The sequence below is a fragment of the Castor canadensis genome, chromosome 16 (assembly GCF_047511655.1).
Source record: "Castor canadensis chromosome 16, mCasCan1.hap1v2, whole genome shotgun sequence".
Classification (NCBI taxonomy): domain Eukaryota; kingdom Metazoa; phylum Chordata; class Mammalia; order Rodentia; family Castoridae; genus Castor; species Castor canadensis.
In genome coordinates, this window is record NC_133401.1 from 32,259,793 (window position 1) to 32,331,881 (window position 72,089).

Sequence of the window (72,089 nt, forward strand, 5' to 3'; positions counted from 1 at the left end):
TGGTCGTGTGGCAGGAAGGCAGGGAGGGGGAAGAGAGATTAATGGAGACCAGAGAAGGTTCACCTCACCCCAGAGGTTGAAACAGCCAATAAAATAACGTGATTATGTATGGAACAAGCTGTACCCCCCATTTCTGTAACCTGCTCTAAATGGTATATAAGGAAAGGCCCCTTTGTTTTCCAGGCTCAGCCTTCAGACTTGAGTCCACTGAGTTGCTGCTGACTTACTTAACAAACTTGCTTTGGTGCTCTCTCAGACTCTGTCTGAGCCCTCTTGCAACAGTGGTTATTCTGATGGCTGATTTTTCAGTAATCCATTCCAAAGGACAAAATCTTAAGTAATAAATCTCAGTCACCAACTCTTTTTTCTTTCTTTCTTTCTTTTTTTTTTTTGGTGGTTCTGAGGTTTGAACTCAGAGCCTTGTATTTGGGAGGCAAGTACTCTATCACTTGAGCCACGTTTTCAGCTCTCAGTCACTAATTCTTAATGTTCAGACAAAAACTAAGGATCAATGGTTTCAATATAAGAAATTTAAATAGAGCTAAATGTACCTTTCACTATGACTGAGACCTATTTGTGAAAATGATCAACTATCATCCTTCTTCAGTATTGCCTAAGTAGAAGGGAAAACAACTGACATAGCCTACTTACAAAGAGGGATTCATTTAAAGTTATGAGTGAAGAATGAGACTATTACTACACACATTCAATCTTACCTTATTCATTTCTGATCCCTAGAGCTGATCAGACATGTGTAAATTTAAAAAAGCTAATACTTTAATAAAAGTTGGTTTCTTATTTTTTCCCTCATCAATTCTCCATCTCCTGCCTCCTCTCCCATAATTATTCATTTATAGTGAATAAATAAAGGAAATATTTGTTTCACATGTCCTTGATTTCCAATGACCCATTTTCTCATCTATTTTCTTCATATTAGCAGATAATATCACTAAAATATCAAATACATATTATTATGATGACACTACCTCTATCAATACTTCTTTATAAACAAATCTAACAAAGAATTTAATATTTTCACATGGAATTTGTTTTTATTTATTTTATAAATGATGGGCATAAAATAGTTGACACGCCCAAAGAAAAGCAGCCAGTAGTCAGAAATATCTGTTGGGTGTATCTGAATGAGTAACAATTCAGGTTCAGAAAGTATGAGCAGCCACAGCAGTAAACTAAAAGTGCTAATGCCACTGGGACCAAAGGTTTCAAGAAGCTTTAGGCTTCTTGAGTGTAAGATCAGACTTAGGGACTGGTATACTGTCCTACAAAATATATGCTCAAGTAATCACAGGATGTCTACTCATAATGAATTTATCATTTGCACTCTGAAGTATAACAGTGAAATTCTAGTTGATCAATTTTCAGTCCAGCAGGTAAAATTCAGCACATACTAATGAAGCCTAAGACTACTAGGGACTAAGAGCTAATGGAATCGTTATTTTCCACAACTCTGGTAGAGCACAACAGGAAGCAAGACTTCAAATGAATCAAAAACTACCCATAATTTCAGAATGCATCTTTCCAGTCAAATTGTCTTTCACAGGTGATACTATCAGGGAGATTCCACACAGGAAAACAGTGTCCTGTTCATCGGTCCACTGGCAACTGCATTTTGCCTTTCCAGACAGTATATTTATCTTCTTGAGAGCTGAATCCATTCAGAGCTAACTGTGCTGTGAGATTTTCCTGCACAGAAGATGATTTTAGATTGAAGAGGCAAGGATGGTCCAGTAAGGAGATGACTCAACATCAGCACAGGCTTTATTCTGGAAAGAGCCTGCAGAGGTGGTCTCCAACAGCAGCAAAAGCCCACTGCCACTTATAGACTGGGGTAAAAATAGGAGGTTGGTAGAAAAGTACCAGGAATATCTGGGTGAGAAAAACATTTTCCCTTTTAATGGGTTGCTAAGGAATGCCATTGCTGGGTAACTAAGGAAGATAAGCTGAAGTTAGGTTGCCTGTTTTTTCTATCATCCCTGGCATGGGGAGATAGAGGTTAGCAACTGACCCTGGACCATCAGAGACAAAAGAATAAAGGCAGAGCCTATGCTTTTTTTTTTTTTTTGGGATATGGGAGATGTTTTTATGAGACATCAGTAATGTAAGGGGAGCAACATGGCAGGTGATTCCATTTTTGATGAGGGAGACAAATTAGAAGTAGACATGTAAAGGGCTTGGGAATCATGAGGTTTCTCACAGACATAACAAGCCTCACAAAAATAAAAAATTGCAACTGGACAATGCTGGGGTTAGGGGTGAAGGTTAGGACTAGGGGTTAGGGATAGAGTTAGGGCTATGGCTACAGATAGGGCTAGGAGAAAAGCAAGGGCAACAATTAGGGCTATGGTGAGGGTGAGGGATTAGGGTTCATTTAGAGTCAGGGTCAGGGTTAGGGTCAGGGTAGGGTGAGGGTGAGGGTAAGGGTGAAGGTTTGGTGAGGTTTAAGGTTAGGGTTAGTAGTTAGGGTTAGGGGTTAGGGTTAGGGTTAGGGGTTAGGGTTAGGGTTAGGGGTTAGGGTTAGGGTTATTGTTAAAGTGAGGCCCATACATAGGTTTATTGCTAGGTTTAGTGTTCTGGGTAGTATTAGGGCTAGGTTTTGTTTTTTTTAGTACTTGGACTAGAGTTATGGTAGGCCCTGTCCTAGTGTGGAGTTTAGTGTTTGTATTAGGGTTAGAGTTATTGTTTGGGTTAAATAAGTATAGGATTTTGGTTAGAGTTAGGACTTGATTAGTCTTCGGGTTCAGATTTGGGTTATAGTAGTGTTATTGTTAAACCTAGGGCTAGGTTTAGGGTTAGTGTTAGGGTTAAGGTTAGTGTTAGGGTTAGGCATATGTTAGGATTAGGTTAGCGTTAGTCTTAGGCTTATATTTAAGGTTTAGGGTTAATGTTATGGTAGGGTTAAGCTTAGGGCAAGGGTTAGGATTCAGGCTACGATTAAGGCAGTGTTATTTTCCTTTTAGGACTAGGGAAAGGGTTAGGTTATGGTTTGATTTAGAGTTAGATATATTGTTAGTGTGAAGCTTAGATCTTTGGCTAGGGTAAGTTTTGGATATGGTAATGGTGGGGTTTTATTAGGTTTTGGGTTAGGGTTAGGGTATGGTTATTGTTAGTTTAGGCTTAGGGCTAAGGTTAGGTTTAGGGTATGGTTGGCATTATTGTTAGAGTGAGTCTTGGTTTAGGGTTAGGGTTAGAGTTAGAATCAGGATTATGGTTATGATTATGGCTAGGGCTAGGACTATAGTTAGGGTTATTGTTAGGCAAGGGGTAGAATTAGTGTTAGGGTTATGGTAACGTGCAAGTTCGAGTGTTATGGAAGTTGTTAAGGTTAGGGTTAGGGTAGGGGTATTGTTAGCATTTGGTTTAGGGTTGGGGGTTAGAGTTATTGTTCATGTTTGGCCTGAGGATAGAATTAGGTTTAGGGTTAGGGTTAGGATCATGGTTTAGTTTTGGTGTTAGGTTTAGTTTTAATGTTAGGTTTAGGTTTAAAGTTAAGGTTATTACAGAATTTACCTAGGGCTATGGTTAGGATTAGGGTTAAGTTCAGAGTTATGATTAGAGTTTGCTTAGGCCTAGGGCTTGGACATGGGTTAGTGTTAGGATTAGGTTTAGGGGTACTGTTGCTTGGAGGCCTAAGGCTAGGGTTAGCAATAAGGTTAGGGGTGTTGTCAGTGTGAGGATAGAGCTAGGGACAGGGTCAGATTTAGGGATAAGGTTAGGGATAGGGCTAGGGTGAGGAGTATTTTTAGGGTAGGGTTAGGGTAGGGTTATTGTTATGTTTTGACCTATGTCCAGGTTTAGTGTCAGGGTTAGCTTTTTTTTTTTTAGGTCTAGGGTTAGGGCTAGGATTAGACACATTTTTAGTGTTAGGGGCAGGGCTAAGTGTTAGGTCTAGGATTAGTATTAGTGTCAGAAATTGATTTTGGGTTCAAATAGGTTTAGGTTTGAGTAGGGTTATTGTAAGGCTTGGGGGTGGGTTAAGGGTTAGTGTTATTGTTATGGTTAGGCCTAGGCCTAGTCTTAAGGTTAGAATTAGGGTTCAGATTACTGTTAGGGTTATTGTTAGTTTTAGGTCTGGTCTAGGGTTATGGTAGGGTTAGAGTTAGGGTTATTGTTAGTGTTAGACATAGGAATTGGTTATGGTAGTGTTAAGTTTATGGTTAGGGATTTTACAAGTATAAGGCCTAATGCTAGGGTTAGAATTTTGGTTAGTATAGAGTTATTTTTAGAGTCTGAGTTAGAGTTAGGATTAGTGTTACTGTTAGGGTTAGGTCTATGCTTAGTGTTATGGTAAGTGTTAAGTTTAGGTCTGGTTAAGGATTAAGGTTAGGTTTAGGCTTAGGTTTAGGGTTAGGGTTTATGATAAGGTTATGGTTTTATTAGTGTTAGAAATAGTGATAGATTTAGGGATAGGATTAGTTTTAGTATTAGCATTATAGTTTATGTTTATGTTTAGGTTTAGGGTTAGTGTTAGGGTTAGGGCTGGTATTATTGTGTTTAGCCCTAGAACTAGACTAGTGTTGGGGTGTTTATTGGTGTTAAACCATGGGTTAGGGCTAGTGTTATTGTTAATGTTAGGCCTAGACTGCAGTTAAGGTTAGGATAGGGTGACAGTTTGGATTAGGGTTAAGGTGAGGGCTAGTATTAGTGTTATAGTTAGTGTTAGAATTAGGGTTAGGTTTAATGTTATTATTATTATTTTTTAAAATTTTATTTTATTCATATGTGCATAATATTTGGGTCATTTCTCCCCCCTTCCCCCAACTCCTCCCTTACCCCTTCCCCCCCCCCAGCTCCCTACCTCTCTCTCCCACCCCTTTGCTACCTGGCAGAAACTATTTTGCCCTTGTCTCTAATTTTGTTGAAGAGAGAGTATAAGCAATAATAGCAAGGAACAAGGGTTTTTGCTAGTTGAGATAAGAATAGCTATACAGGGAGTTGACTCGCATTGATTTCCTGTGCATGAGTGTTACCTTCTAGGTTAATTCTTCTTGATAGCCTTTTCTCTAGTTCCTGGTCCCCTTCACCTATTGGCCTCAGTTGCTTTAAAGTATTTGCTTTAGTTTCTCTGCGTTGAGGGCAAAAAATGCTATTTAGTTTTTTAGGTGTCTTACCTATCCTGATACCTTCCTAGTGTGCTCTCGCTTTATTATGTGATCAAGGTCCAATCCCCTTGTTGTGTTTGCCCTTGATCTAATGTCCACATGTGAGGGAGAACCTATGACTTTTGGTCTTTTGGGCCAGGCTAACCTCACTCAGAATGATGTTCTCCAATTCCATCCATTTACCTGCGAATGATAACATTTCATTCTTCTTCATGGCTGCATAAAATTCCATTGTGTATAGATACCACATTTTCTTAATCCACTCATCAGTGGTGGGGCATCTTGGCTGTTTCCATAACTTGGCTATTGTGAATAGTGCTGCAATAAACATGGGTGTGCAGGTGCCTCTGGAGTAACCTGTGTCACAGTCTTTTGGGTATATCCCCAAGAGTGGTATTGCTGGATCAAATGGTAGATCGATGTCTAGCTTTTTAAGTAGCCTCCAAATTTTTTTCCAGAGTGGTTGTACTAGTTTACATTCCCACCAACAGTGTAAGAGGGTTCCTTTTTCCCCACATCCTCGTCAACACTTGTTGTTAGTGGTGTTGCTAATGATGGCTACTCTAACAGGGGTGAGGTGGAATCTTAGTGTGGTTTTAATTTGCATTTCCATATTGCTAGAGATGGTGAGCATTTTTTCATGTGTTTTTTGGCCATTTGAATTTCTTCTTTTGAGAAATTTCTGTTTAGTTCACTTGCCCATTTCTTTATTGGTTCATTAATTTTGGGAGAGTTTAGTTTTTTATGTTCCCTACATATTCTGGTTATCAGTCCTTTGTCTGATGTGTAGCTGGCAAATATTTTCTCCCACTCTGTGGGTGTTCTCTTCAGTTTAGAGGTCATTTCTTTTTTTGAGCAGAAACATTTTAGTTTTATGAAGTACCATTTATCTATGCTATCTCTTAGTTGCTGTGCTTCTGGGGTTCCATTGAGAAAGTTCTTGCCTATACCTATTAATTCCAGAGTATTTTCTACTCTTTCTTGTACCAACTTTAGAGTTTGGGGTCTGATAGTAAGATCCTTGATCCATTTTGAGTTAATATTGGTATATATATTTCAATATATGTTGATATATAGCTATATTTCAATATATATATTGGTATATTGATATACATGGTCTAGTTTCAGTTTTTTGCAGACTGCTAAGCAGTTTTCCCAGAAGTTTTTGTTGAAGAGGCTGTCTTTTCAAAACTATTGTATATTTTTAGCACCTTTGTCAAAGACAAGTTGGTTACAGTTGTGTGGCTTCATATCTGGGTCCTCTATTCTGTTCCAATGGTCTTTATGTCAGTTTTTGTGCCAGTACCATGCTGTTTTTATGGTTATTGCTTTGTAATATAGTTTGAAGTCAGAAATTGTGATACCTCCAACATTTTCTTTTGACTGAGTATTGCCTTGGCTATTCATGGCCTCTTGTGTTTCCATAACTCTTTCTTCAGGAGTTTATTGTTTTCCTTGTACAGGTCATTCACATCCTTTTTTAAGTTTACTCCTAGATATTTGATTGTTTTGAGACTATTTAAATGGAATTATTTTCATATATTTTTTCACAGTTTGTTCATTATTAGTGTATAGAAATGTCAATGATTTTTCTATGTTGATTTTATATCCTGCTACCTTGCTATAGCTGTTGATGGTGTCTAGGAGCTTTTGAGTAGAGTTCTTTGGGTCTTTAAGGTATAGGATCATGTTGTCTGCAAATAGGGATATTTTGACAGTTTCTTTACCTATTTGTATTCCTTTTATTCCCTTTTCTTCCCTTATTGCTCTGGCTAGGAATTCCAGTACTATGTTGAATAGGAATGGAGATAGTGGGCATCCTTGTCTAGTTCCTGATTTTAAAGGGAATGGTTTCAGTTTTACTCCATTAAGTATAATGCTGGCTGTCGGTTTGTCATATATAGCTTTTATAATGTTGAGGTACTTCCCTTCTAGTCCTAGTTTTCTTATAGCTTTTATCATGAAATGGTGTTGGATCTTATCAAAGGCTTTTCCTGCATCTATTGAGATGATCAAGTGGTTTTTGTCTTTGCTTCTGTTAATGTGGTTTATTACATTTATTGATTTTCATATGTTGAACCACGCCAGCATTCATGGGATGAAGCCTACTTGGTCATGGTGAATGATCTTTTTGATGTGTTGTTGAATTCGGTTTGCCATTATTTTGTTGAGGATTTTTGCAGCAATGTTCATTAAGGAGATTGGTATATAGTTCTCCTTTTTGGAGGTGTCTTTGCCTGGTTTTGGGATAAGTGTAATACTGGCTTCATAAAATGTGTTAGGCAGTTTTCTTTCCCTTTGTATTTAGTGGAACAGTTTAAGAAGGATTGGTACCAGTTCTTTAAAGTTCTGATAGAATTAAACAGAGAATCTATCAGGTCCTGAACTTTTCTTTTTGGGGAGACTCTTGATTGCTGCTTCAATTTCATTTTGTGTTATATCTCTTCAGGTGATCAGTATCCTCTTGGTTCAGTTGGATGATCATATGTATCTAGAAATCTGTCCATTTCTTTATATTTTCATATTTATTTGAATATAGGTTCTCAAAGTAGCCTCTGATGATTTCCTGGATTTCCATGGTGTTTGTTGTTATCTCCACTTTTCTCTTCTTGATTCTACTAATTTTGGTGTTTTCTCTCCTCATTTTAGTCAGGTTAGCCAGGGGTCTGTTGATCTTGTTTATTTTTTCAAAGAACCAACTTTTTGTTTCATTAATACTTTGTATGGTTTTTTGGTTTCTATTTCATTGATTTCAGCTCTTATTTTTATTATTTCTCTCCTTGTATTTGTTTTGGGATTTGCTTGTTCTTATTTTTCTAGGAATTTAAGATGTATCATTAGGTCATTGATTTGGAATCTTTCAGTCTTTTTAATATATGCACTCATGGCTGTAAACTTTCCTCTCAGGACTGCCTTTGCTGTGTCCCATAGGTTCTGGTAGGTTGTGTTTTCATTTTCATTGACTTCTGGAAATTTTTAATTTCCTCTTTTATTTCATCAATGACCCATTGTTCATTAAGCAACGAGTTATTCAGTTTCCAGCTGTTTGCATGTTTTTTGTCTTTACTTTTTTTATTGAGTTCTAGTTTTATTGCACTGTGATCAGCTAGAATGCATGGTATAATTTCTATTTCCTTATATTTGCTGAGGCTTGCTTTGTGCCCTAGGATATGATCTATTTTGGAGAAGGATCCATGGGCTGCTGAGAAGAATGTATATTGTGTAGAAGTTGGATGAAATGTTCTGTAGACATCAATTAGGTCCATTTCATCTATTGTATATTTTAGATCTTGGATTTCTTTATTGATTTTTTGTTTGGATGACCTATCTATTGATGATAATGTGGTGTTAAAGTCTCCCACGACCACTGCGTTGGAGTTAATATATGCTTTTAGGTCCTTCAGGGTATGTTTGATGAAATTGGGTACATTGACTTTGGGTGCATATAGGTTGATAATTATTTCTTTTTGGTCTATTTCCCATTTTATTAGTATGGGATGTCCTTCTTTATCTCGTTTGATCAATGTAGGTTTGAAGTCTACTTTGTCAGAGATAAGTATTTCTACTCCTGCCTGTTTTTGGGGGTCATTGGCTTGGTAAATCTTCTTCCAGCCTTTCATCCTAAGCCTATGCTTATTTCTGTTGGTGAGATGGTTTTCCAGTAAGTAACAAATTGTTGGATCTTCCTTTTTAATCCATTTCATCAAACAGTGCCTTTTGATGGGGTAATTAAATCCATTAACATTAAGTGTTAGTACTGATAGGTATGTGGTGATTCCTGTCATTTAGTTTTCTTAGTTGTTTGAAGGTTTGATTTTGTGTACGTAGATCGAGGTCACTCTCTACTTTCTTGCTTTTTCTTTTCCTGTAGTTTGGTGCTGCCTGTCCTTTCATGGTTATGTTGGGTTTCATTTTCTGTGTGCAGAATCCCTTGAACAATCTTTTGTAGTGGTGGCTTTGTGGTCACATATTGTTTTAGTTTCTGCTTATCAAGGAAGACTTTTATTGCTCCATCTATTTTGAATGGGTAGAGTATTCTAGGGTTGAAGTTATTTCCATTCAGTGCCCAGAAGATCTCACCCCAAGCTCTTCTTGCTTTTAATGTTTCTGTTGAGAAGTCTGCTGTGATTTTGATGGGTTTACCTTTGTATGTTATTTGTTTTTTCTGTCTTACAGCCTTCAATATTCTTTCTCGGGTCTGTCTGTTTGTTGTTTTAATGATAATATGCCGTGGAATAGTTCTATTTTAGTCTGGTCTGTTTGGTGTTCTGGAGGCCTCTTGCATTTGTATGGGAATAGATTTCTCTAGACTTGAAAAATTTTCTGGTATTATTTTGTTGAATATATTACACATTCCCTCTGCTTGCACCTTTTCTCCTTCAATGCCCATGATTCTCAGGTTTGGTCTTTTGATGGAGTCAGTGAGTTCTTGCATTTTCTTTTTACAGGTGTTGAGTTGTTTAACTAATAGTTCTTTGTTTTTTCCTTTAATTACCATTTCATCTTTGGGTTCTGAGAATCTGTCTTGTGTTTTTTCTATTCTGCTGGATTGGCTTTCCATTTTGCTTTGCAATTCTGTTTCATTCTTTGTTCTGAGGTTTTCCATATCCTGAGTCTTTTCCTCTTTAATGTTGTCTATTTTCATCCTGAGTTCATTTATCTCTTTATTAATCATGTTCTGTGTTTCACTTTGGTTTATACAGTGCTTCTATGGTTTGTTTTATTTCTTCTTGTGCTTTCTCAAATTCTCTTTTTTTTGTTGTCTTGGAATATCTTGAGTGTCTCCTGTATATTTTGGTTGACCGTATCTAGTATCATCTGTATAAAATTGTCATTGATTACCTGTAGTATTTCTTCTTTTAGATTTTTCTTGTGGGCTTCATTGGCATAGTTTATCTTCATTTTGTTGGAGTCTGGATCTGAGTTCTGTTTTCTTCATTTCCCTCTGGTTCATGAGGTAATTTTTGCTGTGGGGAAACTGGTTTCCCTATTTTTTGTGTCTTCTCGTCATTGCCCTTTGTGTGGTTATTGTCCCTGTGTTGTATGCAATTAAGTATTTTCTAACTTGTAATAATAACAGTGGTGATATTTAGAATGGAAGGGTGAGGGGAGAGGGAATGCAAAGAAGTTAAAAAAAGGGAAAAACAAATAAACAAAGAAGTAAAAAAACAAAACAAAGAAACAAACAAAAGTTTCAAAGATATAAACAGGGAGAGGTAGTGTACTAATCAACAGTAAACTGAACAGGCATTAAAGAGACAGAGAGAGGATTGATAAAAAGAAAATCTCAAAGTTGAAATGCAATAAAATTTCAGTCCTAATAATTTTGGTAATTAGTCCTTCAGCCTCCAATCCTGGAGATGATGTCTCAGAAGTAGTTCTGTCATTGTCTTATCAAAGGGGAAAAAAACCAAACCAAACCAAACCAAACAAAGAAAAAAACAGCACAAAGTTTCCCAAGTTCAAATGCAATACAGTTTCAGTAAGTTTTTCAGTGTGCAGGTGTAATTTGGTTGTTGTCTCATCAAAGGAAGAGAGAAAAAATAAAGAGTCTGGAGACAGTTCTGTGAATGGCTATCTGAGGCTGCGGCTCACCTGCCAGCTGCTGTCAGCCTGCTGTTGCTGGAGGCTTTATTTATGCAGATCTCAGGAGTGAGGTTAACTCTCACCTAGCCCCTCAGGCTTTGTTTTCTTAGAGTTCTCCTGGATGTGACTGCCACTGCTATAAGCTTTCCCCTTTCCAAGCACACTGGGGGAGATGACAGCGCACCTGCTTTCTCAGGCTGGTGTGTTTATTTACAGTTCATGTGGGAAGTGGGCCTTCCCCCTCTCCTGTGGAGTTTTCCTCCCACCTCTACTTTTACAAGCTTTCCTGCTCCTGGTTGCTAGGTGTGTGCTGCTGCTCCTGCCTTCTCCGGCTGGCTTGTTTATTTACAGTTCTATGAGGGATTGCCCCTCCCCCCTTCTGTGCTCAGTGCGCTCCGCCCTCTTTGCTAGGTATCTTTTTTGTTGTTATTGCTTATTATTCAGTTTTCTTTCTTCTTTCCCTGCGTGGGGGTCAGTCTTCCCTGTGCTGATCTGGCCCAGGAATGTCTGTGGGAGTACCACGTGCCACTTCACTCTCCTTTTGGTCTGCATCTTCCCAAGTGGTCTGGGCACTGGTGTCTGGCAGTGCAGGAACCCTCCTGGTTTTTCCATTTAACATGGAGTGGAAATGGTACATGTGGGCTCGGGGTGTGGTGGTGGAGTAAATGTTTTGCCTCTTCTTGGTGGTTATTCCTGTAAGGTGTATTTCCAGCGTCTCTCCAAGATTTTACTTTAGGAAGCAGGCTTTCTGCTTCCTCCCTTTCGTCACAATCTTGGAATCTCTCATGTTTATTTTTAGAGTGAGGGATAGGGTTAGGGTTTGTGTTAGAGTTAAGGTAGGTTGAGGGCAATGGCTAGGGCTATGGTTAGGGTTAAGGTTAGGGTTATGCTTAGGCTTAGGTAAGGTTAGAGTAAGGGTTAGGTCTGGGGTATTGCTATTGTTAGGTTTAGATTTAGGATTAGGGTTATATTTAGTGTTAGGGTGAGGTTTAAAGTTAGGGTTTGGTTTAGGTTTAGTGGAGGGGTTTGTTAAGGGTATAGTTAAGGTTTGTGTTAAAATTAGGGTTAGTGTTATTGTTATGGTTAAGTGTAGGGCTATGGCTAAAGCTAGGGCTTGGTTTAGGATTAGGTTAAGGAAAGGGCTAAGTATAGGGCTAGGATTAGGTTTAGGTTTAGGGTTAGGATAGGGTGAAGGTAAGGTTAGAGTTATTGTTTGGATGTGGGTAAAGGTTAGTGTTAGGGTTAAGTTTAGGGCTAGGTCTAGGGCTAGGCTTAGGATAGGTTTAGGGATAGGGATAGGACTTTGTCTAGGAGTAATGCTGGGGTTAAGGAAAGGGTTCATTGTAAGAGTATGAGTAATGTTATCATTAAGTTTAGTTTAAAGTTAGGGTTGTGTTTAGGGTTAGGGTAGGGTGAGGGTTAGGTTTTGGGTTAGGGTAGGGCTAGGGGTACACCTAATGTTAGGGTTAGGTTAGGGTTAGGGTTAGGGTTAGGGTAAGGGTTATGGTTAGGTTTTTGGTTAGGGTTATGGTGTGGGCTAGGGTTAGGCTAGGGTTAGGGTTAGGGTTAGGGTTAGGGTTATTGGTAGGGGTAGGGCTGGGGTTTGGCCTAGGGCTAGTGTGAGGGATAGGGTTGGGTTAGGTTTGGGACAGGGCCCCAGCTATTGCTTTGGCTATGGATAGGTATAGGAGTAGGCTTAGTGTTAGGGTTAGGTTTTATGCTAAAGTGGTCCAGGACTATTTCTAGGGCTATGGTTAGTGCTAGGGATATGGCTATTGTTATTTTCATAGTTATGGTTAGGATTAGAGTTTTATTTAGGGTTAGTGTGTAGTTAGGCTAAAGGTTAAGGTTTGGCTTACTGTTAAGTTTAGGGATAGGGTTAGGGTTGTTTTTAGGGCTAATTCTAGACTAGGGTTATGGCTTAGATTAGTGTTATGTTTAGTATTAGTGTTAGGGCTAGGGCTAGGGCCATGACTAGAGCTAGACCCAGTTTGAGGGTTGGTGTTAGGGTTAGGGCTTCTGCTAGGGCTAGGATTAGCTCTAGGGATCAGGTTAGGACTAGGGTATGGTTATTGTTATGGTTATGTTTATGGTGAGGGTAAAGCTGGGGTTAATTTTTGTGTTAGGTTCAGGGTTAGTGTTAGGGTGAAGGTAAGAGTTTGGGTTATGGTTAGGACTAGGGCTAGACCAAGAGCTATGTCTAGGTTTAGGGTTAGGGCCAGGGCTAAGGATACGGTTAGGACCAGAGGAAGTGTTAGTACTAGTGCTGTGGTTATTGTTAGTGTTAGGGGTAGGATTAGGTTTCAGGTTATGTTTATTGTTAGAGTAAGGAATAGGGTTAGGATTTGTGTTAAGGTTAGGGCTATGTTTAGGGTTAGAGTAAGGTAAGTTAATGGTTAGAACTAGGGGTTTGGTTATTGTTATGATTATTTTTAGTGTTATGTTTAGTGTTAGGGTAGTGTTAGGATGAGGTTTAGGGTTAGGGTTTGAGTTTGGGATAGTGTTATAGTTAGGGTTTGTGTGAAGTTTATGGTTAATGTTGAGGTTAGGGTTAGGGTCAGGGCTTGGGCTAGGACAAGGCTTGGGTAGGGTTAGGGTTAAGTTTAGGAGTAGGACTAAAGATAGACCTAGGACTAGTTCAATAGCTAGGGTTAGGGTTAGAGATATGGTATTGTGAAATTTAGGGTTAGGGTTAAGGTTATTTTAGTATTAGGGTAGGGTTAGACTAAGTGTTATGGTTTGTGGTAGGTTTAGGGTTATGGTAAGGGTTATGTTTAGGGTTAGGGTAGTGTTAGGTTGAGGATTAGGGTTAGGATAAGGTTAGGGTTAGGGTTAGTGCTATGGTTAGGGCTAGGTTATTGCTAGGGATAGTGATAGTGTAAGGGATTCAGATAGGGTTTGTGTTATGGTTTTGGTAGGATTAGTGTAAGGGTTAGGGTTAGGAATGGGTTGATATTATGTTTAGGGTTAGGTTAGGATTAGGGCAAGACCTAGGGCTAGGGTGATGGCTAATGTTATTGTTATTATTTGTTTTATGGTTAGGGCTAGGACTCGGGCTACATCTAAGGGAGGGTTATGGTTTTGGTTATTGCTATAGATAGGGATAGGATTAGGTCTAGGTCTAGGGTAAGAACTAGGGGTATGGCTATTTTAGGGTTAGGTTTGTTTAGGGTTAAGGATATGTTTAGGGTTAGGGAAGGGTTAGAGAAAGGATTATAGTTAGAGTTTGTGTTAAGGTTAGGGGTAGGGTTAAGTCTAGGGGTAGGGCTAGGGCTAAGGTTAGGGTTAGGGTTTGGTTAGTAGGGGTTGGGTATGGTGATTGGGTTTGTGTTAAGGTTAGGGTTAGTGTTATTATTGGGGTTAGGGTAAGGGCTAAGCCTAGGGTTAGGGTTAATGCCTGGGTTAGGGCTAAAGATAGGGCTAGGACTACGTCCAGGGCTAGGGTTAGGGCTAGTGTTAAGTTTATGGGTTGTTTAGTGTTAGGGTAGGTTTAGGATAAGGGTTTGGGTTTGGGTTAGGGTTAAGGTTATTTTTAGTGCTAGGGCTAGGTCTCTTGCTAGGGCTAGGGTTAGGGTATAACAAGGACTAGGACTAGGGCTAGGGTTAGGTCTAGAGGTATGGCTATTGTTAGGGTTAGGTTTAGGGTTTTATTTAGGGTTAGGGTAGGGTTTGGATTAAGGATTAGGTTTTGGCTTAGGGTTGGCTTAGGGCTAGGGCTCAGGCAAGGGTTAGGTTTAAGGTCAGGGTTAAGGTAGGGTTTGAGCTAGGGCTTGCACTAGAGCTAGCTTTAGTTGTAGGATAGAGTTATGTTTATGGTTAGGGTACTGTTATGGCAAGGGTTAGAGTAGGGTTTGGGTTAATGTTAGGTATAGTGTTAGGGTTAGGATGAGGGCTAGGGTTCCACTAGGGTTAGGTTTATGTCTAGGCTCAGGGTTTATGTTAAGAGCTAGGTATACAGCTAGGATTAGATTAAGGTTTAGGGTTACGTTTATGGTTAGGATAGTATTTAGTGTTAGGTTTGGTTAGGGTAAGAGTTAGAGTTAGGGTTTTGGTTAAGCCTGGGGTTTGGTTAGGGTTAGGATTAGGTTTTTTGTTACAGTTAGTGCTAGAACTAGGTCTAGGGGTAGAGGTAGGGTAGAGTTATGTTTATTTTTAGGATGAGGGTAATGGTTAGTGTTACAGTTTGTGTTAAGTTTAAGGTTAGCTTTAGGGTTAAGGTTAGGCTGGGTCTTGGGCTAGAGATTGGATAGGTTGGGGCTAGGGCTAGGAGTATATCTAGGGCTTGGGCTAGGTTTAGGGTTAGGGTTTGCACTAGAGGTACAAGTAATGTTTTTACAAGTTTATGATTAGGGTTATGTTTAGGGTTAGGGTAGGGTTAGGTTATGGGAGAGAGTTAGCTTTTGGATTAGAACTAGGGCTAGGGTTAGGGCTATGACTATGGCTATGGCTAGCGTTAGTACTAATGGTACTGCTGTTGTTAGTGTTAAGGATAGGATTAGGTTTATTGTTAAAGTAAGGGATAGGGTTAGGATTTGGGTTAGGGCTAGGGTTAAGGCTAGGGCTATGGCTAAGTCTAGGGCTTTGTTAGGGTTAGATTTAGGTTTAAGTTTAGTGTTAAGGTTAGGTTTAAGGATAGGTTTAGGGTTAGGTTAATGGTTATAGTTAGGCTTTGGGTTAGGGTTAGTTTTAGGGTTAGGGCTAGGGCTAAGGCTGGGTTTCAGGTGAGGGTGATGGGTACCTCTATTGTTAGGATTAAGGTTTGGATTATATTTAGGGTTAGGGTAAGGGTTAGTGGTAGGGTTGTTTTATGCCTAGGGTTAGGACTAAAGCCAGGGCTAGGGTTAAGGTTAAGTTTAGGATTAGGGTTATAGCTAGGTCTAGGTCTATGGCTAGTGCTAGGTTTGGTGTTAGTGTTGAGGTTATGTTTAGGGCTACAGCTAGGATTAGAGCAAGTGCTAGTATTATGGCCAGGTGCTTGGGATAGAGTTAGATTTAGGGTTAAGTTTAGGGTAAGGTTTATGCTTAAGGTTAGGTTAGAATTAGTTTGAGGACTAGGGTTAGTGTTAGGGTTAGGTTTCATGTTAGGTTTATGGTTAGTGTTAGTGTAATGTGATAGTTAGGTATTGGGTATGGTTAGTACGAGGGTTAGGGTTAGGGCTAGGTCAAGGATTAGAGCTAGTGCAAGGGCTAAGTTTAGGGGTAGGGTATTAGGTTTAGGGCTAGGGCTAGGACTAGGGCTAAGGTTTTGGTTATATCTAGGGCTACAGCTAGTGCTAGGAATAACACTAGGGATAAGTTTAGGGATAGGGTCAGGGCTGGGGCTAGAGCTAATTATAAGTTTAGGAATAGGGATCTGGATAGTGTTTGGGTTATGTTTAAGATTATGGTAGGATTAGGGTTTGGTCAAAGTTAGTATTAGGGTTAGGTCTAGGTCTATGGCTAGGGCTAGGGTTTCAGCAAGGTTAGGGTTAAGATTAGGGTTAGGTTTAGGTTGGACTAGGGTAAGTATAGGCTAGGTTTAGGGTTAGAGTTAGTTTTAGGGCTACAGCTATGGATAAGACCAGGCATATTGCTACAGATAGGATAAGGTGTATGGCTATTGTTAGATTTAGGCTTAGGATTAGGGTTATGTTTAGGGTTGGGGTAGAGTTAGAATAAGGATTATAGTTCAGGTTTGGGTTAACATTAGAATTAGGGCAAGGGCTAGGGATAGGACTAGGGCTATGGATAGCAGTTGGTAAGGATTAGAGTTAGAGTAAGTATTAAGGCTAGGGCTAGTACTAGGACTAGGGTTAGGAGTAGGGCTAGGGCTAGGACTGGGTCAATGGTTAGGGTTTGTGTTAGGGTTAGATTTAGGTGTAGGGCTAGGGTTAGCACTAGGGGTAGGGCTATTTTTAGGTGTAAGTTAGGGTGAGGTTAAGGGTTAAGGTTAGGGCCAATATAAGTTTAGGGCTAGAGCTAGGGCTAGAGATAATGTGAAGGATATTTTTAGAGCTGGGGCTAGTACTATTTCTAGTGCTAGGCTAGGGTTAGGTTTAGGGTTAGAGCTAACACTAGGTCTAGATCTAGTGCTAGGCCTATTGTTTGGGTTAGTAATGTTAGGGGTATGGCTGGGGTAAGGTTCAGGTTAAGGGTTATGTTTAAGGTTATTATATGGTAGAGTAAAGGTTAGGGTTAGGTTTAGGGCTACAACTAGGGCTAGGACTAGTTCTAGGGCTAGGGTTAGGGATAGGGTTGCAGCTATTAAGTTTATGGTTAGGGTTATGGTTATGTTTAGGGTTAGGGTAAGGTTAGGGTAAGAGTTAGGGATTGGGTTTGGGTTAGGGTTAGGGTTAGGAGTAGGGTTAAGGCTAGGTCTAGTGTTAGGGTTATGGTTAGGGCCAGGTCTGAAACTAGAGCTATGGCTAGGGTGAGTGTTAGGGTTTGGGTTAGGTTTAGGGATACTGGTAGGACTAGGACTAGGGGTAGGGCTAGTGTTAAGGCTAGGGTTACAGGTATTAGGTTTAAGTTTACAGTTGTGTTTATGGTTAGAGTAGAGTTACTTAATGGTTTGGGTTATGTTTTGGGTTAAGTTTAGGGTTGGTGTTAGAGTAAGTGTTTGTGCTAGGTTTTAGTTTAGGGTTAGCATTAGGGCTAGGGCTAGGTCTAGATCAAGGGCTAGGTTTAGGGTTAGGTATTTGTTAGGTTAGGGCAAGGGTGAGGGCTAGGGTTAGGTTAAGTTTAGGGTTATGTGTAGAGTATGCTAGGATTAGGGTGAGGTTAGGGCTAGTTTTATGGTTAAAGTTAGGGTTAGCATTAGGGTCAGTTTAGGACTAGAGTTAGGGTAAGTGTTACAGGGAGGGTTAGGGCCATGGGGTAGGGTTATGGTTAAGGTTAGGGTTATCTTTGCTAGGGCTTTGTTTAGGGTTATGGTTAGGTGTAGTGCTTAGGCTAGTCCTACAACTCGTTTTAGGGTTAGGGTAAGGGTTAAGGTAGGCTAGGGGTAGGACTAGGGCTAGGGCTAGGGTTATGGCTTCTGGTATGTCTATTGTTAGGTTTAAGGTTATGTTAGGGTTGAATAGTTTTAGGGTAAGTGTTAGTGGTAGAATTCTTGTTAGGGTTAAATTTAGTGTTAGAGCTATCACTAGGGCTAGGGCTAGGGTAGGGTTAGGGATAGGATTATTTTTAGGGTTAGTATAAGGTTTGGGTTAGGGTTAGGGTTAGGGATAGGACTGTGGTTATGGCTATGGCTATGGCTATGGCTAGGACTAGAGCTATGCTAGATTTAACGTAGGGTTACTGCTGTTGTTAGGGTTAGGGTTAGAGTTGTGATTAGGGTTATTTAGGCTTAGGGTAGGGTTTAGATAAGTGTTAGGGTTAGTGTTTGTGTTATGGGTAGAGCTAGGGAAAGGAGTAGGACTAGGGCTAGTGTTAGTGCTACGGTTATGGTTAGTTTAAGGGCTAGGTTTAGGGTTATGTTTAGGTTTAGAGTAGGTTTTGGGTTAGGGTTAAGGTTAGGATTATGGATAAGGTTTAGAGTCAGTTTAGGATCAGGATTAGGGTTAAGGCTACTGCTAGGGTTAGGATTAGGGCTAAATACAGTTATGGTTAAGGTTGTGTTTAGGGATAGGGCTAGGGCCATGGCTAGGGCTAGGACTACAGCTATGCTGGGTTTAGTCTAAGGTTACAGCTGTTGTTAGGTTTAGGGTTAGAGTTGTGATTAGGCTTATTTAGTGTTAGGGTAGGGTTAAGGTAAGAGTTAGGGTTAGGGTTTTTATTATGGCAGGGCAGGTCTAGGGCTGGGTTATCACTATTGCTAGGGCTAGGATTAGGGTTAGAGTTGGTTAAGTTTAGGGTGAGGGATATGGATCACCTTAGGGTTAGTGTTTGTGTTATGGCAGGGTAGGTCTAGTGCTAGGGCTATCGCTGTTGATATAGCTATGACTATGATTAGGGTTAGAGTTAGGGATAGGGATAGGACTAGGATAGGGCTAGTGCTAGGGCTAGGGTTAGTGATAAGTCTAGGTTTAGGTTTATATTTAGGGTTATTTAGGGCTAGGGCTAGGGCTAGGGCTAGGGTTAGCACTAGGGTTAAGGTTAGGGTTAGGGCTACAGGAAGGGCTAGGACTTGGTCTGGGGTAGATTCAGGGATAGGGTTAGTGTTTGGGTTAGGGGCAGGGTTAGGGTTAGGGATTGGGTAGGGTGAGGGCTAGGGCTATGTTTAGATTTAGGTTAGGGTTTGGGTTGAGGTAAGTGTTAGGTTATTGAGGGGTTGGAATTGGGCTAGTGCCTTATCTATAGTTAGGGATAGGGTTACAGTTATCACTAAAGCTAGGGCTAGGGTTAGGGTTTGCATTATGGTTATGTTTAGGTTAAGGTAGGTTGGGTTATGTTTTGTGTTATGGCTATGGTTAGGGTTAGAGTAGGGCAAAGGCTAGTTCTAGGTCTAGGGATAGTGTTAGGTCAGGGTAGAGTTAAGATTAGGTTAGGGCAAGGGCTAGGATTATTAAGGCCTAAGACTAAGTTCAGGGCTAAGGTTACATCTGTTAGGATTAGAATTAGGGGTATTTTTTTGCTTAGATTATAAGTAGGGTTAGGGTTAGCGCTAGGGTTATGGTTTGGGGAAGGTTAGGATAGGGTTAGGGTTACAGCACGGGCTAGGGATTGTCTAGGGCTTGGGGATACAGCTAGGGTTACATTTATGGTTAGGGTTAGGGTTTGGTCTGTGTCTAGGTGTAGGTCTAAGGCTATGGTTAGGGTTAGGATTATGGATAGGGATAGGGCTATTGCTATGGCTAGGGCTAGGACTAATTCTATGCTAGATTTAGGGCTAGGGGTATGGCTATTGTTAGGTTTAGGGTTAGGTTTGTGATAGGGTTATGTTAAGGGTTAGGGTAGAGTTAGGTTAATAGCGTTATGTTAAGGGTTAGGGTAGAGTTTGGGTAATAGTGTTAGGTTTTGAGTTAATTTCAGGGTTAGGCCTTGGGTTAGGTTTAGGTCTAAGGTTAGGGTTAGGGTTGGTTTAAGGCTGTAATTATGGTTATAAGAAGTGCTATGAGTAGGTTAGAGCTAGGGTCATTTTTTGGTTTAGGGGAATGATTAAGGTTAGGACTAGTGCTAGAGCTTGATCAAAAGTTAGGTTTGGGGTTTGGGTTTGTGTTATCCTAGGACTAGGGCTATGTCTAGGCTATGTTTAGGTTAGTTTATGGTTAGACTTAGTGTTTTGTTTAGGGTTAGTGTTGGGTAGGGTAAGGGTTAGTATTTGGATTGGGGTAGGGTTAGATTAGTGCTAGGGCTAATGTAGGCCTAGTGCTTTGGCTAGGTGTGGTTTAGGGTAAGGCTAGGGCTTAGGCTAGGCCTAGGGCTAGGGCTCAGATTAGGATTAGGGTTAGGATTAGGGACAGGGCTACAACTAGGGCTAGGGCTAGTTCAAGGGTTGTGGCTAGGTTTATGGATAGGGTTACTGCTATTGTTATGGCTATGTTTATTTTTAGTGTTAGTGTAAGGGTTTGAGTTAGGGTTAGTCCTTATTTTAACACTATTGTTAGGGTTAGCGTAAGGCTAGGGCTAGGGTTGGGTTAGGGTAATGGTGAAAGTTAGGGTATGTCTATGGTTAGGTCTAGTACTAGGGCTAGGTCTAGGGTTAGGTTTAGAATTAGGGTTATAGTATTGCTAGGGTAGTATTTTGTGTTTAAGTTAGTGTTATAGTCTGGGTTTCAGTGTGTGCCATGGCTAGATCTAGTGCAAATGTTAGGGCTAGGACTAGGATTTTTATTGGGTTAGAGTTAAGACTAGGGCTATATGTAGGGCTGGGTCTAAGTTTAATCTTAGGGTTAGGGTTAGGGCATGTTTTTGTTAGGTTTAGGGTTAGAGTTAGAGTTAGGATTAGTGTTGTGCTAATGGTAGGGTTAGAGTTAGGGTTGTGGGTAGGGCTTGGGCTTGGATTAGGGTTAGTTTTAGGGTTAGGGTTAGAATTACAGTTAGGGCTAGGCCTCAGGTAAGGGCTATGGTTATGGTTCAGTTAGGTTTAGGGTTAAGGTTAAGGTTATTTTTAGGGATAGGTAGGGTTAGGGTAACTGTTAGTGCTGTTGTTTGTGTTGGGCTTAGTGTTAGGATAGGGCTAGAGCTAGGGCTTGGGGTAAGGTTAGAGTTAGGGTTAGGGTTATGTTCAGTGTTAGGGCTACTGCTGGGCTAGAACTAGGGTTAGGTTTAGGACTAGGGGTATGGCTGTTAGGGTTAGGATTAAGGTTAGGTTTATATTCAGGCTTATTGTAGTGTTAGGGTAAGTGATTGGGTTACTGTTAGATACAGGGTATGTTAAGTGCTAGAAGTAGGGCTACTGTAGGTTTAGGGCTAGAGCTAGGTTTAGGGTTAGGGTAAGGTCTAGGGCTAGGGTGAGGGTTAGGACAAGGTTTAGTATAGTGTTAGGGTTAGGGTTTTTAGTTTTAGGGTAGGGTTAGCGTTCTGTTAGTGTTAGGTTCAGGGGTAGGGCTAGGGCTAGGCCTAGGTCTAGGACTAGGGTTAGGGTTAGGTTAAGGGCTACAACCAGCTGGTGGAGTGGCTCAAGTGGTAAAGTGCCTGCTTAGCAAGTGTGAGGCTCTGAGTTCAAGCCCTAGTACTGCAAGAAAAAAAAAAAAAGAAAGAAAAAGGGCTACAACCAGGCTATGGCTAGGACTAAGATGAATACTAGATTAGGAGTAACCTTATTTCTATTGTCAGGTTTTTCTTTTTTTTAGTTTAGGGTTATGTTTAAGGTTTTGTGATTTCGGGTAAGGGTTAGCATTTGACTAGGAGTAAGTAGGGTTAGTGTTAGGACTAGTGCTATGGCTAAATTAGGGCTAGGACTAAGGCTAGGTATAGGCTTAGGCATAGGGCAAAGGTTAATCTTAGGTCTAGGATAGGGCTGGTGTTAGGGTTAGTGATAGTGTTAGTACTTCAGATTGCACTAGTGTTAGGGTTACTGCTAGGAGTACATCTATTGTTAGGGTTACGGTGAAAGTTAGGACTATATTTAGTGTTAGTTCAGGGTTAGGGTAAGGATTAGGGTTAGTGTTTGGGTAAGGGTTAAACTTAGGCTTGGACTAAGGTTAGTGTTAGGGCTAGGGCAAAGTTATGGTTAGGACTAGGAGTATGGCTATTGTTAGTGTTAGGGTTAGGGTTACATTATGTTTAAGTTTTGGGTAGAATTCAGGTAAGAGTTAAGGTTATGGTTTGGGCTAGGTTTAAGTTTAGAGTTAAGGGCTAGGACTAGGACAAGGATTGTAGCGAAGTTTAGGGCTAGGGTTACTGTTATTGTTAGGGTTAGGGTTGTGTTTAGAGTTAGAGAAGGGTTAGGGTAAGGGTTAATGTTAGGATTATGTTTAGGGTTAGGATTAATGTTAGGTTTATATTTAAGATTAGGTTAGTGTTAAGGTAAGGGTGAGAGTTAGGGTTGGGGTTACAGTTAGGTTTAGGGTTGGGGTTAGATTTAGGGTTAGGGTTAGATTTATGTTAGGGCTAGAGCTAATGCTAGGTATAAGGCTAGGTGTAGTTTTAGGGATAGGGTTATGGTTAGGGTTACACCTACGGCTAGCACTAGGGAAAGAACTAGGGTTAGGGTTAGTGTTATGTTTTGATAGGGTTAGGGTTAAGTTTAGAATTATGTTTAGTGTTAGTACAGGGTTGCACAAGGGTTTCAGTTTGAGTTTGAGTTAAGGTTAGAGTTAGGGTTTAGGTTAAGACCATGGTATTAAGGCTATATCTAGGGTTAAGTCTGGGTTTAGGTTTAGTTTTTATGGTTACAGTTAAGGTTAGGGAAAGGTGTAAACTATTATTTGGGTTAAGGTTGTGATTAGGGTTTGGGTTATGGTTATAGATAGGGTTAGTTTTTGGGTAGGTCTTGGACTAGGGCCAAGGCTGGGATTAGGATTAGAGTTAGGGTTGGGCTGGGACTCTGGTAGGGTAGTGGTTTGTGTTAGGGTTTGGGTTAAGGTTAGAGATAGGATTAGGGTTAGTGCTAGGGATAGGACTAGAGTCAGGGTTTTGGTTAAGGATAGGTTTAGGGCTAGGGGTACGGCTATCGTTAGAGTTAGTTTTGGGTAAGTTTAGGGAAAGTGTTAATGTAAAGTTTGGGTTATGATTAGGTTTATGTTTAGGGCTAGGGTTAGGGCTATGGCTAGGGTTAGGGCTTGGGTTAGGATTAGGTTTAGGGTTAGGGTTAGTGCTAGGGCTATGGCTTGCAATATGACTTAAGCTAGGGTTAGGGCTAAAGAAATGGCTATTTTTTAGTTTAGTTTAGGGTTATGGTTGGGGTTATGATTAGTGTTAGTGCTGTGGTAAGGATCAGTGTTCAGTTTTAGGTTAGGGTTTTGGTTAGGGTTAGTTCTATGGCTATGGCTAGAGTTATGGTTACTGTTTGATTAGGGTTAAGTTTAGGGCAGGGTAGGGTTAATGTAAGGGTGATTGTTAAGTTTTGGGTTGTTAGGATTAGAGTTAATGTTAGGGCTAAGGCTAAGGCTTGGTATACATCTTGTTCTAAGGTTTGAGATATGGCTAGGGTTAGAGTTAAGGTCAGGGTTATGGTTATGGTAAGGTTTGTATTTAGGGTTGGGATTTGGTTGGAGTAAAGTTTATAGTTAGTGTTTACCTTAAGTTTAGGGTTAGGGTTTGGGTTGTGGCTAGGGCTAGGGCTAGGTCTTGAGCTGGGGTTAAGTTTATGGTAAGGGTTAGGACTAGGGCTAGGGCTACAGCTAGGCCTAGGTTTGGGATAGGTTATGCATTAGGTTTAGGGCTATGGCTATGACTAGGACTAGGGCTAGTTATAAGTGTAGTGTTAAGGGTATGGCTATTGTAGGGTTAGGTTTAGGGTTAGGTTCAGAATAGAGTTAAGACTAGGGTTAGGGTACGGGTCAGGGTTAGGGTTAGGGTTAATTTGATAGGACTAGGGTTAATGCTGTGTCATGACTAGAGGTATGACTATTGTTAGGGTTAGAGTAGGGTTAGGGTATGGTTTAGGGTTAGGCTTCTGGTTAGGTTTAGGTTTAAGGTTAGTGTTAGGGTTAGAGTTAGAATTAGAGTTAGGTCTTGAAATAGGGTACATGTATAGTTAGGATCAGGGTTGTGGTAATGGATAAGGTTATGTTTATGGTTAGAATTGGTTAAGGTAAGGGTTAGGCTCTGGTTAGGTTTAGGGTTAGGGTTAGGATAAGGGCTATGGCTGGGGCTTGGGCTAAGGTTAGGATTAGCCTTAGGGCCAGGGTTAGTGCTAGGGTAGGGCTAGGGCTTGGGCTAGGCTTAGGGCTAAGTATACACCTATTGTTAGTGTTAGGGTTAGGTTATGGTTATTTTTATGATTAGAGTAGTCTTAGTGTAAGTGTTGTGATTATGGTTGGTTTAGCAATAGGGTTGGGGTTAGGGCTAGGGATAGTCCTATGGCTAGGGTTAGGGTTAGATTTAAGGTTAAGGTTAGCATTAAGGTTAAGGCTTGGGCTACTGCTAGGGATTGGGCACAGTTTAGGGCTAGGTTTAGGGCTATGTCTAGGGCTAGGGCTTGGCTCAGAGTAGGGCTAGGGTTAGGGTAATGGTTATGCTTAGTGTTAGGTAAAGGTTTGGTTTGGGTTAGGATTAGAGTTTGGGTTAGGGCTAGGGTTTTGCCTAGGTTAGGGCTAGAGTTATGCTACATTTAGGGCTAGGGCTACAGCTATTGTTATTGTTAGGGTTAGCATGTGCTTAGGTTACTGTTAGGGTTAGGGATAGTGCTAGGGGTAGGTCAAGGGTTAGGGTTATGCTTAGGATAACAGCTGTGGCCAAGTTTTGGTCTAGCATTACACTAGGCTAAGTGCTAAGTGTATGATGATTGTTAGGGTTAGGTTTAGGGTTATGTTTAGGGTTAAGGTACTCTTAGGGTAAGTGTTCGGATTAGGCTAAGGGTTAACGTTAGGGTTAGGTCTAGAGCTATTGCTTTGGCTAGGGCTGGGGTAGGGTTAGGGTTAGAGTTAGGGTAAGGGTTATTGTTAAGGTAGGTTTACATTTAGGGCAAGGATTTGTTTAGTCTAAGGTTTAGAGTTAGTGTTTGCATTAAAGTTAGAGTTGGAGTTCTTGTTTAGGCTAAGTCTAAATTTGGGATAGAGTAAGAGTTAGGTTTATGGTAATGGCTATGGCTAGGACTAGTGCTAGTTGTAGGTTTAAGGCTAAGTGTATGGCTATTGTTAGGGTTATGCTTAGGATTAGGTCTTGGGCTAGGGCTAGGCTAGGGCAAGGGTTAGGGTTAGGGTTATTGCTATTGCTAGACTAGTACTAGCTGGGTTATGGCTAGAGGTATGGCTATTGTTTGGTTAACGTTAGGGTTATGTTTAGGGTTAGAGTTCAGTTAGGGTAAGGATTAGGATTATGCTTCTGGTTAGGTTTAGTGTTAGGGCTATGGCTATGGCTCAGGGAAGGGCTAAGGCTATAGTTAGGTTTAGAGTTAGGGCACACAAATGGATAAGGTTATGTTTAAGGTTAGAGTAGTGTTATGGTATTGATTAGGCTCTGGTTAGGCTTATGGTTAGGGTTAGAGGTAAGGTTAAGGCTATGGCTTGTGTTACAATTAGACTTTGGCCAGGGTTAGGGCTAAGGTAGGGCTGGTGGTTGTGCTATTGTTAGGATTAGTTTAGGGTTTGTGTTAGGGTTATGTTTCAGTTAGGGAAATGTTAGGGTTAGTGTTAGGGTTTGGGTTATGGTTACGGTAGGGTATGGCTAGGGCTAGGGCTTGTGTAGTTATAGGGCTAGGGCTAGAATTAGTGTTAGGTTAGGGCTAGAGTTAGGGTTAAGGTCACAGCTTGGTTAGGCCTAGGGCTAGTGTTAGGGCTAAGGATATGTCTTCTGTTTGCGTTTGAATTAAGATTATGGTTATTTTTAGGGTTGGGTTATAATTAGGATAGGCATTAGGGTTTGGATTAGGGATTGGGTTAAGTTTAGAGGAAGGGTTATGGTTAGGGCTAGTGCTAGGGTTAAGGTGTGGGTTAGGGTTTGGTGTATGAGTATTGTTAATTTGAGGTTAGGGTTTGGGTTATGTTTAGGGTTTGATTATGTTTAGGGTAAAGGTTAGGATTAGGGTTATGTTTAGGGTTAGAGTAAAGGTTAGTGTTAAGGTTTGGGTTAGCCCAATAGGTCTAGGGCTAGGGCTATTCAAGGTTTAGAATTAGGGTCAGTGATAGGGGTATGTTTGGGTTTTTTTTATTGTTCAGGTAAGGGTTAGAGTTCCGGTTTGGGTTATGTTTAAGGTTAGGGTTAGTGTTAGGGTAAGATTTATATTTAGGGTAGGGTTAGTGTTCTTTTAAGTTTAGGGTAAGTTTATGGTAAGGGTTAGGGCTAGGGTTATGGCTATTATTAAGTTAAGGTATAGAATTAGGGTTATGTTTAGGGTTAGGTTAGTGTTAGGGTGAGGGTTAAGGTTTGCTTTAGGTTTAGGGTTAGGGTTAAGGTTATAGTTAGGGTTGGTTTAAGGTGAGAGTTTGTGTTATCATTAGAATTGTGGCTAGGGCTAGGGCTAGGGCCAGGTGTAGGGATGGGGTTAGGTCTAGAACAAGAGCGAGGGCTAAGGCTATGGGTAGGGCTAAGAATAGGGCTATATCTAGGGCTATGGTTAGGACTAGAGCTACAGCTAGGGTTGGTCTAGGGTTAGGGTACAACTAGGGGTAGGGATAGGGGTAGTGTTAGGGATAGGGATTGTGTTATTGTTATGTTTAGGGTTATGGTAGGATTAGGGTAAGGTTTAGAGGTAGGGTTTTGGTTAAGGGACGATTAGGTTTAGGTTAGGGTTAGGGAGAGGTCTAGAGCTAGGGCTAGGTTTAGGTTTACAGTTAGTGTGAGTGTGAGGTTTAGTGACAGGGCTACAGCAAAGAATAGGACTAGGGCTAGGGCTAGGGTTAGGGCTAGGGGTACAGCTATTTTTAGTATTAGGTTAGGTTTAGGGTCACTCTTATGTTTATGGTCAGGGTAGGGTTAGGGCTATGGTTAGGTTAGTGTTAGGATTAGTGTTAGGGTAGGGATTAGAGAGGGTTTAGTTTAAGTTTAGTGTTAGGGTTAGATCTAATTTACTTCCTATATCACCGTTTTCATTTAGGAGAAACATTCATTTTTATGAAATTTGCTTATACTGAATTTTAGAGAAACATGTACTCCTATAACAAAATCAGTGAAGTTAGAATTTTAGTATTCTATACACTGTTCCTCTTTGAGACATGAGTGGGCGTATCGCAGCATTACTCTCCACCTATCACCGTTTTGATTGGGAAAGCATTTATTGTTGAAAAAAGAGGCCTATACTGCTGAATATATGAGAAACATGTAACTCCTATAACAAAAACATCTAACTAACAATATTTTGTTTTCTGCACAATGTTCCCCTCTGAGAGCTGAGTGGTAATGTCACAGGATTACTCCCTATCTGTCACTGTTTTCACTGGGGGAAAGATTCCTTTTTGGAAAAATGGCCTATACTGCTGAGTTTAGGAGAAACTTGTAACTCCTAATACAAAACAACATAAGTTACTATCTTTTTTTTTTTCATTTTTCTTTTATTATTCATATGTGCATACAAGGCTTGGTTCATTTCTCCCCCCTGCCCCCACCCCCTCCCTTACCACCCACTCCACCCCCTCTCGCTCCCCCCCTCAATACCCAGCAGAAACTATTTTGCCCTTATCTCTAATTTTGTTGTAGAGAGAGTATAAGCAATAATAGGAAGGAACAAGGGGTTTTGCTGGTTGAGATAAGGATAGCTATACAGGGCATTGACTCACATTGATTTCCTGTGCGTGGGTGTTACCTTCTAGGTTAATTCTTTTTGATCTAACCTTTTCTCTAGTTCCTGGTCCCCTTTTCCTATTGGCCTCAGTTGCTTTAAGGTATCTGCTTTAGTTTCTCTGCATTAAGGGCAACAAATGCTAGCTAGTTTTTTAGGTGTCTTACCTATTGACTGTTCAGTACAATATTCCCTTTGAGAACTTTTTATGCATGTCATATGATATTAACTATCTACCACTGTTTTTAACTGGGAGAAACAATCATTTTTAGGAAAAAAGGGATATACTGCTGAATTTATGAGAAACAAGTAACTCCTAAAACTAAACAATCTAAGTTAGAATCTTGAGTGGTCTGTGCAGTGTTCCTCTCTGAGAACTGATTGTGCATGTCAGAGTATTACTCCCTAACTATCAGTATTTTCAATTTCCAATTTACAAAAATGGCCTATAATGCTGTATTTACAATTAAGATGCAACTCCTTTAACAAGAAAATCTTAGTTAGAATCTTAAGTGTTCTGTACATTGTTCGTCTTTGAGAACTAAATAGCCTGTCACAGTTTTACTTCCTATCTATCACAATTTTCAATTGGGAGAAACATTCATCTTTACAAAACTGGCTCACAGTGCTGCATTTAAGAGAAATATGTAACTCCTTTAACAAAACCATCTAAGTTAGAAAATACAGTGTTGTGTATCATGTTCTCCTCTGAGAACTGAGTGGGCATGTGACAGGATTACTTCCTATTTGTCATCATTTCACTGGGAGAAAGATTCATTTTTGGGAAAAATGACCTATACTGCTGTATTAAGGAGAAACATGTAGCTCCTAATACAAAACCATGTAAGTTACAATGTTGAGTTTCTGTACAGTATCCCTTTGAGAACTTAGTATGCATGTCATAGGGTACTCATTATCTAACACTAAGTTCAATTGGGAGAAACAATCATTTTTGGGAAAAGAGGAGTATACTGCTGAATTTGTGAGAAACAAGTAACTCCTAAAACAAACCATCTAAGTCAGAATCTTGACTGGTCTGTACAATGTTCCCCCTTGAGACTATTTGTGCATGTAACAGCATTACTCACTATCTATCATTATTTTCAATTAGGAGAAACATTCTTTTATGAAAAATGGCCTATACTGCTATATTTAAGATTAACATGTAACTCCTTTAACAAAAAAATCTAAGTTAGAATCTTGAGTGCTCTGTACATTATTCCCCTTTGAGAACTGAGTAGTGTGTCACAGTATTATTGCCTATCTGTCACCATTTTCAATTGGGAGAAACATTCATTTTGACAAAAAATGGTTCACACTTCTGTAATTAAGAGAAACATGTAACTCCCATAACAAAACAATCTAAGTTAGAATCTTGAGTGTTCTGAGCAATGTTTTGCTTTGATAAGTTGTTGTGCATGTTACAGGTTTACTTCCTATCCATCACCGTTTTCAATGGGAGAAGCATTTGTTTTTGGGAAAAAAGGTTATACTGATGAAATTAAGAGAAACATGTAACTCCTATAACAAAACCATGATATAATCTTGTGTGTTCTGCACAGTGTTCCTCTTTGAGAACTGAGTGTGCATTTCACCACCTTACATCCTATTTATCAATGTTCTAAATTGGTAGAAACATTCATTTTTGGGAAAAAAGGCCTATCCTGGGGAATTGATGAGAAACATGTAACTCCTATAACAAAACCATCTAAGTTAGTATCTTGAGCGTTCTGTACAGTGTTCCTCTGGAGAACTGAGTGTGCCTGTCACAGGATTACTATCTCTCTATCCCAATTTTCAATTGGGAGAAATAATCATTTTTAGGAAATTTGGCCTATAATGCTGTATTTAAGAGAAACATGTAATATCTGTAACAGAACCATGTAAGTTAGAATCTTGAGGGTTCTGTTTATTGTTCCCCTTTGAGATGTGAGTGGGCATGTCACAGGATCATGTACTTCTATCACCATTTTGAATTGGGAGAATCATTCATTTTTGGTAAAATAAGTCCTATACTGCTGAATTTGCAAGAAAATTATAACTCCTATAACAAAACCATGTAAGTATGAATCTCGTGTGTTCTGCATAATGTGCCTCTTTGAGAAATGGTGGGTATGTCACTGTTTGTAATTGGGAGAAACATTCATTTTCATGAAAAATGGCCTATACTGTTGAATTTAAGAGAAACAGTAAACTACTATAACAAACTCATATAAGTTATAATCTTGAATGTACAATGTTCCCCTTTGAGATCTGGGTTGGCCTGCCATAGAATTACTCCCTATCTATTACCATTTTCATATTGGAAAAACATTTACTTTTGGGAACAAGTCCAATACTGCAGAATTTATGATAAACATGTAACTTGTATGAAAAACCATCTAAGTGAGAATCTTTAGTGTTCTGTACAATGTTCCCATTAGAGAACTAAGTGTGCTTCCAAAGATTTCTCCTTATATATCACAGTTTCTAATTATTTTTTTTGGGAAAAAAGGCTTATACTGCTGAAATTAAGGGAAGCATATAACTCCTATAACAAACCAATTAGCATATAATCTTGAGTGTTCTATACAATGTTCCACTTTTAGAACTGTGATGTCCAGTCACAAGTTTACTCACTATATTCCACCATTTCAAATTGCTAGAAACATTCACTTTTTCAAATAAAGGTCAATACTGCTGAATTTAAGAGAAACGTGTACCTCCTATAACAAAACCATCTATGTTAGAATCTTGAGTGTTGTGTACAATGTTCACCTTTGAGAACTGAGTGAGAATGTCACAAGATTACTCCTAATGTATCACTGATTTAAATTGAGAGAAACATTCATTTTTGGGAAAAAAAAGGCCTATACTGCTGAAATTAAGAGAAATATGTAACTCTTTTTTTTAGACAAGTAGAGTTTATTCAAGTCATACAAAGATATTCCAATAAAAAATTAAGGCAAATAGTTACATTAATAAATGAGTAGATAAAATTATTCTTATGTGTTAAGGTAAACAAAAAAGCCATTGAATAAAAAAGGAATCTAAGTTAGAATCTTGAGTGTTCTGTATAATATTCTTCTTTGAACTGAGTGTGTATGTCATGGATTTACTCCCTATCTGTAACGGTTTTCAGTTGGGAGAAATACTCTCTTTTGGGGAAAAAGTCCTGTACTAATGAATTTAAGAGAAACATATAACACCTTTCAAAAAATCATCTAAATTAAAAACTTGAGTGATTGGTACAACTATCCCTTTGAGAACTGAGTGGACATGTCACAGAAATACTCCTTATATATCACCATTTTCAATTGGGTAAAACATTAATTTTTGGGAAAAAAGTCATATACTGCTGAATTAAAGGAAAACACATAACTCATATAAACAAAAACATCTAAGTTAAAATCTTGAGTATTGTTTAGAGTGTTCACAATTGAGAACTGAGAGTGCCTGTCACAGGATACTCCCTACCTATCACCATTTTCAACTGGGTGAAACATTCATTTCTGGAAAAAGGATTATGCTTATGAATTTAGAAGAAACATGTAACTTCTATAGCAAAATCATCAAAGTACATTCTTGAGTGTTCTATACAATGTTCCCCTTTGATATCTGGGTAGGCCTGCCACAGGATTATTCCACATTTATTACCATTTTCAATTGAGAGAAACATTCACTTTTGGGAACAAGACCTATACTGCTGAATTTATGAGAAACATGTAACTCATATGAAAAACCATCTAAGTTAGAATCTTGAGTGTTTTGTACAATGTTCCCCCTTGAGAACTGAGTGTACTTTTCCAAAGATTTGTCCTTATCTATCACTATTTCTAATTCATTTTTGGGAAGAAAGGGCTATACTGCTGTATTTAAGGGAAACATGTAACTGTTAAAACAAAACCATTTAAGTTAGAACCATGAATGTTCTGTAAATTGTTCCCCTTTGGGACCTGATGTGTATGTGAAAGAATTACTCCCTACCTATCATGTTTTCAAATGAAAGAATCATTCATTTGATAAAAAATGACCTATAGCACTAAATTTAAGAGAAACATGTAATTACTATAATGAAACCATGTAATTTAGAATCTTGAGTGTTCTGTACAACATTCACCTTTGCAAAGTAGGTGAACACGTCACAGAATTACTCCCTACATATCACCATTTTCAATTGGGACAGACATTCATTTTTTGGAAAAAGAAGTGTAATGCTAAATTTAAGAGGAATATAACTCATAACAAACCCATTTAAGTTAGAATTTTGAGTGTTGTGTTCAATGATTCCCTTTAAACCTAAATGTGCATGTCACAGGATTACTCCCTATTATGACCATTGTCAATTAGGAGAAACATTCGTGTATAAGAAAAATGGAGTATACTGCTGTATTTAAGAGAAACATGTAACTCCTATTACAAAACCATCTAAGTTAGAATCTTGAGTGTTCTATACAATGTTCCTCTTTGATAACTGAGTATGCTTGGGACAAGCATCACCGTTTCTAATTCTTTTTTGGAGAAAAAGACTTATACTGGTGTATTTAGGATAAAAATGTAACTCCTATAATAAAACCATCTATGTTAGAATCTAGAGTGTTCTATACAATGTTCCCTGTTGAGAACTGAGTGGGCAAGTCACAGGATTACTCCCTATGATCACAGTCAGGGGAATAGTCATTACTTGGAAAAAAGTCCAATACTGGTGAAGTTAAGAGAAACATGTAACTCTTATAGAAAACTAATTTAAAAATTGAGTTTTCTGGACAATGTTCCCCTTTGAGTACTGAATTTGCCTTTTACAGTATTATTACATTATCTATCACCATTTTACTGGGAGAACATTTATTTTTTGGGAAAAAAGCCTGTATGCTGAATTTAAGAGAAACATGCAACACCTGTAACAAAATCATCTAAATTAGAAACTTCAGTGATCTGCACAATGTTCCCCTTTAGGAACTGAGTGTGACTGTCATAGGATTACTCCATATATATCACTGTTTTCATTTGGAAAAAATATTGATTTTTTTGGGAAAAAGTACTCCTGAATTTAGTAGAAACATGTAACATCTATAACAAAACCATCTAAGTTAGAATCTTGAGTTTTTTGTACAATATTCACCTTTGAGAAGTGATGAGAATGTCACTGGTTTATCCTTTATGTATCACCAATTTCAATTGAGGAAAACATTCATTTTTTGGAAAAAAGGCCTACATTGCTGAATTAAAGGGAAACATGTAACTCATACAACAAAAACATCTAAGTTAGAGTCTTCAGTGTTGTGTACAATGTTCCTCTTGAGAACTGAATTGGCATGTGCCAAGATTACTCCTTATCTATTACCAATTTTAATTGAAAGAAACATTCATTTTTATGAAAAATAACCTAAACTGCTGAGTTTAAGAGAAACATGTAACTACTTTAAGAAAACCATCTAAGTTAGAATCTTGAGTGTTGTGTACAATGTTCACCTTTGTGAAGTGAGTGAGAATGTTACTTGATTATTCCTTTTGTACACTGATTTCAGTTGAGAGAAATATTAATTTTTGGGAAAAGGCCTACGCTGTTGAAACTAAGAGAAACATGTAACTGTTTCACAAAACCATTTAAGTTAGAATCTTGAGTGTTCTGGACAATGTTCCCCTTTGAACTGAGTGGGTATGTCACAGATTACTCCCTATCTATTACCATTTTCAATTGGGTAAAACATTCATTTTTGGGAAAAAAGTTCAATACTGCTGTATCTCTTCACTCCTGTAACAAAACCATCTAAATTAGAATCCTGAGTCAACAGGATTCACTTTTGAGAATGTTCACTTTTGAGAACCCACTGATTGGGCTTGACACAAAATAACGCCCTAGGCATCACCATTCAATTTGGAGAAACATTTATTTTTGCAAAAAAATTGCCTAAGCTGGTGAATTTAAGAGAAACATGTAACCCCTATAACAAAACATTGTACAATGTTCACCTTTGAGAAATGACTGTGCCTATCACAGAATTACTCTGTATGTCTTATTGTTTTTTTAAACTTATTTTTATTTTTTGTTCATTTATTCACATGTGAATACATTGTTTGGGTCATTTCTCCTCCCTCCCCCTTCCCCCACCCTCTTCCCTCCTCCCCCACTAACTTCCAGGCAGAACCTGTTCTGCCCTTATCTCTAATTTGTTGAGGAAAAGACATAAGCATAATAAGGAAGACAAAGCATTTTTGCTAGTTGAGTTAAGGATAGTCTCACTGTTTTTAAGTAGGAGAAACATTTGTTTTTACAAAAAAATTTAAGAGAAACATGTAACTTCTATAATAAAACCATGTAAGTTAGAAGCATGAGTGTTTTATACAATGTTCCCCTGAGACAACTGATTGCACAAGTCACAGGATTTCTCCCTATCTATCACTGTTTTCAATTGGAAGAAGCATTCATTTTGGGAAAAAAGGCTATACTGTTGAAATTCAGAGAAATATTTAACCCCTATAACAAACCATCTAATTATAATCTTGTGTGTTGTATACAATGTTTTCCTTTGAGAACTCAGTGGGCATGTGTCGGAGCCAGCAGTGGGACCATGCCTGTGTGATTTGGCATCTAGCCTTGTGAGAAATCTCTAAGAAACTGAGGCAAAGGTCTCAGAACCAAACGTCCAGAAAAACAACAGTGCTCAAAGTTCCCCAGATGGCTTCGTGTCCTTCAGATGTAAATAAGAAGGTTATGATGATTGTGTGCTTCTCCATTCCCATTTTAAAAGAGACATACCAAAGAGTTAATTTTAACTGTGCTTCCCTGTACTACTGTAACCTTGACATGCAATACTTGGCATGCTTTTTCTGACCAATGCTCTCTGTGAAAGAGGAGTTTATAAAAAGCAGAGGTGATCTTCATTAAAGTGGCTATTGAGCAAGACTTGGTAGTCACTTTATCTTTTACGGCTCCGGTCACCCAGGTCCAGCTGATAAACGGCAACAGTTGGTGCCTGAAACAGGGAACTGAAGGATAATTTTGAAAGTTACATGGAGACCCTCACAGCAGGAAGTAAGTGAGACAAGATGGGGCAAAATCAGTGCAGAGTCCAGCCTTTTCTTTCACTTGTACATCATTTTTTATTATGAGGAGGAGCTTGAGTTTCCAAACAAAAGTTAGAGGACTGTTTAGAAGTTATTTGTGAGTATAATCCTTGGTTTCCTCAGGAAGATACTTTAGATGAAGAAGTTTGGGAGTGAGCATGTAAAAATGTTGAAAAGATATACAGACAGGGAGAAAAGATACCTGTTCATTTTTGGATAACATGGGCTCTGGTTAAATCTGTGGTTATATTTAAAACAAAAAGAAACTAAAGTGTTAACTTCATATATTGATCTAATATCCTCTTCAATTATACAGGGAAGAACAAGATGCCTACAGATTCTGGGATTTGATCCACAACTCATTATTTTACCCCTTACTAACAAAGAGTTTGAAAATCTGTTACCCCTTAATGATAATTTAAGTAATAGTATAAGCAATTATTATGGCTATATAGGTAATCATTACCCAGCAGGTAAGTTGTGGGATTTTAAAAAATGAACTTCATTTATTGTTAACACTATAGTAAAATTAAATCCTATATCTCATGTTTTAGTTTATTTTATAGATGGATCACTGTCTGGAAAAGGAGGCATACATGGACATGATTTACATGAAACTATTCAAACTAATTATTCTTGTGCACAACAGGTAGAATTAAAGCAGTTCTGTTTTATTTATTGTAAAAAATTACAGATAAACCATTAAATATTGTCTCATATTCAATTTATGTAGTAGGAATGTTTTCTGCTATTGAAACTGCCCTTATTTCTACTATTCATAAAGTTATAAAAACATTATTATCCACATTACAGCATCTAATACAAGCCCCCACTTATCCCTTATTTGTTACTCATATTAGGGCTCATTCTAATCTGCCAGCCCTCTAGTGTGGGGAAATGATATTGCAGATAAATTTACATGTACAGTGTTTTCATCCCCTGAAAAAGAACATCAGCATTCACATACTAATGCCAACAGATTACATGAGCATTATAAAATTCCTCTTCATAGTGCTCATGATATCATCAAATCTTGTCCTGTATGTGCTTTTTTACATTGTAGATCTCACCCACCTGGTGCTAATCCTTGAGGATGTGACTCACATAACCTTTTTTCTATACTGCTGTACATAAGAAAAACATGTAACTCATATAACAAAACCATGTAAATTAGAATATTGAGTGTTCATGTGACAAGATGACATCCTATCTATTATCATTTTCAACTGGGAGAAACATTCATTTTTGGGCAAAGAGGACTATACTGATGAGACTAAGAAACATGTAACTCCTATAAAAAAACCATGTAAGTGTGGATCTTGAGTGTTCTGTACAATATTCCCCATTAAGAAGTATTGTGTATCACATAGAATTACTTCCTATCACCTACAAATGTACATATTTACTAAAAGTAGCACATGGTCAGCATAACCTTCTTACTTACATCTGAAGGACACAAAACCATCTGGGGAACCTTGAGCACTGTGGCTATTGAGCAAGACTTGGTAGTCCCCTGATCTTTTATGGCTTCAGTCACCCAGGTCCAGCTGATAAATGGCAACAGGCATGTAACCCCTTATCTAACATTGTTTGAAAGAAACATTTCTTTTTACAAAAATGGCCTATATTGATGAATTAAAGAAAAATATGTAACTGTTATAACAAAACCATCTAAGTTAGAATCTTGAGTGGGCTCTACAATGTTCACCTGTGAGAAGTAATTATGCATGTCAGAGGGTTATTACCTATTTATCACTGTTTTCAATTTTGTAAAAGCATTCATTTTTGAGAAAAAAGGAATATACAGATGAAATTAAGAGAAATATGTGACACATATTACAAACATATGTATGGTAGAATTTTGAGTATTCTGTAAAAATCTTCCCTTTTAGAACTGAGTGTGCATCTTATAGGAACACTCCCTATCTTTCACCATTTTCAATTGGGAGAAACATTAACTTTTATGAAAATGACCTATACTTCTGAATATAAGAGAAACATGTAACTCCTAAAACAAAGCCATCTAAGTTCAAATCTTGAGAACTGAGTGTTTCTGTATAGGGCTATTCCCCATCTACCACCATTTTTAATTGGGAGAGATATTCATTTTTTGTGAAAAAGTCCTGTATTGCTGAATTTAGAGGATCATGTAACTCCTGTAACAAAACCATATAATTAAAACTTGAGTGATTTGTACACTTTTCCCTTTGAAAAGTGAGTGGACATGTCACAGGATTACTCCTTATGTATTGTTCTTTTCATTTGGGAAATACAGTTAATTTTGGGGAAAAAAATTCTAGATTGCTGATTTTAAGGGAGCATAGTAACTCCTATAACCAAAAAATCTAAGTTAGAATCTTGTGTTGTGTACAATGTTCCCATATGAGAACTGAGTGTGCATATCACAGGATTGCTCCCATCTTTCACCATTTTCAATTACACGTGACATCATTTTATGAATATTAGCATATACTGTTGTAATTTTTTTTTCATTTTTCTTTTATTATTCATATGTGCATACAAGGCTTGGTTCATTTCTCCCCCCTGCCCCCACCCCCTCCCTTACCACCCACTCCACCCCCTCCCTCTCCCCCAGCCTCAATACCCAGCAGAAACTATTTTGCCCTTATTTCTAATTTTGTTGTAGAGAGAGTATAAGCAATAATAGGAAGGAACAAGGGTTTTTGTTGGTTGAGATAAGGATAGCTATACAGGGCATTGACTCACATTGATTTCCTGTGCGTCAGTGTTACTTCTAGGTTAATTCTTTTTGATCTAAACGTAACTCCTATTACTAAACCATGAAAGTTGAATCTTGAGTGTTCTATTCAATGTTCCCCTAGAGAACTGTGTGTGCATTTCACAGGATTACATCCTATCTATCACCATTTTAAATTGAGAGAAACATTCATTTTTTGGAAAAAAAGGCCTATATTGTTTATTTAGGGAAACATGTAACTTATAACAAACACATCTAAATTAGAATCATGAGTGTTGTGTACGGTGTTCCACTTTGAGACCTGATTTGACTATCAGATTTTACACCTTATCTATCATTGAATTCAATCAGGAAAAACATTCATTTCTGTGAAGAAAAGTTTATAGTGGTGAAGAGAAACATGTACCTCCTATAACAAAATCATCTAAGTTAGAATCTTTAGTGTTGTGTAATCTCCCCCCCTTTTAAAAAATTATTTTATTATTCATATGTGCATACAACGCTTGGGTCATTTCTCCCCCCTGCCCCCACCCCCTCCCTTACCAACCACTCTGCCCCCTCTCTCTCCCCCCACCCCCTCAATACCTGGCAGAAACTATTTTGCCCTGATCTCTAATTTTGTTGAAGAGAGAGTATAAACAATAAAAGGAAGGAACAAGTGTTTTTGCTAGTTGGGATAAGGATAACTATACAGGGAGTTGACTCACATTAATTTCCTGAGCATGTGTGTTACCTTCTAGGTTAATTCTTTTTGATCTAACATTTTCTCTAGTTCCTGGTCCCCTTTTCCTATTGGCCGCAGTTGCTTTTAAGGTATCTGCTTTAGTTTCTCTGAGTTAAGGGCAACAAATGCTAGCTAATTTTTTAGGTGTCTTACCTATCCTCACCCCTCCCTTGTGTGCTCCGTTTTTATCATGTGCTCAAAGTCCAATCCCATTGTTGTGTTTGCCCTTGATCTAATGTCCACATATGAGGGAGAACATATGATTTTTGGTCTTTTGGGCCAGGCTAACCTCACTCAGAATGATGTTCTCCAATTCCATCCATTTACCAGCGAATGATAACACTTCGTTCTTCTTCATGGCTGCATAAAATTCCATTGTGTATAGATACAACATTTTCTTAATCCACTCGTCAGTCGTGGGGCATCTTGGCTGTTTCCATAACTTGGCTATTGGGAATAGTGCTGCAGTAAACATGGGTGTGCAGGTGCCTCTGGAATAACCTGTGTCACAGTCTTTTGGGTATATCCTCAAGAGTGGTATTGTTGGATCAAATGGTAGATCAATGTTTAGCTTTTTAAGTAGCCTCCAATTTTTTTCCAGAGTGTTTACTAGTTTACATTCCCACCAACAGTGTAAGAGGGTTCCTTTTTGTCCGCATCCTCGCCAACACCTGTTGTTGTTGGTGTTGCTGATGATGGCTATTCTAACAGGGGTGAGGTGGAATCTTAGTGTGGTTTTAATTTGCATTTCCATATTGCTAGAGATGGTGAGCATTTTTTCATGTGTTTTTTGGCCATTTGAATTTCTTCTTTTGAGAAAGTTCTGTTTAGTTCACTTGCCCATTTCTTTATTGGTTCATCAGTTTTGGGAGAATTTAGTTTTTTAAGTTCCCTATATATTCTGGTTATCAGTCCTTTGTCTGATGTGTAGCTGGCAAATATTTTCTCCCACTCTGTGGGTGTTCTCTTCAGTTTAGAGTCCATTTCTTTTGATGAACAGAAGCTTTTTAGCTTTATGAGGTCCCATTTATCTATGCAATCTCTTAGTTGCTGTGCTGCTGGGGTTTCGTTGAGAAAGTCCTTGCCTATACCTACTAATTCCAGAGTATTTCCTACTCTTTCCTGTGTCAACTTTAGAGTTTGTGGTCCGATATTAAGATCCTTGATCCATTTTGAGTTACTCTTGGTGTAGGGTGATATACATGGATCTAGTTTCAGTTTTTTGCCAACTGCTAACCAGTTTTCCCAGCAGTTTTTGTTGAAGAGGCTGCTATTTCTCCATCGTATATTTTTAGCTCCTTTGTCAAAGACAAGTTGGTTATAGTTGTGTGGCTTCATATCTGGGTCCTCTATTCTGTTCCACTGGTCTTCATGTCTGTTTTTGTGCCAGTATCATGCTGTTTTTATTGCTACTCCTTTGTAATGTAATTAACTCCTATAACATACCATGTAAGTTAGAATCTTGAGTGTTCTTTACAATGTTCCCTTTTGAGGACTTAGTGGTCATGTCACAGGATCACTCCCTATCTGTTGCCATTTTCAATTGGAAGAAACATTTGTTTTTACAAAAGTCATATACTGTTGAATTTAAGAGTTTCATATAACTACTATACAAAACCATGAAGTAAGAATATTGAGTGTTGTCTGCAACGTTTCACTTACAAATTAGTGTACATGTCACATGATTACTCCATATCTCTCACCATTTTCAAATGGGAGAAACATTCTCTTTTGGGAAATAGTTCCATACTGGGGAATTTAAGAGAATATATAAACCCTATAACAAACAATCTAAGTTAGAACCTTCAGTGTTCTATACAATTTTCCCCATTGAGAACTGACTGGGAATGTCACAGGATTACTACATATCTATCAGTATTTTCATTTGGGAGAAATACTCATTTTTACAAAAAAAAAGCCCTATACTGCTGAATTTAAGAGAAACACGTAACTCCTATAACAAAACCATCTGAGTTAGAATCTTGAGTGTTCTGGACAATGTTCCCCTTTGAGAAATGACTATGAATGTGACAGGATTACTCCCTATCTATCACCATTTTCAATTGGGAGAAGCATCCATTTTTGGTAAATAAACCCTATACTGCTGAATTTAAGAGAAACATATTAGTCACATATTGAAACAATCTAACTTAGAATCCTGAGTGTTCTGTTCCTTGTTCTGTTTGATTACTCAATGGGCATATCATGGCATTACTCCCCCTATCACCATTTTCAATTGGAAGAAACATTAATTTTTGGGATTAAAGTGTATCCTGCTGAATTTAAGAGAAACATGTTAATGTGGTAACAAAAATACCTAAGTTAGAATGTTGAGTATAGTGTACAATGTTCCCATTTGATAACTGAGTGTTCATGTCACAAAATTACTACCTACCTGTCACTGATTTTAATTAGGAAACATATTCATTCACTTTTACAAAAAAAGTATTTTTTACTGCTGTTTAAGGGAACCATGTAACTTCTATAACTAAACCATGTAAGTTAGTAACTTGAGTGTTCTGTTGAATGTTCCCCTTTGAGAACTGACTGTACATGTCACTGGATTATGTCCTATCTATTACTGTTTTAAATTTAGAGAAACATTCATTTTTGGTAAAAAGGCCTATACTGTTGAAATTAAGAGAAGCATGTAACTCCTATAAAATATCACCTAAGTTAGAATCTTGAGTATTCTGTACAATGTTTCCTTTTGAGAACTTAGTGTGCATATCATAGAGTTCCTTCATAATTATCACTGTTTTCAATAAGGAGAAACTTACTTTTTTGAGAAAACAGGTTGATACTACTGAATTTAACAGAAACCAGTAACTCCTAGAACAAAACCATCTAAGTTAGAATCCAAAGTGTTGGATTCCCCTTTGAGATTTGAGTGTGCATGGCACAGGATTACTTCCTTTCAAATACCGTTTCAATTGTTAAAACATTCATTTTTGAGAAAACAGCTGATAATGCTGAATTTAAGAGAAACTTGCAACTCCTACAACAAAACCATCTAAGTTATAATCTTAAGTGTTGTGTACAATGTTCCCCTTTGATATTTTAGTGTTTATGTCACAGGATTACACCAATGTATCACCATTTTCAATTATAAGAAACAGTCATTTTTATGAAAAATGGCTTATACTGCAGCATTTAAGAGAAACGAGTAACTCCTATAACAAAACCACGTAAAATAGAAATTAGTGTTCTGTACAGTGTTCAACACTGAAATGTGTGTGCATGTCAATGGATTACTTTCTATCCATCAATCGCTGTTTTATATTGGGGAAACACACATTCTGGGAAAAAGGGCAATAGTGCTGAATTTTACAGAAACACGTAACCCCTTTACCAATACCATCTAAGTTAGAATCTTAAGTGTTCTGTACAATGTTCACTTTGAGAACTTAGTGTGCCTGTTTTAGGATTACTCCTTATTTATCCCATTTTCAAATGGGAGAAACATTCATCTTGGGATAAAAGAACTATACTGTTGAATTTAACACAAACCTTAACTCCTATTAAAAAACATGCAAGTTAGATCTTGAGTGTTCTGCACATTGTTCCTCTTTGAGAACTGAGTGGGTATGTCACAGGATTACTACCTATCCATAACCATTTTTAATTGTGAAAAACATTCATTTTTGGGAAAAAAGGCCAGTACTGCTGAATTTAAGAGAAACGTGTATCTCTTATCACAAAACCATCTAAGTTAGAATCTTGAGTATTCTGCTCATTGTACCCCTTTGAGAACTGAGTGGGCAAGTCACAGGATTACTCCCTATCTATCACCATTTTCAATTGGGAGAAGCAATCATTTTTATAAAAAATAGCCTATACTGCTGTATTTAAGGGAAACATATAACTCCTGTAACAAAATCATCTAAGTTAAAATTTTCAGTGTTCTGGACACATTTGTCTTTGAGAACTGAGTGTGCCTGTATCAGGAGTACTCTCTAGCTATTACCACTTTATATTGGAAGAAACTGAATTTTTTTTACAAAAAGTGGCCATTGGTGCTGTATTTAGAGAAACATGTAAGTCCTATAACAAAACCAGGTAAGTTAGAACTTGAGTGTTCTGTACAGTGTTCCCCTTTGAGAACTGAGTGTGCATGTCACTAGATTACATCCTATTTATCACCATTTTTAATTGAGAGAAATATTCATTTTGGGGGAAAAAGCCTATAATGTTGAAATTAAGAGAAACTTGTATCTCCCATAACAAAAACATTAAATTAGATCTTGAGTGTTCTGTACCATATTTCCCCTTTGGTAAGGGACTGTTCCTGTCACTGGATTATTCCCCATTTATCTATGTTTTCTATTGGGAGAAACACTCATTTTTACAAAAAAGGCCTACAACTGCTGTATTTAGAGAAACATGTAACTCCTATAACAAAACCATGTAGTTAGAATCTTGAGTATTCTGTTCATTGTTCCCCTTGGAGAACTTAGTATACATGTCACAGGATTACTCTCTATCAATCAGCATTATCAATTGAAAGAAACATTCATTTTTGAAAAAAAAGCCTGTACTGCTGAATTTAAGAGAAACATTAACTCCTATAACACAACCATGTAACTGAGAATCTTAAGTGTTCTGTAAAATGTTCCCATTTGAGAACTAAATATGCATGTCACAGAGCTACTTCTTATCTATCACCATTTTTAATTCAGAGAAACATTCATTTTTACAAAAAAAGTTCTATATTGCTGAACTTCAGAGAAACATGTAACTCATAACAAACCATGTAAGTAAGAACCTTGAGTGTTCTGTACAAATTTCCCCTTTAAGAACTAAGTGGGCATGTCACATGATGACTCCCTATCTGTCAACATTTAATTTGGGAGAAACATTCATTTTTGGCAATAATGGCCTATACTGCTGAATTCAAGGCAAACATGCAACTCTTCTTACAAAACTTGTAAGTTAGAATCTTGAGTGTTCTGTACAATGTACCCCTTTTAAAACTCAGTTAGCATGCCACAGAATTGCTTTCTATATAACACTTTCTTCAATGGGGAGAAACATTCATTTTTGGAAAAAATGAATTAATAGAAACATGTTACTTCTGTAACAGAACCATCTAAGTTAGAGTCTTGAGTGTCTATAAAATGCTCCCTTTTGAGAATTGAGTGTGACTGTTGCAGGATTACTCCCTACCTATCACTCTATTTTATTGGGAGAAAAATTCATTTTTCTGAAAATGGAATATACTGCTGTATTTAGAGAAACAATTATCTCCTATAAAAAACAATGTAAGTTGGAATCTTGAGTGTTCTGTACAAAGCTCCCTTCTAAGAACTGAGTGTGCATGTCACTAGATTGTGTCCAATGGCCACTGTTTTGAATTGAGAGAAACATTCATTTTTTGGGTTAAAGGCCTATACTGCTGAAATTAAGAGAAACATGTAACTCTTATAACAAAACCATCTAAATTAGAAACTTCATTGGTCTACACAATGTTCCCCTTTGAGAATAGAGTGTGCATGTTACAGGATTACTCCCTTTCTATCAGTGTTTTCACTTAGGAAACACATACATTTTTAGGAAAAGTCACTATATTGCTCCTTTAAGAAAAGCAGGAAACTCTTAAAACAAAACCATCTAAGTTAGAATCTTGAATGTTGTGTATCATATGGCCCTTTGAGAATCAACTTGTATTGTGCCTTGTGAACCCACATTTTCTATTGGGAGAAACATTCATTTTTGGGCAAAAAGGCCTATACTACTAAATTTAAGAGAAACATGTAAATATTATGACAAAACCATCTAAGTTAGAATTTTGAGTATTGTGTACAATACCCCTTGAGAACTCACTTGTCCTGTCACAGGATTACGCCTTTTCTTTCACCACTTTAAACTGAAAGAAACATTCATTTTTTCAATTTAAGGCCAATACTGCTGAATTTAGGAGAAACATGTACCTCCTGTATCAAAACCATCTAATTAGAATCTTAACTGTTCTGCACAATGTTCCACTTTGAGATCCGAGTGTGCCTGTCACAGTATTACTCTCTATCACCATTTTCAATTGGGAGAAATATTCATTTCCAGAGAGAAAGGACTCTCCTTTTGAATTTAAGAGAAACATGTAACTCCTATTACAAAACCATCTAAATTAGAAACTTGAGTGATTGGTACAATTTTCACTTTTAGAACTGGGTGGGCATGTCACAGGAATACTCCCTATCTATCACCATTTTCAATTTGGTGAAACATTCATTTTTTGGGAAAAAAATCCTATACTGCTGAATTAAAGGAAAACATGTAACTTATATAACAAAAACATCTAACTTAGACTCTTGATAGTGTGTGATGTTCCCTTTCAGCACTGGGTGGGCAAGTCACAGGATTATCCCCATCTATCACCATTTTCAATTGAGAGAAACATTCATTTTATGAAAAATAACCTATATTGCTGAGTTTAAGAGAAACATGTAACTACTTTAAGAAACCATCTAAGTTAGAATCTTCAGTGTTCTGTACAATGTACCTCTTTTTGAACTGTGAGCATGTCACAGGATTACTCCTTACATATTACCAATTGTAGTTGGGAGAAACATTCATTTTTGGGAAAAAAGGTTTATAATGCTGAAAATAAGTGGAACACATGACTCTTCTAACAAACCATCAAGGTTAGAGTCTTGAATGTTCTGTACAATGTTCCCCTTTGAGAACTGTGATGACCTGTCACAGGATTACTCCCTACATTTCACCATTTTAAATTGGTAGAAACATTCATTCTTTTTGAATAAAGTCCAGTACTGTGGAATTTAAGAGAAACATGTACCTCCTATAACAAAACCATCTATGTTAGAACACTGACTGTTCTGTACAGTGTTCCACTTTGTTATCTGAGTGTGCTTGTCACAATATTATTCCCCATCTATCACCATTTTCAATTGGGAAAAATATTCATTTCTGGGGGAAAAGCCCTCTCCTTGTGAATTTAAGAGAAACATGAAGCATGTGTAACAAAATCATCCAAATAGAAAAAACTTGAGTGATCTGTATAATTTTCCCTTTGAGAACAGAGTGGGTGTGTCTCAGGATTACTCCCAATCACCACTCTTTTCATTTGGAAAAGTATTCATTTTTGGAGAAAAAGTCCTCTACTTCTGAATTTAGGAGAACGTGTAACATCTATAGGAAAATCATCTAAGTTAGAATCTTGAGTGTTGTGCAAAATGTTCACAATTGAGAACTGAGTGTACCTGTCAGAGGATTGCTCCCTATCTTTCACCATTTTAAATTGGGTAAAACAATCATTTCTGGAAAAAAGGAAGATACTTCTGAATTTAGGAGAAACATTTAACATTTATAACAAAACCTTCTAAGTTACAATCTTGAGTGTTCTGTACAAGTTTCCCCTTTGACATCTGGGTTGGCCTGCCACATGATTACTCCCTATCTATTACCATTTTCAATTGGGAGAAACATTCACTTTTGGGAACAGGTCTATACTGTTGAATTTATGAGAAACATGTAACTCATATGAAAAACCATGTATGTTAGAATCTTGAGTGTTCTGTACAGTGTTACCCTTTGAGAACTGAGTATGCTTGTTCTAGGCTTACTCCCTATGTATCACTGTTTCTAATTCTTTTTTGGGAATAAGGACTTATACTGGTATATTTAAGAGAAACATGTAGGGGGCGGGGGTGGGTGGGTAAGGGAGGGGACGGGTGGAAGGGGGGAGAAATGACCCAAACATTGTATGTATATATGAGTAAAAGAAAAAAAAAAGAAAAAAGAAACATGTCACTCCTATAATGAAACCATCTATGATAGAATCTAGAGTGTTCTGTACAATGTTCCCTGTTGAGAATTGAGCAGGCAAGTCACAGCACTACTACCTACTGTCATAGTTTTCAAAGGGGGAAACACTCATTACTTGGAAAAAAGTCCAACACTGCTGAATATAAGAGAAACATGTAAAACTCCTATAACATATGCAAATATTAAGAAAAACATGTAATTCCTATATAAGATAATCTAACTTAGAATCTTCAGTGTTCTGTGCAATGTACCTTTTTGAGAACTGAGTGGGCCTGTCACAGAATTGCTCCCTATCTATCACTGTTTTCAATTGGAAGAAACACTCATTATTGGGGAAAAGGCCAAAACTGATGAATTTAAGAGAGACATGTAACTCCTAGTAACACAACCATCTAAGATAGAATCTTGGTTCTGTAAAATGCTCACATCTGAGAACAGTGTGCATCTCATAATCTCATAATGTATACAAAAAATGGCCTATACTGCTCCATATATATCACTGTTTGCAATTGGGACAAACTTTCATTTTTGGGAAAACAGATCTAAACTGCCTAAAGTAAGGGAAACATGTAACTTCTATAACAAAACAATGTGACTACACTCTTGAGTGTTCTGAACAATGTTCCCCTTTGAGAACTGAGTTTGTGTGTGATAGGATCACTCCCTAAGTATCAACATTTGGAAGAGGGAGAAACATTCATTTTTGGACAAAAATGATTATACTTGCTGAAATTAAGGGAAATATGTAACTCCAATTACAGAACCACGTAAGTTACAATCTTCAGTGTTCTCTACAATTTTTCATTTAGGGTATTGAGTGTGCTTATCACAATACTACTTCCTATCTATCACCACCTTCAATGGGGAGAACCATTCATTTTATGGAAAAAGTGATATACTGCTGAATTGAAGAGAAACATGTAACTCCTGTAACAAAACCATCTAAATTAGAAACTTGAGTGAACGGTACAATAATCCTTTTGAGAACTGAGTGTTCCTGTCACAGTATTACTTCATATATAATCACCATTTTCAATTGGGAGACACATTCATTTTGGGGGAAAAATGCCTATACTGCAGATTTAAAAAAACCATGCAACTCCTGTAACAAAACCATTCAGATTAGAAACTTCAGTGATCTGCACATTGCTCACCTTTAAGAACTAAGTATGCATGTCACAGGATTACTTCCTATCTATCACTGTTTTCATTTGGGAAAAAATATTCATTTTTTGGGAAAAAGTCCTCTACTTCTGAATTTAGGATAAACATGTAACAGGTATTACAAAACCATCTAAGTTAGAATTTTGAGTGTTGTGTACAATGTTCATCTTTGAAAACTAAGTGAGAATGTTACAGGATTACATTATCTATCACTAGTTTCAAATGAGAGAAACATTCATTTTGGGAAAAAAAGGCCTATACTGCTGAAATTAAGAGAAATACATATATCTTTAACAAAACCGTCTAAGAAAGAATCTTGAGTTTTCTGTACAATGTTCCCCTTTGAGTGGGCATGTCACAGGATTAGTCCCTATCTATAACCCTTTTGAATTGGGAAAAATACTCATTTTTGGGGAAAAAGGCCTCTACTACTGAATTTAAGAGAAACATGTAACTCCTGTCACCAACCATCTAAATTAGAAACTTGAGTGATTGGTACAATTTTCCTTTTGAGAATGGAGAGGGCCTGTCAAAGAAATACTCTTTATCTATCACCATTTTCAATTGGGTAAAACATTCATTTTTGGGAAAAAGTCCTATATTGCTGAGTTAAAGGGAAACATGTAACTCACATAACAAAAACATCTAAGATAGAATCTTGAATGTTGTGTATGATGTTCCCCTTTCAACACTTAGTGAGAATGTCACAGGATTACCTCCTTTTTATTACCATTTTCAATTGAGAGAAACATTCATTTTTTTTCATTTTTCTTTTATTATTCATATGTGCATACAAGGATTGGTTCATTTCTCCCCACTGCCCCCACCCCCTCCCTTATCACCCACTCCGCCCCCTCCCTCTCCCCCCCCAATACCCAGCAGAAACTATTTTGCCCTTATTTCTAATTTTGTTGTAGAGAGAGTATAAGCAATAATAGGAAGGAACAAGAGTTTTTGCTGGTTGAGATAAGGATAGCTATACAGGGCATTGACTCACATTGATTTCCTGTGCATGGGTGTTACCTTCTAGGTTAATTCTTTTTGATCTAACCTTTTCTCTAGTACCTGTTCCCCTTTTCCTATTGGCCTCAGTTGCTTTAAGGTATCTGCTTTAGTGAGAAACATTCATTTTTGGGAAAAAAGGCCTATACTGCTGCAATTAAGAGAAAAATGTAACTCTTTAACAAAACCATCTAAGTAAGACTCTTGGATTTCTGTACAATGTTCCCCTTTGAACTGAGTGTGCCTATCACAGGCTTACTCCCTGTCTGTCACCATTTTCAATTGGGAGAAACATTCATTTTTACAAAAAATAACCTATACTGTGGTATTTAACAGAAACATGTAACTCTGATAACAAAATCATCTAAGTTAGAATCTTGAGTGTTTTGTACAGTGTTCTACTTTGAGTGTTTATGTCACAGGATTACTCCATATATAAATATATCACTGTTTTTAATTGGGGAAAACATTCATTTTTATGGGAAATATCTTATACTGCTGAATTTAAGATAAACATGCCACACTTATAACATAACCTTTTTAATTTAATATATATATTTGTTTATACATTTATTTATATGTGTATACATTGTTGGGCCATTTCTATACCTGCATCCCCACCAGCCATCCCTCTCTGCCCCTGACTCCTCACTTCCAGGCAGAACCTCTTTTGCCCTCTTCTCCAATTTTGTTGAAGAGAAACATAAGAGATAATAAAAAAAAGATAGTATTTTTGCCTGCTTGAGGCAAAGAGATCTATACAGAGAGATTCCTAGCATTGCTTCTATGCATGTGTGTTACAACCTAAATTGGTTCATTTCTATCAGATCTCTTCACTACCTCCCAGTCTCTTTCCCACAGTGGACTCTGCCAGTTAAAGATTACTGTATTTGATTCTCTACAGTGGGCACATTAATCATTTTCAATGATAACAAAACCTTCTGTGTTAGAATCTTGAGTGTTCCGTACAGTGCTCCTCTTTGAGAATGAATGGGCATGACACAGCATTAGTTCCTTTTGATCATATTTTCTATTGGAGAATCATTCATTTTTGGAAAAAAGGCCTATACTGCTGAATTTAAGAGAAACATGTAACTCCTATAAAAATTATCTGCGTTTGAATTTTCTGTACAATATTCCCCTTTGAGAACCTGAGTGTGCTTTTACAACATAACTCCCTGTCACCACATTAAATTCAGCAAAACATTCATTTTTATTAGAAATGAGCAAAACTTCTGAATTAAAGAGAAATACACAACTCCTATAACAAAACCATATATGGTAAAATCTTGAGTATCTGTGTTCAAGATATTGAGAGCTGAGTTTGTATGTTACAGGATAGCTTCCCATCACCCTTTTCAATTGGGAGAAATATTCATTTTTGGGAAAAAAGACCTGTACTGCTGAAATTAAGAGAAACATGTATGTACTATAAGAAAACTATGTAAGATAGTATCTCAGTGTTTTCTAAAAGAATCCACTTCGAGAATTGAGTGTGCCTGTCACAGTATTATTCCCTACATATCACTATCTTCAATTGGAAGAAACATTCATTTTTATGACAAATGGCCTATACTGCTGTATTTAAGAGAAACATGTAATTCTTATTAAAAACCATGTAAGTTAGAATTGTGAGTGTTCTATAACATATTCCCCTTTGAGACTGAGTGTGGATGTCACAGTATTACTCTGTATCTATCACCATTTTTAATTTAGAGAAATATTTATTTTAAGATAAATGGTCTATACTGCGAAATTTATGAATAACTGTATCTCCTATAACATAATCATCTCGGTTAGAATCTTGAATATTCTATACAATGTTTCCCTTTGAGAACTGAGTGGGCATGTCACAGGATTGCTCCCTATCTATCACCATTTTTCATTTACAGGAACATTCATTTATGGGAATAAAAAGGTCTGTAGTGCTGAATTTAAGAGAAACATGTAACTCCTACAACAAAATCATCTGAATTATAATCTTGAGTGGTTTGTACAATGTTCCCATTTGAGAACTGAGTGTGTCAATCACTGGATTACTTGCTATCTATCAGCCTTTTCAATTGGGAGAATCATTCCTTTTTTTTTTTTTTTGAAAACTAGCCTCTACTGTTTTATTTAAGAGAAACTTGTAACTTCTATACCAAAACTATCTAAACTAAATCTGTATAATATTCCCCTTGGAGAACTGAGTGTGGATGTCACAGTATTAATACATATATTTCACAGTTTTTAATTAAGAGAAACATTTATGTTTAAGAAAAATGGCCTATACTGCTGAATTTAAGAGAACCATGTAACTCCTATAACAAAACTAAGTAAGTTTGAATATTGATTGTTTTGTACTATGTACCCCCTTGAGAACTGACTGCGGATGTCACAGGATTGCTCCATGTTATCATCATTTTTAATGAGGAGAAACATTATTTTTATGAAAAATGGTGTATACTGATGAATTTTAGAGAAATACATAACTCCCATTACAAAAGGATTAAAGTTAAAATATTAAGTATCTGTTCAAGGTCCCCCTTGTGAACTGAGTATGCCTGTGACAGGATTACTTCTTATCTATCACCATTTTCTTTTTTAAAAAAATTTTAATTTTTTTATTATTCATATGTGCATACAATGCTTGGATCATTTCTCCCACCTGCCCCCAACCCATCCCTTACCACCCACTGCACCCCCTCCATATCACCCCCTCCCTCTCAATACCCAGCAGAAACTATTTTGCCCTTATCTCTAATTTTGTTGAAGAGAGAGTATAAGCATTAATAGGAAGGAACAAGGGTTTTTGCTAGTTGAGATAAGGATAGCTATACAGGAAGTTGCCTCAATTTGATTTCCTGTGTGTGTGTGTTACCTTCTAGGTTAATTCTTATTGATCTAACCTTTTCTCTAGTTCCTGGTCCCCTTCTCCTATTGGCCGCAGTTGCTTTTAAAGTATCTGCTTTAGTTTCTCTGCATTGAGGGCAACAAATGCTAGCTAATTTTTTAGGTGTCTTACCTATCCTCACACCTCCCTTTTGTGCACTCACTTTTATCTGTGATCAAAGTTCAATCCCCTTGTTGTGTTTGCCCTTGATCTAATGTCCACATATGAGGGAGAACACATGATTTTTGGTCTTTTGGGCCAGGCTAACCTCACTCAGAATGATGTTCTCCAATTCCATCCATTTATCTGCAAATGATAACATTTCATTCTTCTTCATGGCTGCATAAAATTCCATTGTGTATAGATACCACATTTTCTTAATCCATTCGTCAGTGCTGGGGCATCTTGGCTGTTTCCATAACTTGGCTACTGTGAATAGTGCCGCAATAAACATGGGTGTGCAGGTGCCTCTGGAGTAACCTGTGTCACAGTCTTTTGGGTATATCCCCAAGAGTGGTATTGCTGGATCAAATGGTAGGTGAATGTTTAGCTTTTTAAGTAGCCTCCAAAATTTTTTCCAGAGTGGTTGTACTAGTTTACATTCCCACCAACAGTGTAAGAGGGTTCCTTTTTCCCCGCATCCTCGCCAACACCTGTTGTTGGTGGTGTTGCTAATGAAGGCTATTCTAACAGGGGTGAGGTGGAATCTTAGTGTGGTTTTAATTTGTATTTCCTTTATTTCTAGAGATGGCTATCACCATATTCAATTGGAAAAAATAATCATTTTTGGGCAAAAAGGCCTGTACTATTGAAGTTAAGAGAAGCATGTAAATCCCATAACAAAACAATGTAGGTAGAATCCCCACTATTTTGTGCAATGCTCCCCTTTGAGAACTGAATGTGCATGTAACAGGATTACTTCTTATCTATAACCATTTTCAATTGGGAGAAACATTCTTTTACATGAAAAATAACCTATTGTGCTGAATTTAAGAGAAATATGTAACTCCTATAACCAAACCATATAAGCAAGAATCCTGAGTGTTCTGCACATGTACCTCTCTGAGAACAGAGTGGGCATGTCACAGGATTATTCTCTATCACCATTTTCAGTTGGGAAAAACATTCTATTTTGGGAAAAAAGGCCTATACTGCTGAATTGAAGAGAAACATGTACTACTCTCACAAAACCATATAAGTTAGAATCTTGAGTGTTCTGCATAATGTTCCCTTTGAGAACTGAGTGACATATCACAGAATCACTCCCTAACTATCACCATTTTTCTTGGGAGAAACATCAATTTTTATGAAAAATGACCCATACTGTTTTATTTAAGAGAAATATGTAACTCATTTAACTGAACCATCTAAGTCACAATCTTGAGAATTCTGTACAAATTTGCCATTTGTGAACTGAGTGGACACATCACAGGGTTACTTCCTGTCTATCACCATTTTCAATTAGGGGAAACATTCATTTTTAAAAAATATCCAGGGGGAGATTCCAAGATGGCGGCTAGAGGTAGGAAGCAGAAAGCAAGCCTCCTTCGGCCCTGAACGCCAAAGATTGGGGGAAGGGAACCCTTCCCGGGACTGTAAATAAACAAGCCAGGTGGGCCGGAGAGCCTCTGGTGGGAGTGGGGCGTGCGCCCAGCAACCAGGAGCAGGAAACCTTGTGAGAGAGGCAGAGGGAGGAAAACTCAACAGGAGAGGAGGGACGACCCACTTCCCACGTGAACTGTAAATAAACATGGCAGCCAGCAGGAGCAGCAGCACTGCCACGTGAACTGTAAATAAACATGGCAGTCATCAGGAGCAGGAAAGCTTGTGAAAGCGGCAGTGGGAGGAAAACAGCACAGGAGAGGGGTGAAGACCCACGTCCCACATGAACTGTAAATAAACACACAGGCCTGAGAACGCGGGTGCAGTGTCACCTTTCCCAGTGCTTGGAAAGGGGAAAGCCTGTAGCAGAGGCTCCCGCACAGGAGAACTCTAAACAAACAAAGCCTGTGGGACCAGGTGAGTGCTAAGTTCACCCCAGAGATCTGCATAAATAACACCTCCAGCAACATCAGGCTGACAGCAGCAGGCAGGCAAGCCACAGTTGCAGATACCACTCTCAGAACTGTCTCCAGACTCTTTTTTTTTCTTTTTCTCCCTACCTTTGATGGCAGAACAACCGAATTACACCTGCAAGCTGAAAAACTTACTGAAACTGTATTGCATTTGAACTTGGGACACTTGGTGGGTTTTTTTTTTTTGTGTGTGTAGTTTTGTTCTACTTTATGTGTCCCCTTTGATGAGACAACTACAGAACAACATCTGAGGCACCATCTCCAGAACTGGAGACTGAGACAGACACCCAAATTATTAAGACTGAAACTGCATTGCATGTAAACTTGGAGGTTTTTTGTTTTTTTTTTTTAATTTTCTATTTTCCATTTTATTTTAATTCATTTTTATATACAGATATTTCTTTCATTTACTTATTTTTTATTTTATCTTTGATTTTCAATCCTCTCTCTGTCTCTCTAATGTCTGTTCAGCTTACTGTCAATTAGTACACTAACGCTCCCTGTTTATACCTTTGAAACTTTCTTGTCTGAAATCTTGTTCTGCTTTCTCCCTCTTGTCTGTGTATTTCTTTTTCCCTTTTCTTTAACTTCTTGCTTTCCATCTCAGCTCACTCTTCCATTCTAAATATTACCATTGTTATTACTACAAGCTAGAAAATACTTAATTGCACACAGTACAGGGACAGTAACAACACCAAAGACAATGATGGGAAGACAGAAAAAACAGGGAAAACAGTTTCCCCAGAGCAAAAAATTAGTACAGGAACCAGAGGGGAATGAAGAAAACAGATACTCAGATCCACACTCCAATAAAATGAAGATGAACTATGCCAAAGGATCCAATGAAGCCCACAAGAATAATTTAAAAGAAGACATACTACTAGTACTCAATGAGAATTTTATAGAGATGATACTGGATAGGGTCAACCAAAATGTACAGGAGACACTCAAGAAATTCCAAGACAACAAAAATAGAGAATTTGAAAAAGCAAAAGAAGAAATAAAGGAAACCATAGAAGCACTGTATAAACACCAAAGTGAAAGAGAGAACACAATGAATAAATGGATAAATGAACTCAGGACAAAAATAGACAACATTAAAGAGGAAAACTGCCAGGATATGGAAAACCTCAGAAAAAAGAACGAAACAGAACTGCAAAACAAAACGGAAGGCCAATCCAGCAGAATAGAATAAACAGAAGACAGAATCTCAGAACTTGAAGATGAAATGGTAATCAAAGGAAAAACTGAAGAACTATTAATTAAACAACTCAAGACCTGTGAAAAGAAAATGCAAGAACTCACTGACTCCATCAAAAGACCAAACTTGAGAATCATGGGTATCGAAGAAGGAGAAGAGGTGCAAGCGAAGGGAATGCATAATCTATTCAACAAAATAATAATGGAAAATTTCCCAAATCTAGAGAAAGATATTCCCATACAGATGCAAGAGGCCTCCAGGACACCAAACAGACCAGATCAAAATAGAACTACTCCACCACATATCATCATTAAAACAACAAGTTCAGAAACTAAGGAAAGAATATTGAAGGCTGTAAGAGAGAAAAAACAAGTAACATACAAAGGTACACCCATCAAAATCACAGCAGACTTCTCAACAGAAACATTAAAAGCAAGAAGAGCATGGGGTGAGATCTTCCAGGCATTGAATGAAAATAACTTCAACCCCAGGATACTCTACCCAGCAAAGCTATCATTCAAAATAGATGGAGCAATAAAAGTCTTCCATGATAAGCAGAAACTAAAACAATATGTGACCACAAAGCCACCACTACAAAAGATTCTGCAAGGGATTCTGCACACAGAAAGTGACACCCAACTTAACCATGAAAAGGCAGGCAGCACCAAACCACAGGAAAAGAAAAAACAAGACAGACGAGAGGAACCTCAACTTAGGTACACACAATCAAACCTTCAAACAACTAAGACAACTAAATGACAGGAATTACCACATACCTATCAGTACGAATGCTTAATGTTAATGGACTTAATTCACCCATCAAAAGACACCATTTGACAAAGTGGATTAAAAAGGAAGATCCAACAATTTGTTGCTTACAGGATACTCATCTAACCGACAGAAATAAGCATATGCTTAGGATGAAAGGCTGGAAGAAGATTTACCAAGCCAATGGCCCCCAAAACAGGCAGGAGTAGCAACACTTATCTCTGACAAAGTAGACTTCAAACCTACATTGATCAAATGAGATAAAGAGGGACATTCCATACTAATAAAAGGGGAAATAGACCAAAAGGAAATAATAATCATCAATCTGTATGCACCCAATGTCAATGCACCCAATTTCATCAAATATACCCTGAAAGACCTAAAAGCATATATAAACGCCAACACGGTGGTTTGTGGGAGACTTTAACACCCCATTATCATCAATAGATAGGTCATCCAAACAAAAAATCAGTAAAGAAATCCAAGATCTAAAATATGCAATAGATCAAATGGACCTAGTAGATGTCTATGGAACATTTCATCCAACCTCTACACAATATACATTCTTCTCAGCAGCCCATGGAACCTTCTCCAAAATAGATCATATCCTAGGGCACAAAGCAAGTTTCAGCAAATATAAGAAAATAGAAATTATACCGTGCATACTATCTGATCACAATGCAGTAAAAGTAAAACTCAACAACAAAAGAAAGACAAAAAACATGCAAACAGCTGGAAACTAAATAACTCATTACTTAATGAAGAATGGATCATTGATGAAATAAAAGAGGAACTTAAAAAGTTCTTGGAAGTCAATGAAAATGAAAACACAACCTACCTGAACCTATGGGACACAGCTAAGGCAGTCCTGAGAGGAAAGTTTATAGCCATGAGTGCATATATTAAAAAGACTGAAAGATCCCAAATCAATGACCTAATGATACATCTCAAACTCCTAGAAAAACAAGAACAAGCAAATCCCAAAACAAATAGAAGGACACAAATAATAAAAATAAGAGCTGAAATCAACGAAATAGAAACCAAAAAAACCATACAAAGAATTAATGAAGCAAAAAGTTGGTTCTTTGAAAAAATAAACAAGATCGATAGACCTCTGGCAAACCTGACTAAAATGAGGAGAGAAAAAACACAAATTAGTAGAATTAGGAATGCAAAAGGGGAGATAACAACAAACACCATGGAAGTCCAGGAAATCATCAGAGACTACTTTGAGAACCTATGTTCAAATAAATTTGAAAATTTTAAAGAAATGGACAGATTTCTAGATACATATGATCATCCAAAACTGAACCAAGAGGAAATTAATCACCTGAATAGACCTATAATACAAAATGAAACTGAAGCAGCAATCAAGAGTCTCCCCAAAAAGAAAAGTCCAGGACTTGATGGAGTCTCAGCTGAATTCTATCAGACCTTTAAAGAAGAACTGATACCAACCCTCCTTGAACTGTTCCACGAAATAGAAAGGGAAGGAAAACTGCCAAACACATTTTATGAAGCCAGTATTACACTTATCCCAAAACCAGGCAAAGACACCTCCAAAAAGGAGAACTATATACCAATCTCCTTAATGAACATTGATGCAAAAATCCTCAACAAAATAATGGCAAACTAATTCAACAACACATCAAAAAGATTATTCACCACGACCAAGTAGCCTTCATCCCAGGGATGCAGGGGTGGTTCAACATATGAAAATCAATAAATGTAATAAACCACATTCACAGAAGCAAAGACAAAAACCACTTGATCATCTCAATAGATGCAGAAAAAGCCTTTGATAAGATCCAACATCATTTCATGATTAAAGCTCTAAGAAAACTAGGAATAGATGGAAAGTTCCTCAACATTATAAAAGCTATATATGACAAACCTACAGCCAGCATTACACTTAATGGAGAAAAACTGAAACCATTCCCTCTAAAATCAGGAACGAGACAAGGATGCCCACTATCTCCACTCCTATTCAACATAGTACTGGAATTCCTAGCCAGAGCAATTAGGCAAGAAGGAATAAAAGGAATACAAATAGGTAAAAAAACTGTCAAAATATCCCTATTTACCGATGACATGATCCTATACCTTAAAGACCACAAATAAAAACTCTACTCAGAAGCTTCTAGACATCATCAATAGCTATAGCAAGGTAGCAGGATATAAAATCAACATAGAAAAATCATTAGCATTTCTATACACTAACAATGAGCAAGCTGAAAAAGGATGTATGAAAATAATTCCATTTACAATAGCCTCAAAAAAAATCAAATACCTAGGTGTAAACCTAACAAAAGATGTGAAAGACCTCTACAAGAAAACTATACACTTCTAAGGAAAGAGATTGAGGAAGACTATAGAAAGTGGAGAGATCTCCCATGCTCATGGATTGGTAGAATCAACATAGTAAAAATGTCGATACTCCCAAAAGTAATCTACATGTTTAATGCAATTCCCATCAAAATTCCAATGACATTCATTAAAGAGATTGTAAAATCTACTGTGAAATTTATATGGAAACACAAGAGGCCACGTTTAGCCAAGGCAATACTCAGTCAAAAGAACAATGCAGGAGGTATCACAATACCTGACTTCAAACTATATTACAAAGCAATAATGATAAAAACAGCATGGTACTTGCACAAAAACAGACATGAAGACCAGTGGAACAGAATAGAGGACCCAGATATGAAGTCACACAACTATAACCAACTTGTCTTTGACAAAGGAGCTAAAAATATATGATGGAGAAAAAGCAGCCTCTTCAACAAAAACTGCTGGGAAAACTGGTTAGCAGTCTGCAAAAAACTGAAACTAGATCCATGTATATCACCCTATACAATATTAACTCAAAATAGATCAAGGATCTTAATATCAGACCCCAAACTCTAAAGTTGATACAGGAAAGAGTAGGAAATACTCTGGAGTTAGTAGGTTTAGGTAAGAAATTCTCAATGAAACCCCAGCAGCACAGCAACTAAGAGATTGGATAGATAAATGGGACCTCATAAAGCTAAAAAGCTTCTGTTCATCAAAAGAAATGGTCTCTAAACTGAAGAGAACACCCACAGAGTGGGAGAAAATATTTGCCAAATATACATCAGACAAAGGACTGATAACCAGAATATACAGGGAACTTAAAAAACTAAATTCTCCCAAAACTAATGAACCAATAAAGAAATGGGCAAGTGAACTAAACAGAACTTTCTCAAAAGAAGAAATTCAAATGGCCAAAAAACACATGAAAAAATGCTCACCATCTCTGGCAATAAAGGAAATGCAAATTAAAACCACGCTAAGATTCCACCTCACCCCTGTTAGAATAGCCATCATCAGCAACACCACCAACAACAGGTGTTGGCGAGGATGCAGGGAAAAAGGAACCCTCTTACACTGTTGGTGGGGATGTAGACTAGTACAACCACTCTGGAAAAAAATTTGGAGGCTACTTAAAAAGCTAGACATCGATCTACCATTTGATCCAGCAATACCACTCTTGGGGATATACCCAAAAGACTGTGACACAGGTTACTCCAGAGGCACCTGCACACCCATGTTTATTGTGGCACTATTCACAATAGCCAAGTTATGGAAACAGCCAAGATGCCCCACCACCAACGAATGGATTAAGAAAATGTGGTATCTATACACAATGGAATTTTATGCAGCCATGAAGAAGAACGACATGTATCATTCACTGGTAAATGGATGGAATTGGAGAACATCATTCTGAGTGAGGTTAGCCTGGCCCAAAAGACCAAAAATCGTATGTTCTCCCTCATATGGGGACATTAGATCAAGGGCAAACACAACAATGGGATTGGACTATGAGCACATGATAAAAGCGAGAGCACACAAGGGAGGAGTGAGGATAGGTAAGACACCTAAAAAATTAGCTAGCATTTGTTGCCCTTAACTCAGAGAAACTAAAGCAGATACCTTAAAAGCAACTGAGGCCAATAGGAAAAGGGGACCAGGAACTAGAGAAAAGGTTAGATCAAAAAGAATTAACCTAGAAGGTAACACCCACGTACAGGAATTCAATGTGAGTCAATGCCCTGTATAGCTATCCTTATCTCAACCAGCAAAAACCCTTGTCCCTTCCTGTTATTGCTTATACTCTCTCTACAACAAAATTAGAAATAAGGGCAAAATAGTTTCTGCTGGGTATTGAGGGGGTGGGCGGAGAGGGAGGGGGTGGAGTGGGTGGTAAGGGAGGAGAAGGGTGCAGGGGTGAGAAATGAACCAAGCCTTGTATGCACATATGAATAATAAAAGAAAAAAAAGAGCAAAAAAAAAAAGGACTAATAACCAGAATATATAGGGAACTTAAAAAACTAAATTCTTCCAAAATTAATGAACCAATAAAGAAGTGGGCAAGTGAACTAAACAGAAATTTCTCAAGAGAAGAAATTCAAATGGCCAAAAAACACATGAAAAAATGCTCACCATCTCTAGCAATAAAGGAAATGCAAATTAAAACCACACTAAGATTCCATCTCACCTCTGTTAGAATAGCCATCATTAGCAACACCACTAACAACAGGTGTTGGCGAGGATGTGGGGTAAAAGGAACCCTCTTACATGCTGGTGGGAATGCAAACTAGTGCAGCCATTCTGGAAAAAAATTTTGAGGCTACTTAAAAAGCTGGACATCGATCTACCATTTGATTGAGCAATACCACTCTTGGGGATATACCCAAAAGACTGTTACTCTAGAGGCACCTGCACACCCATGTTTATTGTGGCACTATTCACAATAGCCAAGTTATGGAAACAGCCAAGATGCCCCACTACTGACGAATGGATTAAAAAAATGTGGTATTTATACACAATGGAATTTTATGCAGCCATGAAGAAGAATGAAATGTTATCATTCACTGGTAAATGGATGGAATTGGAGAACATCATTCTGAGTGAGGTTAGCCTAGCCCAAAAGACCAAAAATCATGTGTTCTCCCTCATATGTAGATATTAGATCAAGGGCAAACACAACAAGGGGATTGTACTTTGTTTACATGATAAAGTAAGAGCACACAAGGGAGGTACGAGAATAGGTAACACACCTAAAAAACTAGATAGTATTTGTTGTCCTCAAAGCAGAGAAACTAAAGCAGATACTTTATTTATTTATTTTTCCTTTTTCTTTTATTATTCATATGTGCATACAAGGCTTGGTTCATTTCTCACCCCTGCCCCCACCCCCTCTCTTACACCCACTCTGCCCCCTCAATCTCCCCCCACCCCTCAATACCCAGCAGAAACTATTTTGCCCTTATTTCTAATTTTGTTGTAGAGAGAGTATAAGCAATAACAGGAAGGGACAAGGGTTTTTGCTGGTTGAGATAAGGATAGCTATACAGGGCATTGACTCACATTGATTTCCTGTGCGTGTGTGTTACCTTCTAGGTTAATTCTTTTTGATCTAACCTTTTCTCTAGTACCTGTTCCCCTTTTCCTATTGGCCTCAGTTGCTTTTAAGGTATCTGCTTTAGTTTCTCTGCGTTAAGGGCAAAAAATGCTAGCTAATTTTTTAGCTGTCTTACGTATCCTCACCCCTCCCTTGTGTGCTCTCGCTTTTATCATGTGCTCATAGTCTAATCCCATTGTTGTGTTTACCCTTGATCTAATGTCCACATATGACGGAGAACATACAATTTTTGGTCTTTTGGGCCAGGCTAACGTCACTCAGAAGGATGTTCTCCAATTCCATCCATTTACCAGCAAATGATAAGATTTCGTTCTTCTTCATGGCTGCATAAAATTCCATTGTGTATAGATACCACATTTTCTTAATCCATTTGTCAGTGGTGGGGCATCTTGGCTGTTTCCATAATTTGGCTATTGTGAATAGTGCTGCAATAAACATGGGTGTGCAGGTGCCTCTGAAGTAACCTGTGTCACAGTCTTTTGGTTATATCCCCAAGAGTGGTATTGCTGGATCAAATGGTAGATCGATGTCTAGCTTTTTAAGTAGCCTCCAAATTTTTTTCCAGAGTGGTTGTACTAGTCTACATTCCCACCAACAGTGTAAGAGGGTTCCTTTTTCCCCACATCCAAGGAGATACTTTAAAGCAACTGAGGCCCATAGGCGAATGGGATTAGGAACTAGAGAAAAGGTTAGTTCAAGAACAATTAACTTAGGAGGTCACACACATGTACAGGAAATCAATGCAAGTCAATTCCCTGTATAGCTATGCTTATCTCAACTAGCAAAACCCTTGTTCCTTCCTATTATTGCTGATACTCTCTCTTCAATAAAATTAGAGATAAGGGAAAAATAGTTTCTGCCGTGTATTGAGGGGTAAGGGGGTGGATAAGAGGGGGAGCAGAGTAGGGTAAGGGAGATGGCAGGGAAGGGGGGAGAAGTGACCCCATCATTGTATGCACATATGAATAAAATAAAAATTAAAAAAACAAAAAACAGAAAACAAAAAGACTAATTCATTTCTCACAAGGAACCAATGTGCTATATGTTTCACTTTCTAACAGACATGGCTTTCTTTCAAAAGATACATATGTTTCTTCCACTCAGCTCAGTAGGCCTATTTATAACAAAATGTCCATTTCTTCCTCTTATAAACTCTGGTAGGCTAGAAATATTACTTTCAAAAACTAACTCAGTTCTCACAGGGAAACAATGTGCTAGATGCTCCATCTTCTAACTTAGGTGGATTTCTTTTGAGAGACACATATGTTTTCTTCAATTCACGTGAATAGGCCTATTTTGACCAAATGAGCATTTCTCCCCCTTGAAAACCCTGATGGGCAGGCTTCTTTCAAAATCTCATGCAATTCTCACAAGCAAACAATTTGCGAGATGCTCCACCTTCTTATATAGGTGTTTTTCTTTCTGGAGTTTCAGTGTTTTTCAATTCTGCTGAATAGCCTATTTGTAAAAAAGCTAGCGTTTCTCCCCCTTGAAAACCCTGATGTGCAGGCTGTATTTCTTTTAAAGACAAACTCAATTCCCACTGGTAAACAAGGTGCTACATAATCCTGCTTCTAACTCAGATGGTTTTCTTTTGAGAGATACATGTGTTTCCTCAACTCAGCTGAATAGGCCAATTTGAGCAAATTAAGCATATCTCCAACTTGAAAATCCTGATGGGCAGTCAGTATTCCTTTCAAAAACTAACTAAATTCTCACAGGGAAACAATGTGCTAGATATTTCACCTTCTAACATAGATGGTTTTCTCTTGTGAGTTAAATGTGTTTCTTCAATTCACCTAAAAAGACCTATTTTTTTTTTACAAATAAGCATTTACCCCTTGAAAACCATGATGGGCAAGTATTATTCCTTTCAAAAACTTACTCAATTCTCATGGGTAAACAAGTGCTAGATGCTTCACCTTCTAATTCTGATGTTTTTCTTTTAAGAGATGCATGTGTTTCTACAATTCAGCTGAATAGGCCTTTTTGGAAAAAAGTGAGGGTTTCTCTCGCTTGAAAACCAAGTTGGGCTGCCCATATTCCTTTCAAAACAAAAACAATTCTCACAGGGAAACAAGGTGCTAGATGCTCCTTTCTGATTTAGATGGATTTTTTCGAGAGATACACATATTTCTTCAACTCAGCTGAATTGTCCTATTTGGAACAAAATGTCCGTTTCTACCCCTTGAAAACCCTGATAGGCAGGCAGTATTCCTTACAAAAACTAACTCAATTCTCACTGGCAAACAACGTGCTAGATGGTCTTGCTTGTAACTTAGAAGGCTTTCTTTCGAGAGATACATGTGTTTCTTCAACTCATCTGAATAGCCTATTTGGAGCAAATTCAACGTTTCTACCCTTTGAAAACCACGATGGACAGGCAGGGTTTATTTCAAAAAACACTCAATTCTCACAGGGAAACAACATGCTAAATGCTCCCCCTTCTAACATAGACGCTTTACTTTACAATTCAGCTGAATAAGCTTATATGGAACAAAATGACTGTCACTCACCTTTGAAATCCCTGATTGGCATGCAGTATTCCTTTCAAAAACTAAAACAATTCTCACACGGAAACAATGTGCTACATGATCCTGCTTCTAACTTAGATTTTTTTTTTTTGAGAGATACATGTGTTTCTTCAATTCAGTTGAATAGGGCTGTTTGGAACCCAAAATTCGTTTCTCCCCATTGAAAACACTGAAGGGCAGGCAGTGTTCCTTTCAAAAACTAGCTCAATTCCCAAAGGGAAACAAAGAGCTAGATGCTCCTCCTTCTAAAACAGATGCTTTTCCACCGAGAGATACATGTGTTTCTTAAATTCAGCTGAATAGGCCTTTATGGAAGAAAATGAGTGTTTCTCACAATTGAAATGCCTGATTGGCAGGCAGTATTCCTTTTAAAAATTAACTCAGTTCTCACAGGGAAACAATGTGGTAGATGTTCCTGTTTCTATCTTAGATGGCTTTCTTTGAGAGATATATGTGTTTCTTCTACACGGCTGAATAGGTCTATTTGGAACAAAATGTGCATGTCTGTTCCTTGAAAACACTGTTAGGCAGGTAGTATTCCTTTCAAAAACTAACTCAATTTTCACTGGAAAACAAGGTGCTAGATTCTCCTGCTTCTATTTTAGATGGTTTTCTTACGAGAGATACATCTACTTTTTCAACTCACTGAATAGGCCTATTTGGAAAAAAATGGGTGGTTACTACACCTTGTAACACAGATTGGCAGGCAGTATTCCTTTGAAAAACAAACTCAATTCTCACAGGGAAACAATGTGCTAGAAGCTCCTGCTTCTATCTTACATGGCTTTCTCTTGAGAGATACATATGTTCATTCAAGTCAGCTGAAAGGCATATTTGGAACAAAATGGGCATTTCTCACCTTTGAAAACCCTGACTAGAAGGCAGTATTCCTTTACAAAACTAATTCAGAAATCACAGGGAAAGGATGTGGTAGATTATCCACCTGCTAATGTACAGGGTTTTCTTTTGGAAGATATATGTGTTTCTTCACCTCAGCTGAAAAGGCCAATTTGGACCAAAATGCGTGTTTCTAGCCCTTGAAAACCCTAATAGGCAGGCAGTAATCCTTTCAAAAACGAATCCAGTTCTCACTGTTAAAAAAAGGTCCAACATTCTCCAGCTTCTAACTTAGATGGTTTTCTTTCAAGAGATACATATGTTTCTTCATTCAGCTGAATAGGCCTATTTGTAACAAAATGTGTGATTCTTCCCCTTATAAACCATGGTAAGCTAGAAGTATTCCTTTAAAAAAAAACTCATTTCTCACATGGAAACAATGTGGTAGATGCTTACCCTTCTAACTTAGGTGGTTTTCTCTCAAGAGGTACATGAGTTTCTTCAATTAACCAGAATAGGCCTATTTTGAACAAGTGAGTGTTTCACCCCTTGAAAACCCTGATGGCCAGGCAGTTTTCTTTTCAAAAACTAACTCAGTTCTTACATGGAAACAATGTATTAGATGATTCTGCTTCTAACGTAGATGGTTTTCTTTCGAGAGTTACATGTGTTTCTTCAATTCAGTTGAATAGGCCTATTTGGAACCAAATGTTCATTTCTTCCCCTTGAAAAGCCTGAAGGGCAGGCAGTATTCCTTTCAAAAACTAACACAATTCTCACAAAGAAACAGTGTGCTAGATTCGCCTGCTTCTAACATAGATGATTTTCAGGAGATACATGTGTTTCTTCAACTCACCTGAATTGGCCTATTTGGAACAATTTGAGCATTTTTCCCCCTTGAAAACCATGATGGGCAGGTAGTATTCCTTTCAAAAACTCCCTCTATTCTCACACAGAAACAATGTGCTGGATGTACCACCTTCTAACATAGATGGTTTTCCTTCGAGAGATACTCTTGTTTCTTCAACTCAGCTGAATAGTCCTATTTGTAACAAAAAGTGGGATTATGACCTTTGAAAACTCTGTTAAGCAGTCAGTATGCTTTCCAAAAACTAACTCAATTCTCACAGGGAAAGAAGGTGCTAATGTTCCTGCTCCAAAATTTGATGGTTTTCTTTCGAGTGATGTATGTGTCTTCAACTCACTTGATTAGGACTTTTTGGAAAAATTTGAACTATAATCCATGATGGGCAGGCAGCATTCTTTTAAAAAACTAACTTAATTCTCACAGAGAAACAATATGCTTAATGTACCTCCTTCTATCCTAGATGTTTTTCTTTCAAGAAATACATGTGTCTCTTCAACTCTGCTGAAAAGGCCTCTTTTGAACAAAATTTTTGTTCCTCCACCTTGAAATTGTAATTGGCGGGCAGTATTCCCTTCTAAAATTAAGTCAATTCTCACATGGAAACAATGTGCTAGATGCTCCTGCTTCCAACTTAGATGGTTTTCTTTTGAGAGATACATGTGATTCTTCAACTCAGCGGAACAGGCCTATTTGGAACAAAATGTGCATTTCTCCCCCATTATAACCCTGAAGGGCAGACAGTATTCCATTGAAAAACTAACTCAATTCTCACAGGGAAACGAGGAGATAGATTCTCCTCCTTCTAACTTAGATGGTTTTCTTTGTACAGATACATGTGTTTCTTCAATTCAGTTGAATAGGCCTGTTTGGAGCAATTTGAGCATTTCTCCCTCTTGAAAACCATGTTGGCCAGGCAGTATACCTTTCAAAAACTAGCTCAATTCTAACAGTGAAACAAAGTGCTAGATGTCCCACCTTCTAATATAGATGCTTTTCTTTCAAGAGATACATGTGTTTCTTCAACTCACTTGAGTAGGCCTATATGGAAAAATTTGAACGTTTCTCCCCCTTGAAAACCCTGAAGGGCAGCCAGTATTCCTTTCAAAATCCAACTCAATTCTCACAGGGAAACAACGTTTGAGGTGCTCCACCTTCCAACACAGGTGCTTTTCTTTCGAGAGATATTTGTGATTCTGCAATTGAGCTCAATAGGCCTATATGGAAAAAAATGAGTGTTTCTCACCTTTGAAATCCCTGATTGGCAGTCAGTATTCCTTTCAAAGACGAACTCAGTTCTCACAGGGAAACAAGGTGGTACATGCTCCTGATTCTACCTTAGATGGTTTTCTTTCGACAGTTTCGTGTGTTTCTTCAATTCAGCTGAATAGGCCCATTTTGAACAATTTGAGCATTGCACTCAATTGAAATCCATGATGGGCATGCAGTATTCCTTTTAAAAACTAGCTCAATTCTCACAGGGAAACAATATGTTAGATGTTCCACATTCCAACATTGATGGTTTCCTTTCAAGAGATTCATATGTTCAACTTAGTTGAATAGGCCTACTTGGAACAAAATGTGTGATTCTTCCCTTTTAAACCCCGATAGGCTGGAGTATTCCTTTCTAAAACTACCTCGATTCTCTCAGGGAAACATGTGCTAGATAATCCTGCTTCTAACTTAGATGGGTTTCTTTTGAGAGATTGATGTGTTTCTTCAACTCAGCTGGATAGGCCTACTTGGAAAAAAATGAGTGTTTCTAAATATTGAAATCCCTGATTGGCAGGCAGTATTCCTTCTAAAACTAACACAATTGTCACAGGGAAACATGTTGGTAAACACTCCACCTTCAGACATAGATGGTTTTCTTTCTAGCTATACATGATTTCCTTCAATTCAGCTGAGTGCGCTTATTTTGAAGAAAGTGAGGGTTTCTCCCTCCTGAAAACCCTGATTATCAGGCAGTATTCCTATCTAAAAGTTACTCAATTCTCAAGGAAACTATGTGCTTGATGCACCTGCTTGTAACATAGATGGTTTTCTTTTGAGAGATAAATGTATTTCTTCAACTGAGATGAATAGGATGATTTGGAACAAACTCAGCATTTCTCCCCCTTGAAAACCATGATTCTCAGGTAGTATTCCATTCAAAAACTAATGCAGTTCTCGCAGGGAAACAATGTGCTAGATGCTCACCTTCTAACAAAGATGATTTTCTTTTGAGAGATACATGTTTTTCTTCAACTCAGCTGAATAGGCCTTTTGGGAACAAAATGAGCAGTTCTCCCCCTGGAAAGCCCTGATAGGCAGGCAGAATTCCTCTTAAAAACTAACTCAATACTCACAGGGAAACAATGTGCTAGATTCTCCTGCTTCTAATATACATGATTTTCTTTTGAGAAATATATATGTTTGTTCCACTCACGTGAATAGGCCTATTTGGAGAAAAATGGGCATTTCTCCACCTTGAAAATCCTGATGGGGAGGCAGTATTCCTTTCAAAAAGATACTTAATTCTCTCAGGGAAACAATGTGCTAGATAATCCAGCTTCTAACTTAGATGGGTTTCTTTCGAGAGATACTTATGTTTCTTCAACTAAGCTGAGTAGGTGTATTTTGAACAAAGTGAGGATTTCTCCCCCTTGAAAACCCTAATTGAGAGGCAGAATTCCTTTCAAAAAGATACTTAATTCTCTCAGGGAAACAATGTGCTAGATAATCCAGCTTCTAACTTAGATGGGTTTCTTTCGAGAGATTCATGTGTTTCTTCTACTCAGCTGCATAGGCCTATTTGGAAAAAAAGTGAGCATTTCATCACCTTGAAAATCCTGATGGGGCAGGAATATTGTGCTCAAAAACCAACTCAGTTATCACAGGGATACAATGTGCTAGACACTCCACCTTCTGACGTAGATAGTTTTGTTTCGAGAGATACATGTGTTTCTTCAAATCAGATGAGTAGGCCTACTTGGAACAAAATGAGCGATTCACCACCTTGAAAACTCAGATTGGCAGGCAGTATTCCTCTTAAAACTAACTCAGTTCTTACAGGGAAGCAATGTGCTAGATGCCCCTGCTTCTAACATAGACGGTTTTCTATTGAGAGAAGCATTCATTTCTTCAACTCAGCTGAATAGGCTTATTTTGAACCAAGTGAGGGATTCTCCTCTTGAAATACCTGATTGGCAGGCAATATTCCTTTCTAAAAGAAACTCAATATTCTCAGGGAAACAATGTGCTAGATAATCCTGCTTCTAACTTAGGTGGTGTTCTTTTGAGAAATTCATGTGTTTCTTCAACTCAACTGAATAGGCGTATTTGGAAAAGAGTAAGTGTTTCTAAACTTTGAAATCTGTGACTGTCAGGCAGTATTCTTTCAAAAACTAACTCAATTCTGATCAGGAAACAATGTACTACATGCACCACCTTCTAACATATGCTTTTCTTTTGAGAGACACATGTGTTTCTTCAATGCTGCTGAATTGGCCTATTTGGAAAAAAAATGTGTGTTTCTCCCCCTTGAAAACACTGATTGGCAGGTAGTATTCCATTCAAAAACTAACTTGATTCTCACAGGGAAACAATGTGCTGGACGTTCCACCTTCTAATGTGGATGGTTTTCTTTTAGAGATATATGTATTTCTTCAACTCAGATGAATACATCTTTTAGGATCAAAGTGCATGTTTCTCCTCCTTGACAACCTTGAGAGGGTGGCAGTATTCCTTTCAATAACTAACTCAATTCTCACAGGGAAACAATGTGCTAGATGCTGCACCTTCCAATGTAGATGGTTTTCTTTCAAGAAATACCAGTGTGTCTTCAATTCTGTGAATAGGCCTATTTGGAACAAATTGAGCACATTCCCCCTTGAAAACCCTGATTCACAGACAGCATTTCTTTCAAAACTAGCCAAGTTCTCAAAGTTAAACAATGTGCTAGATGCTCCACCTTCTAAAGTAGATGGTTTTCTTTCAAGAGATAAATGGATTTTTTCAATTCAGCTGAATAGGCTGATTTGGAACAAAATGAGCATTTCTCCACCTTAAAACCCTGCTAGGGAGGCAGTGTTCCTTTCAAAAAGTAACTCAGTTCTCACAGAATAACAATGTGCTAGAAGCTACACCTTCTAATGTAGATGGTTTTCTTTTGAGAGATACATGAGTTTCTTCAATTCAGCTGTATACGTTTTTTGGAACAAAGGTTGCCTTTCTCCCCCCTGAAAACCCTCATAGGCAGGCAGTATTCCTTTCAAAAAGTAACTCAATATTCATAGGGGAACAATATTCTAGATACCCACCTTCTAACATAGATGGTTTTCTTTCGAGAGATACATGTGTTTCTTCAAGTCAGGTGAATAGGCCTATTTGGAACAAAATGAGCATTTCACCACTTTGAAAACCCTGATTGGCATGCAGCATTTCTCTCAAAAACTAGCTCAGTTCTCACAGGGAAACAGTGTGCTAGATGGTCCTGCTTCTAACATAGATGGTTTTCTATCAAGAGATACATATGTTTCTTCAACTCAGCTGAGTAGGAGTATTTTGGAAAAAGTGAGGATTTCTCCCTCTTGAAAACCCTAATTGAGAGGCAGAATTCCTTTCAAAAAGATACTTAATTCTCTCAGGGAAACAGTGTGCTAGATGCTCCTGCTTCTAACATATTTGGTTTTCTATGAAGACATACATGTGTTTCTTCAACTCACCTGAGTAGGTGTATTTTGAACAAAGTGAGGATTTTTCCCCCTTGAAAAACCCTGATTGACAGGCAATATTCCTTTCTAAAAGATTCTCAGTTCTCACAGGGAAATAATATACTAGATAATCCTGCTTCTAACTTAGATGGGTTTCTTTCATGAGACTCATATGTATCTTCAACTCAGCTGAATAAGTGTATTTGGAAATGAAGGACTGAAGGACGGACTGCGGGAGGTCCCAAAAGGCGGTAAGTGGTCAAGGAGGCACTTCTCCTCCCTAGGAAATGCCTGTTTGCATTTGAAAGGCATCTCCACCATCAGGCAATGCAAATAGGCTATAAAACCCCACTCCCCACCCTTACCGAGGGGATCACTGGTTTCCGCGTCCCCCTGCATTCTCCAATATGCAGTCTTTCTCTTCTCTTTTCTCCAACTAAATTTCTATAAATAAAATCTTTCCGACCTCTGCTGTTAGAGTCTGTCTGTGCTTTCATTCTCAGAGCAGGCTCAAGAACCCTGAGCATCTGAAATTCCTGCATGTGTCATCCGTGCATCAGAAAAATATAAGCATTTCTAACTTTGAAATCCCTGATTGGCAGGCAGTAGTCCTTCAAAAAGTAACACAGTTCTCACAGGGAAAAATTTGCTAGATTCTCATGCTTCTAAGAAGATGGTTTTCTTTTGAGAGATAGATGTGTCTCTTAAACTCAGCTGAATAGGCCTATTTGGAACAAAATGTGCGTTTATCCCCCTTGAAAACACTGATTGGCTGGCAGTATTCCTTTCAAAAGTGCATTCAATTCTCTAGGGAAACAAAGTGCTAGATGCTCCACCTTCTAACATGATGATTTACTTTTGAGAGATACATGTGTTTCTTCAACTCAGCTGAATACTCCTATTTTGATCAAAATGTTTATTTCTCCACCTTCATAAATCTGATGGGAAGGCAATATTCCTCTCAAAAACTAATGCAATTTTCACAGGGACACAATGTGCTAGAGACTTAACCTTCTAATGTAAATGGTGTTCTGTCGAGAGATACATGTATTTCTTCAACTCAGTTGAATAGGCCTATTTGGAAAAAAGTAATCATTTCTAAACTTTGATATTCCTGACTGGCAGGCAGGATTCCTTCCAAACTAACTCAATTCTCACTGGGAAACAATGTGCTACATGCTCCATATGCTAACACAGAAGCTTTTCTTTTGAGAGACACTTGTGTTTCTTCTGCTCAGCTGAATTGCCCTAGTTGGAACAAAATGTGTGTTTCTCCCCCTTGAGAACCCTAATTGGCAGGCAGACTTCCTTTAGAAAACTAACTCAATTCTCAGTGGGAAACAATGTAGTAGTTGCTCCACTGTCTTACATAGATGCTTTTATTTCAAGAGATAAATAAGTTTCTTCAATTCAGCTCAATAGGCCTATTTGGAACAAAATGAGAGTTTATAAACTTTGAAAACTCTGATGGGCACGAAGTATTCCTTTCAAAAACTAACTCAATTCTCACAGGGAAACAATGTGCTAGATGCTCCACCTTCCAACATAGATGGTTTTGTTTCGAGAGTATATGTGCTTCTTCATTTCACTTGAATAGGCATATTTTGAACAAAGTGAGTGTTTCTCCCCATTGAAAACCCTGTTAGAAGGAGGTATTCTTTTCTACAAGTTACTCAGTTCTCACAGGGAAACAATGTGCTAGATGGTCCCGCTTCTAACTTAGATTGTTTAATTTTGAGAGATAAATGGTTTTCTTCAGCAGAGCTGAATAGGATGATTTGGAACAAATTCCGTGTTTCTCCCCCTTCAAAACCAAGATTCGCAGGCATTATTCCTTTCAATAACTAATTAAGTTCTCACAGGGAAACAATGGGCTAGATGCTCCACCCTCGAATGTAGATGGTTTTCTTTCGAGAGATATATGAGTTTCTTCAATTCAGCCCAATACCCCTATTTGGAACAAAAGTTGCATTTCTCCCCCCTGGAAAACCATGTTGGGCATGAAGTATTACTTTCCAAAGCTCACTCTATTCTCACAGGGAAACAAAGTGTTAGATGCTCCACCTTGTAATGTGATGGTTTACTTTTGAGAGAAACATGGGTTTCTTCAGCTCAGCTGAATAGTCCTGTTTGGAACAAAATGTGTGTTTCTCTACCTTGAAAACCCTGACAGGGAGGCAGTATTTGTTTCAAACACTAACTCAATACTCACAGGGGAACAATGCTCTTAGTGCTCCTCCTTCTAATATAGATGGTTTTCTTTCGAGAGATACATGTGTTTCTTCAAATCAGGTGAATGGGCTTATTTGAAAAAAAAAAGAGCATTTCACCACCTTGAAAACCTTGATTGGCAGGCAGTATTCCTACGAAAACTAACACAATTCTCTCAGGGAAACAATGAGCTAGATAATCCTGCTTCTAACATAGATGGTTTTCTATTGAAAGATACATGTTTTTTCAACTCAGTAGAGAAGGCCTATTTGGAAAAAAGTGAATGTATCTAAACTTTGTAATCTTGATGGGGAGGGAGTATTGTATTCAAAAACCAACTCAGTTCTCACAGGGAAACAATGTGCTAGATATTCCACCTTCTAACGTAGATGGTTTTCTTTCCAGAGATAAATGTGGTTCTTCAACTCAGCTGAATAGACCTATTTGGAGCAAAATATGCTCTCCTCACCCTTGAAAACCTTGATAGGGAGGCAGTATTCTTTTCAATAACTAACTCAATTCTCACATGCCAGCAATGTGCTAGATGCTCCACCTTCCAATGTAGATTGTTTTCTTCGAGAGATACATGTGTTTCTTCAATATAGTGAATAGGCCTATTTGGAACAAAATGTGCATTTCTCCCCCTTGAAAACCCTGATTGACAGGCAGAATTCCTTTCAGAACTAACTCAG